We start from the raw sequence: 72,089 nt of genomic DNA, 5'->3' as shown, positions 1-72,089 counted from the left end.
TTATCATTTTGTGTTATTTGAAATTATTTGTTTGATAGGCTTTGTGTCCTTTGCTTTCTATGTCCACTTTGACAAAACTATTGTATATACGAGAGTGTGCATAGGTGATTTGTCTTGCTGCTTGTCAATTACTGGTTCACTTATCATTATTTGATATTTGCAGAAATTCCAGGGGTATGATAGATGACCATGGTCTCTGTCCCCTTTTCCAACAACCTTGATTCTGGAATATTGAGAGATGTCTCATGAAGTGAACACACTTTGTTAGAAATGGGATTTCTGGTTGGCTAAGGCTTGTGCCTAAGCAAGGCAGAAACCACCACTTTAGTCAGGGCAAGGGAGTTACAAGCTGAAGATAACCCCTGCTCACCCCCTTGGTAGTTTGGCACGAGTAGTTAGGCTTACCCCACAGGCAATGTATAAAGCTTTTGCACCACACACACACACACAGCAGCAACACACTAGGCACACCACAAAGAAACTCCACACAAGGTTATATTAAAGAATGGGCTTTGTATTATCCAAAAAACATTAGAAACATAATCACACTTATACACTGTGCCAACTAGCACCAGGTCATACTTTACAAGGGATCATATACATGACTGGGCCAATCGGGCCATTGTCAGAACCATCACAAAGCACAAGCAGCAAAAATAACACAACCAGTACTTACTGGTACAATACTGTACTTAGCATTATCACCTGCAACATAAACACATTATGTCTGCATCACTTTGGGCAAAAACATCATAGCATGCATTAGGCATCACCATATTAGGCACTAACATTAGGCAAAAACGCATTATGAACAAACCTCACAAACATACCTACATTATGTAATCCTTAGGGACAGGTGCCCTACCAGTACAAAGAGGTACCACCCATGAAAATGACCCCAGGCCAACTGAACTTCCTCTGGGGCTAAAATGCCCTCTATGCAAAATGTCATTGCGTAACTGGGGCTTTCCACTGGCCCCTTGGGGTGCATTAGCAGCAAAACCACTGTGCGCAGTGTGCTGGGGGCGTGGGGTGCATTTCACCCCTTCCTTATCAGGAATTGAAAATGCCCCTGAGGAATTTAGATCGGGGACCACTGTGCCTCTTAGGTCCCACTCAGGGGACCAAAATTTGCCCCAACGTTGCAACGGCCCGCTCTCCTGCAGGGCCGCTGAGGGAAACAGGCACTGGCACCAACAATGCCACTGAATCCCCACTCCAGGACTTCTAAAACAAAAATTTCCCACAAGATAATTGGCACCTGCACTACGGTGCCTCAGGGAGCGCCAACACTGCTCACTGTGAGCCCCACTTACCGGGGCTCTTCGGGACTCCTCCGGTTCAGGAGAACTCCAACTGTGGATCGGCACAGGGATCCCTAGTGGCTCCAGTCGAGCCCCTTCTCTCGGGGCTCCTCATCTTCAGCCTCACTTAATGGACTCTCATGGCGGACTAAGCCACAAAGGCGGGGTGGCTCCTGCCGGTTCCAGGCTCCCACAGAGCAAAGTCTTTGTTTTCTTCCTCTTGGTGTGCACCAGCATGGGGTAGGCTCCCACCTGGATCTCCACTTGTGTTCTCAGGTCACGGAGGTGGGGTAGGTTCCTGCCCTCCTTGAAGAAAAATCTCCACCCACGATGAGGCATCCTCTGCCTGACTTCCAGCCCGGGTCACTGCAGTGAACAATACAAGCCCACACTAGGGCTTCCATCTCTACATCAATGCGGGGTAGGCTCCTGCCCAAAGTGACATCATTGCTGGGTAGGCTCCTGCTCCGCTCTGATGCTGTGATGTGGAATCCCCATGATGGGATTCCTTCAGGACACTCCTGCAGCTCAGCACTGCAGGGGATAAACTCTCCTCTCGTCCTGGAGCAGCACAGCAGGGGCCAAAAATGCAGTGTTCACGAGGTGCTAGAACCCAAGAGTTCGGAGGATCAAAGCTGGGCCCAGGCAGGCCAGCTCACAGGGCCCTCCAAAAGGGAGGCAGTCCCTCATGGTGGTTCCTCCTGCCGCCCAGCAGCAGCAAGTCCCGAAGTCACAGGAAGCACTCTGACATGGGCTCAGATCCCCAATATTAATACTAACATTCTCTTTATACTGCCCTGGCACAGGGCTTGGGGAACCAGTCTCAACTGGTTCTGGGGGGTACTGGAGCACTTGGTGTAATGTGCTCACACCCTCCTTTGTCAGATAGGGTTCGGTCCTCAGACACACCACAGGGGGGTGGAGCAAGCATTCACCTAGGCAGGCACAGACCTATTCAGGGTCAGGGGACTACTCCTCCCACTACTCCAAATGCAGATCTCCTATTCAGCCTAGCGCGGACTCACCCTGCCCTACCTGGAACCACACACCTCACCAGCCCCTATCACTCCAGAGCCAGAAATGCAATACACATCAGGCAGGCAGAGGCCTGAGACAGGTTTGAAAGGTTACTTTGGTGGGTGGTGCAATCAGCACTGCAAGCCCACCTGTAGAATTTAAGTTACTGGCCCTGGGTATCTGAGATACCACTTTTCAAGGGACTGATAAGTAAATTAAATATGCCAAACAGGTGTGAACTAATCGTACCATGTTTACCACAGAGAGCACTCACACTTCACACTGGACAGCAGTGCTAAAGTGCCCAGAGTCCTAAAACCAGCAACACCTTGTCAGAAAAAAGCTAGGAGGAAGGCAAAAAGTTCAGGGATGACCCTGAAAAAAGGGCCAAGTCCAACACACTTCATGAGACATCTCTCAATATTCTCAATGACCCACTCTATTTCCTTATGCTCCGTCCCCGCAGTGCATAGAACCTTCTTCATTGTTCACATATATCTCTTTACTACTACACTGACCTGCGGCCATCAAAGTGTGATCGCCCAATGAGCAAGTCTCAAAGACCGTAGATGGAATACACATTCTTGTCCTTGAAAAAAGGGTACTTACCTTTCCTGATTTCAACTGGTATCCCTTTAGTAAAAATGGTCTTTTCTGACTTGCGTTTGAATTCAGCCACTTTAGAAATCTGTTTTAACCATGCAAAAGCACAAAGGCGTTGTACATGAGGAAGGCAGGGTGAAATTATCACTTATTTGGGTTGTTAGTGTAATGGGCATGTCCTCATTGATAATTAGGGAAAGTGTTTTCCTTGACCTGAAACCTGTTATGGGAGACAGCTGACAGTTTAACTTATACCTGGCTTCAGTATCAGAAAAACAGATAAAGATATATTTATATACCATGATTACCCACATATGCTGGTCTCAGAGATCCATAATAGGTAATCATCTGTGTTGTCAGCTCAAAATGTATATAGGGAGAGAAAGGACTATTCCTGCCGTTGAATTATTCATTTATTGATGCAAGGAGAAGACTTTAACAAAAGTTACACACTGGAACAGTGGTTTCAAAGTCTTGTGGTCCAAGCGCATCTGAAAACAATTGCCATTTACATAGAGTTGGAATTGTGGCCTTCTCAAAGAATTGTTATCTCCTTTATCTCTATGTGGGAGTTTTCATTGGCCAGTGGCTATGAGGGACCCTTTGGCTTAAGCGATCAACACGATTTTCCAATGTTTTTCTCGTTGAAATATGACATTGCGTAGTATGTTTTGGCAGACATGCACAGCCTATCATTGTATTGTTAGCTGACAACACATTCTTGGTGTTCTGGAAGGTAAGCATTTGTTCTTCCTTCTAGTGACACACAGCCTCAGTCTTTTCCAGGATCAAGAGCCAAACACTTCTCAGAAACATTACAAACAAATAACTCAATGCCTGATTTCAAGAAATCATATTTTCTGCAATAAAGATTCAGCATACTGTCGCAGAGCCGGATGTAAGAGGTCAGTTGATTTTGTATCGCCAACATCTCTTCACTGAAGTTGCTCACATCATATTGACCAAAAGGTACCCCACACAGCAATTATGTTAGGCTATTTAGGCACACTTTCACTCGCAAGGGTGCTCTAGCAGCCCTGGAGATTCCAAAATGGAGACACTTATAGCATCTGAGCCTAACATGAATCTAGGAATGCACTATAAAAACACATACAAAAATAGCTGGTGATGTGCTCCACTACCAGATTGTCCACAGATGAAGGTATATTTATCTCTAAATTGATTGTTGTCTTATGTATGCACATATGAATACATATGCAGACTTCATCCACCTTTTCAATGATCATGGCATGGGTAATAAATTCCTTTTCTTCCTGGCAACACTTGTAGAAAGTTACTCTTACAAGGCACATAGCCACCGGCTGAACTAATGAACTGTTGTGGAACTTGATACCTTTCCCCTTTCAGAGTCAGTGATGGCATGTAAAATATACGTTGTCATCTTCTCCATCAAAGCCAGGTTCATCTCCAGTTGCTCGGTTTTTATCCTTGTGTAGCACTTTCATGTTTGGTTCTGGTGTAATGGACAAGGGGTCACATGTATCAATATTAGGAATAACGATTGTGTTTTTCTGTGAATCAAAATTAGATAAGCGCTATTCCTCATGTGTGAAACTCCATGAGTTTCATTTAGTAATTCCTAGGGGGTCGCAAATTGACCTACCTCCTGAATATTAATGAGGTAGGTAGCAATTTGGTCCGTGGAACCACTTCCTGCTCCTAAAAAAATTTTTTGCATATATTCACAAAGGGTAAGGGGTCCCTTGGGAACCCCTCCCTGTTTGCGGATAGGTTACCACCAACTTTAAATTTGTGGTGACTGCAAAAGTTTTGTTACCGCATTCCTGGACGCAATACATTCCTACATACCAGTGAGATCTGCTATAAGGAAGGGACGCCCTTTACACCCACCTTCCTAATACTCACTCTTAAAACCTATTTTGTGAGTTGGTAATAGGTTACTGACTGGCAAAATAGGATTGGTACATGCCAAAAAGCATTTTACCAGTCACAAATCGCCCGATGGGCTGTTTGGGACGACTGCTTGCTCTAAAAAAAAAATTTGTACTACCATTCAAAAAGGGGAGGGGTCTCTTTGGGACCCCATCCCACTTACAAAGGGTTACGACCAACTTGAAGTTGGTGGTAAAATGCCAATGTTGTGTGACCGCATTTCGGTCGCAAAATATTTTTACATATTCTGCTATCTGTTATTAGGAAGGGACACCATAAACATGCTGCTTCCAAGCACCGAATTGCAAATCCTTTTTCCGATTCACAAATAGGTCACTGAATCACAAATAGGGTAAGGTACATGGAAAAAGCCTCTATTACGGTTGCTAACAGCCTGATTCTGAAAATCGAGCTATTTGCAACCTTTAAAAGTACATACATGTGGCCCGTGATGTATGCATGGTAAAATTAGAATAAAATATGTTGTGCCCTCACACATGGTTGACACAGGTAGCCAGGTAGAGTTAAGTAGACATCTTTATTGGTTCCAAGTAAATATGTACATCAGTCCAATTGCCAGCCTTCTCTCCAGCCCCACCATTAGCAGCGTCCCGGCTGCTTAGCCCATCTCCAACTGTCACCACGCATCCACACAGGGACCCAGGCATTCCATTCATCACAGTCACACCAACATTCCGATACCATCTCTCACTCTGGCTGAGCAGCTAGGAGACAGCTAGGCTGGATTACATACAACGACACTTAAGAGGATATAACATTATCCCCTTCCTTTTAAAAGAAAAATTGAGTGTGAGAAAACGTGGGAATAACTATAAACATGAAAATATACAGAAGAAGAAACAGTTCTAACTCAGGGAAGCTAAGCTAAATACCACTTCTCAAGAGTAGGAACACTGAGTAATCTGAAAGAAGGAAAAATATTGACAAGTAAGATTAAATCAAAAGACCCAATGAGCAGACCAAAGGTCGGCGCAAAACGACATAAACACAAAATGAAAATAGGGCTTACACCCCTATACACACACCCTATGTAGGAATTTACCCTTGTACATGTAAATGGGGCAAACACCCACAACCCAACCCTGTGTAAGGGTTAACATCATAAACACATGAATATGGGAACCACTCCATAAAACTATCCCATGTAAAGGTCACTTAACTTAAATGTAGAAATGGGACTAGTACCCAAACCCATGCATCATGTAAGGGAGAAAACTGTGACTACCACCCACAAAGATACATTGACTAACCAACTGTCGTGAAGCGTAAAATGTGGTATCATACAAAACGAACATTTCTTCCATAAGTCATGCAAAAACATGCAAAAACAACTCCAAATGTAGTACATCTGTAAACTATATCCCACGCCGGTGTGCGACTTCTTACCCGAGTACCACTCAGCAAGAAACACGCTTTCATAAGGGAACTTATGCTTTCTAAAAGCATGGACAACTAAAACCCTTGACAAAATCCCACCTATAATAAATATCACAAATAAATAGAACTGTAATCACCAATGTACTGTATGAAGTAAGCCTGACACATTAGTGCAAAAGTGAAACCTTGGCCAAAACAACCCTTCATACAATCACTATAGAGCGGCATAAGTAACCTGCCTTATACTAAACATGTTGACCCCAAAAAACATTAATGGAAAACAGTATTGATGACTTACAAAATGTATAAACTTTAAAGAGCAATATGCAATGGACATCTAGACAACCCCACACACAGTAAAATTGGCAATTGGAGCTTCCGACCTCAGACTTTCTAAATCCCCATTTACACAGGCAGTCAAAGTACATGGTGTGCCTGTCACCGGGATAGTGTGCCGCACATTACAGTACCTCAGCAGACAAACTTCACACCGAGGACTCGTGTGAGAAGAACTCCGTGGAGAACAGCAACACCATCAATTTCAACTCTGACATCAGGAGGCTGCCGAAAGGAACGAAAAACAAACTGTCACTCACCACCGGAACTCAAGGCAGTGTCCACTGGCCTCCGTGCATTTGGCCAACTGTCCACAGTGATCATAGGATGACCCTCTAGTGCAGCAGGAAAAGAGAGATAAACAAAACCAGAAGACCATGAGAAATGCTTCACGTCTGGGACTCAAGTAATACAGTCCCTTTCTAGTGGAAACAAATGCAGCACTTGCGATGCAAACGTGGTTGGCATGTTGAAGAAACAGCAGTGGCAGCCAACCTAAACATGGCGGCACGTCATCTACGTTGCACCGTATGGCTCACGGTGGGTCCATGCTGAGAATCGTCTACCAGCAACCTTTGAAATGGACGTCACAGAAGATCTCTCGAGATGAACATGCAGATGAGATTGTGCGCTATGGAGAGCTCGAGACACGTTTTTTAAACAGCAACACAGCGGTTTAATAACACCCACTGTTGTGAAGTAAAAACTGACAAATTAAATATTAGACAAAAATTGTCTCACCTCTCATAGCCCCCATGCGCTGCCAAGACAAAGTGCCACCGCAGCAAAAGGAGCAGTGCCTGATACCATCTCTCATTCTGGCTGAGCAGCTAGGAGACAGCTAGGCTGGATGACATATAATGACACGTAATAGGATATAATAACGTGCCTTGGCAAAATAGTGGCTCTTTCTGCACGTGTAGTGTAGTGTGTTTATCTAGGTACCTGAATCAATATTCCTATTCTTTGCCCTTGTGTGGTTATAAATCAATAATATCCCTACAACGGCATAGAAACCCTTTTCATAATTCAGTCATAGCGCATGCTGTCACATTAAGCAAGCCTATTCCTCCAGCCCCCTAGAAAGCACACCGAGTTCTTAAACAAATCCAAGCCTCCAGCAACCTGGGAAATCCCCGCTGCCGTTGTTTTGATTTCATCCAAGAACTCATGTAAAACACTGTAAGAACGACCAGTTCTTAGTGACATCTTTTATTGACGTCTTATGTCCAGCCTTACGTCAAACCCGGCACCTTTCAGGTATAAATATACCAACGTTGCCTTAAGCAAACACACGGTGGTGATGAATCTGGAGCAGCTACTACTTGCCCGAGAGCCCAGCTGATGCGAGAGCCCACGGACGCTGCCCCTCCCTTTTGACGCGCTGAGAAAGACGCTGTCTTTTCTCTTGCCGAGAAATCCAGCCTCCGGCGTTTCCAGCTTACCCTTGCGGGTGACTGGGATACCGAGTCTTGAGAGAGAGATACCAGCCCTCCTGCCTTCTAATACCCAGGTACTGAACTGACTAAACCCTTACAGAGAATTCTTGAGTCAGCTCCTTGGCAAAACAAACTTAACTTAAACTGCTACTTACTTACTCCTTCCCACGTATTAGGCTTAGGTCAGGTACACCGGGGTAGGCGTAGTTAGAAACACCAGTTGAGTACGATTAGTCAATGTATATATGTATGTATCTATTTTATCCATTTTAACCACTTCCACGCTAATGACAAAGCCAGCTCGTCATGGGCTTTACCTATGCTGCGCTCATGACGAGCTGGCTTTGTCATGAACAAGCCTTTTTCTACTTCTCCAGCGCACAGCGGGAAAACGCGGTAGCGCTGTAGTGGTTAAAGTATCATATGGCTAAGAAACCATATCAATGCTTTTACAGTATTATTTCATAATCCTGCTTTTACTGTATGCACTTTACTTAACTATAAGTATTGCAATTGTAGCAATTCATTTCTCTTGTATGAGGAAAGAGACTGCTCAATAAATAACACCTTTTATTGAAAACGCCCGTCTCTTTTTCTCTGCAATCTGGTGAATCTAAGTACGCACTTATTGACTGAGTGAAATAGCTGTCTTTTGTTTTCACACGACTCTAGAGATATACTCTTATTCAGGGAGAGCAAAGTTGTCATGTTTTATGGTTGTCAGAAACTAAATCCTTTCTTGTCTATCCAGGGAGGTTAAACTCCTCCTCGCTTATTCGAGAAAGTTTCTAGTGAACTCTGAGCTAGCTGGCAAAAAAACTTAAGTCTAATATAGTCAGTAGAGACCTAGTCAACCTCAGTCCTACGTCTACACTACTGAAGATATTATTGCAATGCGCAGAGCCTATTGGGACTATAGGAACTACACTACAGTAGCTGAGCTCTCATTTTTCTAAGCACACTGAATGATGAGAGAGAAATTTCACTTACTGAAACTTCAGTTTCTGGATTAATTAAGTAATGAGTCCACATGAAAATCTCAGGCCTTTGACAATTTTTGCAGTGGTATGTTAAAAAAATGCATTCACAGTAAGCATGGGCGTAAAATCCGTTTTGCGGGCAAATTCACGGATCTTTGACAATTTTGCGTTCCGCGAATCGCGCGAATTTGCCCAAAAATCCGCAAATTCACAAGCTGCGAATTATTTTGTTTGGTCGCGCTTCAAAAATACAATATCGCGCGTGCGGCGTTGACTTACCGTGATTCTGAGTCCGCCGAGTTGTTTTTCTCCCGCTTTGCATGTGCTGCGCCATTTTGGACATTGCTGCGTGATCGCGCGTGAGTTTTTCGACCGCAATTACGTCATCGCGGTTTGCCATCTTGCACAGCAAGAGTTTGACAACGCGAGTACGTCATAAGAGCCCGTGATCATTTATCGCGGGAGTAAACTATGTCGAACACGTAGATGCGGCGCGCAGCTGACATCCGGCGGGAGATTTGAACAGCTCGCTTTCCCGAAATTGCAAAAATTGCAATTCTGCACAAGAAATCCACCGCAGGCAGCATAAACTTTCTGAAAATCATGATTTTGATCAGAATGAGATTTGGCTGCACTTTTTTGCAGAAGGAGTCCATTTTTTGGGGGGGTGAGAGGAAGGAAGTGCCCCAGAGTCTCCAACTTCCTGTTCCTGTCCAGCAGGCTCCTCCCAGTGCTTTGTCTATCTCCTGGTCACTTTTCATTTGGATCTGGAGCTGGAAGGATTACTTTTTGTGTTGCTGGATATTTGTATTTGAGGACTTTTTGGACTTCACTTTTGGATTTGAGATTTTACAAATAAGTTGGTGTTGTTTGTTTGAGGCATTGCAGTTGCTGCAACTACAATTTTAAAACGTTTTCACAACTTAAAAATATATTGTGGGTAGCCATAGTATCCAGTAGGCCCAGGGTTAGTCACTGGTGCATGATACAACTGTTTTTGTGAGTTTTGTTGAACTAAAATCTCATTTATGTCACTGAATTTTAGCTCACTATATGTGGATTTTTATTTTTTATTTTGGGGTGCCTGTAAAGCCACACTAGCCAGTAGGCCCAGTGGTAGTGAGTGGTGCATGGATCAAGTCTTTCTGTGGGGTGTCTTGAATTGAAACATCATTGAGGGCATGGATAGCATTTGATTGTGGTGATTTTTGTGTGTTTTTCGACTTTTTGGGGTGGTGTTGGGGCCTGGCCATGTGGGTGGGGGCCATTTTGAGGCCTGGTCCAGGCAGGGCCTGGCCATGTAGCTGGGGGTCAAGGGCCCATTTTGAAGCCAGGCAGTGTGCTCTGAGCCATAGGCCTGCACCCAGTCTGCCCTGCTTTCACCCATTATGCCCAGGGGTGGTGAGTGGTGCATGTAGCGATGCTTTGGGTGGGGCCTCTTGAATTTAAACATCATTGAGGGCATGGATGGCATTGGATTGTGGTGATTTTTGTGTGTTTTTCGACATGTTGGGGTGGTGTTGGGGCCTGGCCATGTGGGTGGTGGCCATTTTGAGGCCTGGTCCAGGCAGGGCCTGGCCATGTAGTGGGGGTTAAGGGGTCATTTTGAAGCCAGGTAGTGTGCTCAGGCCTGCACCCAGGTTGCCTTGCTTTCATCCATTAGGCCCAGTGGTAGCAAGTGGTGCATGGGCCAAGTCTTTCTGTGGGGTATCTTGAATTTAAACATCAGTGAGGGCATGGATGGCATTGGATTGTGGTGATTTTGTGTGTTTTTCGACTTATTGGGGTGGTGTTGGTTCCTGGCCATGTGGCTGGGGGCCATATTGAGGCCTGGTCCAGGCAGGGCCTGGCCATGTAGCTGGGGCTCAAGGGCCCATTTTGAAGCCAGGCAGTGTGCTCTGAGCCATAGGCCTGCACCCAGTCTGCCCTGCTTTCACCCATCATGCCCAGGGGTAGTGAGTGGTGCATAGAGCAAGGCTTTGTGTGGGGCCTCTTGAATTTAAACATCATTGAGGGCATGGATGGCATTGGATTGTGGTGATTTTTATGTGTTTTTCGACTTTTTGGGGTGTTTAACTGATGTTCCTCTGGCTTCCATTGCTTTTCGTTGCTCAAGAGAACCACCAGTGCCAGGAAGAAGTCCTGCAGCGGTGTGTGCAGCACAACGTCACGTGACGTCACCTGTGGCCACAGACAAGACAACTCTGCAAATCGTGCAACTGCGGCTTGCTGTTCTGACATCTGAAGAAGATGGCCATAGCGCCTCAGCGAAAAAAGTTGCCAGTGCCACTGCCCGTAAGAAGGAGCAGAAGAAGCAAGTGGCACCACCTACCAAGGAGACTGGTGTGCCCACCGACACCTTTTTTGGGAGAAAAAAAACGACGCCTGCAGCAGCAGCGGTGTCCGCTGGGGACCAAGCTGGAAGCAGCACCTCCGCCTCATTGGGCTCAGTGCCACCACGCCAAGTTAGGTCCAAGACCATGAGTCCTGCTGAGGCAGCCACTTTACTTTCTCAATCACCATCACAAGAAAGTACCATCCAATCAACGCTGTGTGTAACTCAGTTGGCGAGTGTTCAACAATCCCAGCCGCAACGACAACCACAAGTGCAACTAGAACAAGCATGGGCAAGGAGAGGTGCAAGTACATGGGCAAGGAGAGGCGCAAGTACATGGTCAAGTAGAGGCGCAAGTACATGGGCAAGGAGAGGCACAAGTACATGGGCAAGGAGAGGCGCAAGTACATGGGCAAGGAGAGGCGCAAGTAAATGGGCAAGGAGAGGTGCAAGTAGAGGTGCATGGAGAGGTGCAACTAGAGGTTCATGGAGAGGCACAACTGCCTACAACGTTTGTTCCTCCAGAAGTAGGGGCACATCAGGAAATTGATATTGAAGCGGAGGTATCATCCGAGGAAGCCACTCCTCCTGATGTTGATCCATTGTCTTCCAGATCCCCAGCAAGCAAAAGGTCAAGGAGGGATACTGCTACTACAAGTTCTTCTTCAAGCCCCCTTCATTCTGATGACCTTGATCCTCATTGGAACCCACAAATGCAGTCTGAGAGTGAGGCACGCCATGAGCCGACAAAGGTAGCTAAGCCTAAAAGGAAGGTTCCCGCAAGGCTTCGACTTATGGGTGATGACGACGAACAAGAAGTGGTGTCTTCTGCTGCTGATGAACAGTCTGACGATGATGACCCAGTCATCACAGACGTCACTCCAGCCCTAGCGGGCATGCAGCAGACAAACATTTTCACCCTACCCCGAATGGCTGCTGAACCGGATGTGGGCAGCGTGGCACTGGTACCACCACCAACGCATTTAACTACAACACCAAAACGACTTACAGCTTCCATATTTTCTCGTCAGAAGGGCCGGCAGGGACCTCCATCCAGCTCGACCTCCATTACCTCAGGTAGTGGTGCTGTAAGTGAACAACAGAAACAAATTCATCCACGCCTATCCTCCACTTCATCTGGCATTGAAAGTCAAAGTAGCACCTCCACCACCAGCAGACATCTCCAGTCCCCAGTTTGGGACTTCTTTACTGTTAGCTAAAAGGCGGCAAACATGGTAGTTTGTTCGATTTGTAAAGTATCAGTTAGTCGGGGTAAGCTTGGTACCAACTATGGTACCGGAGGCCAGAGAGGTCATCTCAAAAAACACCACCCTATCGAGTGGTATGCGCACCTAAGATCGAGGAAGTCCAAAGTAGAACTGATCCAAATGTATCCATTCACATTGCATCTGATGCTGACGACGAGGGGCTTATTGTGCAGGGGGGAAGTCAAGAACCGACCGACTTTTTTTCTGGTACACCCAGTACACCTGGCAGCAGCACTGCAGTGGTAGCGCCCACACACTCTACCCCTGCAACATTTATGAGGCACACTAAGAGTCTGGGACAAACACCAATGCAAAAAACGAAATCAATGAGCCTAACTGGTGTGAAGTCTGCATCATCATCATCACGTAAAATGGTCCAGCCCACCTTAAGCAGCCTGTTTTGATCGGATGCGCCATTTGAACGCAACCACCCAATGGTACGTCTGTATAACGCAAAGCTGGCTAAAATGCTAGCGCTGGACCATCTCCCTTTCTCTTTCGTGGAAGGGGTGGGTTTTCTTGAATTTGTGGCAACAGTCTGCCCTAAAAAAGGTTCCTAGCCGGTCCTATTTTGCCAGGGTTGCTGTTCCAGCACTACATGAAGATGTGCTGGAGGTGATTGGCGCAGCTATTCTGAATATTGCTGTTCACACTATCCACATGTTTGGATGTTTCACTGCATCTCGTCCAGAGATTTATGCAATTAGAAATAAAAACCTAAAGCCAACATCTTTGACAGCCACACAGAACGATAAAAAAATGCTCATACCAGTGCTCGTCGGGCGGCTTCACGCTTGATACATATAAGCTATGTGAAGGTGGAGACTCACTTTAGGAGTACTTCTGTATCCCATTGGATCCCCAGGCAGCTGGTATGAGCATTCAAGCTGCTTCTGGTTAACACAGAGCACGTGTCCAATAGAATAGTGGCAGCATATAGTACAGCCCTGATGAATCTGCCTAAATTGCTGTGGCAGTGAAACACGTCAGCAAATAGGTAATGGTATGCATGGATAGCTACCAGCCTTTTTATTTTCAATAGCAGACATCCATATCTCTATTATTAAAATTATCGAAGATAATTGGATGTTGTGTTTTATGCACTTGCTTATGCAATTTCTTTGTCACTAGCAGATTTTTCCTGTTTCCACTGTTTGTTGCACTGTTTGGTTTGTTGCTTTGGACACTCTTTCTTCTTTTTCTTTGAGAATCGGATGACAACCGATGATGAGACAGGGGCCTGTCTGGAGATTGCATACCAGTTACCCCGTTGGTGGTATTTCCGTGAGGTGTCATTCGTTTCTCGCACATTTTTTCTAAATAGAATTTGGTCCAACACTGATGCTGTGGATTTCCGGTATTGATTAGAGGTGTCAGACACTTTTTTATCGTTCTGTGTGGCTGTCAAAGATGTTGGCTTTAGGTTTTTATTTCTAATTGCATAAATCTCTGGACGAGATGCAGTGAAACGTCCCCTTATCAGAATTAAAGTGTGCTGGGGAGGATAATAGTTAACAGTACGTTTAGACTGTCCTATTATAGAAGTAACTGACACAAGTAGCATCCTTTGGGCAGGGTCTTTTGTTGTTGGTCAATGTTTGAGTGGAGGGCGACCCGGTCCATATTTTCCCTCTAAGCTCCTATTTAGGTGAGACACACTATCCACATGACAACAGACATGTAGACTAGTTGCCAAGCACTTGATTACATGTGCACTGGGTCTCTTTTGCAGGGGTCAAACAGTTAGAAAAAGCAGGTGTTGACACGGACACAGTTTTTCAAGATACTCGCAAACATGCAACAGTAGGCATGTTTGCCATGGAGAAATCTCACACTGCAGCTAACCTTTTGGAGGAGTTTAACAGGAAGGTCTATGAATGGCTGCATCCAAGAAATCGCATAGTTGGTTATGTTTCCACAGATAATGGCAGTAATATAGTTAGGGCCATGACTGATGGTGGATATTTCAGAGTTTTGTGTTTGGCGCACAGTATTAACATCGTGGTGCAAGAATTCTTGAAAAAAGAAGAGCCAGTCATCAAATTACTGACCATCTGCCGAAGAATCTGCACACATTTCAGCCATTCTTTTAAGGCCCGGAAGAAGCTGAGGAGCATTCAACATGAACATAAACTGCCAGTCAAAGGACTAATCCAGGAGGTGGCAACACGTTGGAACTCAACCTTTTACATGCTTGAGCGTCTGTCTGAGCAGTGGGGGGTAATAAATGAGTATGTCTATAAACTGGGTTCTACTCAGAAAGAAATGAGGCTAGAGTTGGAGGAATGGAAGCTAATTGCAAGCCTGACAGACTTGCTTCGTCCTTTTGAGGTCTTCACGTGTGAAGTCAGCAGGGAGGACTGTTCTTTGGGCAAAGCTATCCCATTGTTGGTCATGCTAGAGCACCAACTGAAGGAGGTGTCTTCAATGTTCAGAGATCATGCTGAAAAGCGAGAAGCATATGGTTTGGCGGAGAAGTTATTAAGGTGCCTACTTCACATTGAAAGGCTTCAAAACATACATACAGAACAACATTACACTTGTGTCACTATTCTGGATCCACGGTACAAAAAGGAAGTGGCCAGCAAAGCATTCATTCCTTTTGATGAAGCAGATGTTTCAAAGTACAAACATTGGCTTGCTGTGTCAGCCACTCGGTTAGAAAAAGAGCGCATGAAATTGCACAGAGACAGCACAAGTACAACTGAATCAGCAGGCCATCCGGCGTCAAGTTCCACTTCTGAATCCGTGGCCGAAGGGAGTCACTTTCCCTCACAGCCGTTAATGACACCAGCAACCGTGTCATCATCATCCTCACCTGCACCAAGCCCCCAAAAAATATTGTTGAAAGCGGATTGGCTAACTCAGCAAGGGTTTGCCCGGTCCACTGCTGCAAAGGCCACAGATTTTACACAAAGTGGAGCAACCCTGGAGAACCTTGAGTCGGTGGTGCAGGCCTATCTGGATGACCCAACAGAGGTCTGTCTTAATGAGAACCCATTGGTGTATTGGTATAGGAAAAGGTCTGGATGGCGACTGATCAGCAACCTGGCTCTAAATTATTTGTCTTGCCCACTCGCAAGCGTGTCTTCTGAAAGTGTTTTCAGTGCTGCTGGTGCCATTGTAACTTCAAAAAGGACCAGTCTCTCGCCCAAAATGTGGAGAGGTTAACAATAATCATGATGAATCAGCACTTCATACCACCCGATTACAAAATACGTGAATGCACACAGGAAGAAGAGGACACCGACTTAGGCGACGCCGACGGAAGTTCTTCTCTGTCACCAGACTTACTCCCATCTCAATTAATAGACTTTGAGGATGAGCTCTACTCCCTGACACCGAGACCTGAAAATTACTTCCTTTTTTTCCGTACTTATTCACTTTTATTCCTGTGTGTCTATCTTTGTTTTGCAACTTTTATCACAACAAAACTCTAATCAGCTAATCACAACAAGTCCATCATCAGCACTGTCTTCATCTTATTTTCCTTATTGATTTGAAGGTGCCGCAGTCTGCATTCCTGATGTTCACAAGCTCACAACTCAATCATGCTCCTCTATCCTCCTCCTCCAGACTCCCCCTATCCATTTCCCTCAAGGCAGACGGATGAATTATGGAGAATAAATAAACTTTGTCTTCGTAGACGAGTCCCCTCAAGTGGGACTGAAATTACTGACTGACTACATGCTTGCTGATTGTTGACAGACTTACTTCTGAAATTGACAGCAGAGGCTGCCCTGTGGGCCCTCACTTTCCGAAGAAGATGCGGACAAAAAGTAGAAGAGGTAATGAATAATGAGAAGATGGCATGCAGCGGACAGCAATGGCTGTCTGTCTCTGTTGAAACCAATTGCTGTTTGTTTTTTGTGTTTTTTATGAACAGCACAATTTGCCATGTTTTGATTATACCAGTATTGCAGGTTTTTGGGGGTTTCTTTGGGGGTGTTCTAGATTTGCGGTGCTGGGTCGGGGGTCTGGGAGCACTGCTGGCACAGTCTAATTTTGATTGCATTTGTTTTTAAGGAAATCCGTGCTGGAAAAGTGGAGTTATGGCCTGGCTGCACAGCGCGTTTGGATAGAATTGAAAGAAGGCTGAAAATATTCTAAGTATGAGATCTTCCATTTTTGCCTTTTGCTTGTTTGGGGGGGGGGTCTGCTTTTTTGCGGGTGGGTTGGCGGGTCTTGGGGCATTGCTGGGAAGGTCTAATATCAGAATCAAGTGGTTTGGACAAAATCCATGGTGATTTCTTTTTCCGTTTTTGCTCACTTGCCTGTTTTTGGGGGCTTTTTTGGGAGGTTCCTGGTGTTTGGGGGGTTTGGGGGTTTTTGGAGCAACGCTGGGTATGGATAGTTTTGATTGCAAGTGGTTTGAAGAAAATCCATGGTGGCAAAGGGGAGTTAGGGTCGAGCTGCAGAGCGCGCACGGAGTGTTTTTAGAACTGGGCCTAAATATTTCTAAGTGCCCGTTTTTGTATTTTTGTTTTTTGCCTGTTTGGGGGTCTTTGACTTTTTTTCCGCCTGGGTTGACGGGTCTGGGGGCATTGCTGGGAAGGTCTAATACCGGATGAAAGTGTTTTGGAGAAAATCCATGGTGAAAAAGTTTTTCACTTTTTAAGTTTTCGCTCACTTTCGTGTTTTCGGGGGCCTGCTTGGGGGGGTTCCTGGTGTTTGGGGGGATTTGGGGGGTCTTGGAGCAACACTGGGTATGGATAGTTTTGATTGCAAGTGGTTTGAAGAAAATCCATGGTGGAAAAAGGGAGTTATGGCCTAGCTGCAGAGCGCGCTTGGAGTGATTTTGGAATGAGGCCTAAATATTTCTAAGTGCCCGTTTTTGTATTTTTGCTTTTTGCCTGTTTGGGGGTCTTCTACTTTTTTGCGGGTGGGTTGGCGGGTCTTGGGGCATTGTTGGAAAGGTCTAATATCGGAATCAAGTGGTTTGGACTAAATCCATGGTGGAATATTTTTCCGGTTTTTGCTCACTTGCCTGTTTTTGGGGGGCTGTTTGGGGGGGGTTCCTGGTGTTTGGGGTCTGGGAGCACTGCTGGCACAGTCTAATTTTGATTGCATTTGTTTTTCAGAAAATCCACGGTGGAAAAGGGGAGTTAGGGCTTAGCTGCAGAGCGCGCTTGGATTGATTTTGGAATGAGGCCTGAATATTTCAAAGTGTGAGTTTTTCCGGCTTTGCTTTTTGGCTGTTTGGGGGTGTTAAACTTGTTTTCGCCTGGGTTGACGGGTCTGGGGGCATTGCTGGGAAGGTCTAATACCGGATAAAAGTGGTTTGGAGAAAATCCATGGCGAAAAGCGTTTTGGCACTTTTTTTTAACTTAGGGCTCGTTCGAGTTAACAGCAGTATTGCATGTGTTTGGGGTGTTCTAGATTTTTGCAACTGGGTTCTGGGGTCTTGGAGCACTCGTGGGAATGTGTAATTTTGGTTGCAAGTGGTTTGAAGAAAATCCATGGTGGGGAAGGGGGGATTTGGCCTAGTTGAAGAAAGCGTTTGGCACTATTCTTAACTTAGGGCTTGTTAGGGTTAGCAGCATTGTATTGCATGTGTTTGGGGGTGTTCTAGATTTTTACGACTGGGTGGGGTCTTGGAACACTTGTGGGAATGTCTAATTTTGATTGCAAGTGGTTTGAAGAAAATCCAAGGTCGGAAAGGGAGGTTTTGGGCATACTTTCTGAGTGCATTTTGGCACAATTTGAAATTAGGCCTCTGCGAGGTAACAGCAGTATTCTGCACGTTTTTGGGAGGGTAATGCGGGGTGTTCTATATTTTGGGGATTGTCATCTCTGAAACTGAAAGTGTAAATTTTGCACTACACAGCGTACCTTATGTATTTTTTTCTCCGAGGTGTATTTATCACTTACTGTTGTCTTTTTCCATCAACAATTACAGGCAGGCTTTTATCCTGTGCCATTGATGTACTACTCAGGCTTACAATTAGCGATCCACAATTCCACATCAGGCAGGCAGTGGACAGTGTGTCTGGTCACCAAGATTGATCGACGCAGTATCCGATGGAATGAAGGAGTACCACGAATAAGAGGAATGGCTGGATGCATCAACTTCACAAATTCCATGCGACAACTACAAAAAACAGTAACAGCATTCAAAATTCTCCTTATCTTTTAAATGATATTCTTGTGAACTTGAACTTACTTCTACGAGTGTGACTCTGTGTGTTTGTTTGATCTCTGCTTCAAATTCATCCCTCCAGCTATTTGATACGTCTTTGCTATATTTAACACTAATTTAATGTTCTAAGTGTTTATTCTCTCTGTGGACAGAGAGGCAAGTTAAATTGCGTAATGACTGCAGCCCTGTACTGTCAACTTGTTTCTTCGTAGTTACTAGTAAGTTGCAGTAAGTAGTAGTACTACTTTTCAGTAACCTAACCATCCATATAGTAAACAACTTTTGGCATGCAGTGGTGAACTTCCTTTATGTCCCTTAAAAAATGTATCAATATCTTCAAATCCAAAGATTTGTTTCTCTTCATTTGTTGTTTGACTGTCCATGCTGTGTTTTTTTTCCTCTCTACCAAACTTTCCCAAAAATCCCCATTCCCATCCAATTTTAAAACCCTAACTCTCTTCCCCCGAGCTGTGTGGTATTTCATTGAGGTGTGACTGAAAACAACAATAAATTCCACACACTTGCTGGGGAGGATAAGGTCAAAGCAACCAAAATTATTAGTACAATCAAAAGTTCATGTGCGCCATTGTGGATTGATAACAACATCCTCCTCCTACCTGATGTGAACAATCAAATGCTTAATGCTTACCTTACGTTGGCACTGCTTAGGCTACAATTTAGGGCACTGTTGTATACTGTACTATCTATTGTACTGTTTCTAATGCTACGCTCAGGCCACTCAATGTTTCATTTCCTTTTTTTTCATATGGTGATACTGCCATTGTTTACCACTACTGCTACCAGCACAACAATGATATTGCATCCGTCGAGGATTTAAGTCAACAACCTACCTTAATCACCATTTGCAATGCAGCCAGCCCTTGGGCTACCCCGATTCTCAAAGACAAATCACAGGTAAGATATATTGGAGAGGTAGTAGAATAATGGGCTAGGAGGACTAAGTTGGAAGGAGAGCAGAGACTGACAGTACTACTAGTAAAGTACAGTAGTAGGGCTACTAAATTTAATCGGTTACTTGCATTTTGGTGCATTTCAGGACTAGATGTTTCATTCATGCTGGTAAGTATGAAGAAAACAAACGTACAGTAACCACCGCCAACCCCCACACAAAATAATATATGAACGCGTATACTGTGTTTTAGTAAGAAAAATAATTAATAAGAAATATATATTCATGTTGTTGTCAGCACAACAATAAAATAAATTACCCGAACTCACCCCCCTCCCTAACCCAACCAATGTCCAAAAGTCCAAAAGTCCCCTTTCCCAAACACCCAATTCCCACCCCCCAACAGTCTTTAAAAAAGGGGCAAGGGACAGTCACTTCCTCCGGTGGCGTAGTTTGGAAAGCTGTTGCTGCACGTCCCGTAGCTCTTTGCAGAGGTCCCGGAGCAGGCGCTGATGTTTTTCACCCAACCGCTCCAGCTAGTCCACTCTTGTACGTAGCCGGCGCACACGAACCATCCAGGATCTGGGGGGGGGGCGCTGATTTTGTTGCTGCTGTGCGGCGGCGGCGGGAGGCTGTCGGGCCACGGCTCCGTTTGGCTGGAGGCTTCTGGCTAGTGGACCCGGGGGCAGTGGAGGAGGATGTAGAGGTTGATGTCTCCTCATGCTCCCGAGCCCACAACCGCCAATACTCGGCACAAATAGCCTTCAGCTTACGGGCCCTGGCCTGGACAGCCATCTCCTTGCGGGTGAGCTTTTTTGGAGTAGCATCTATGAAGAAAGAAAGAAAAATACTGTAGCCAATAGTCTTTAACATAAAGTCAAAATAATTCAACGGAAAGTTGACACTCAGTAACACCAGCACGTAGCAAACACAGTATAACATTTTGGCATGTATCTTTCTGCTGCCTTTGTAAGCCTGTGGCATTACTGGGAGTTTCAGGAATTCCACTAGCAGCACTATGGGTGGACTCACTACTACATACATAGTCAGAGAGTACTAAAAAAAGGCCTTTTTTCCTTTTTTTCTCTTGTTTTGCAAATGAAATTACTGGTACGTGAACTTGTGGTAGCCGCCATAATGGCAGCTCACTCAGCTTTCACCCAAAAAATACAGACACAGGCCATGATGATGCAGACTCGCAGTACTTTAAGCAGTACATGCAGATGGGGATAGGAATGTCTTACTTTTCTATAGGGGTGGCTGGCACTGCTACTGGCCATACTTCATCCAATCAGCGTCTGCTCTACTACATCATACACCTCTGCTATCGATGAGGAGGATAAAGAAGATAGCATCCAGGCTTCCAAAGTACGTCTATCATTCTTCTTAATGTCACAAATGTACCAAAATTTCTTTTTGGCAACAACCAACTAACACCCTTTTCATTATGTTTTGGAAACCACCGTCTTCTTATGTTGAATTGCATTCAACAAAACCATTCTTTACAGTCATAAATATTAGGACTCGCTCGTCCTTCGTTTCACCCTTCTTTAACTTTTCATTCTTCACATACCTAAACTACATCTGATATGACTTGGCTTCACAATAAGCTGAGTTGAAGTGAAATAGAGGGGGCCATTGGTTACCCGAGAAGTACCGCCGCTAATGCTTTTACAAGTCAAGGTTGACTGTCTTCTGTGTGATAGCCCAAAAAGTAGTTCTAAATTAGTAACTGTTCTTAACAGTACAGTGTACTTATACTAGTGTACTGTGTACTACTGTACAGTACATCATGCACTCCTTGGCGAGCCTACTAAAAAAATTTCAATAAGTAAGGAGTATAATAACTTACCACCGTCCGCCGCCGCTGAGTCTTCCCCCCCAGCTCCTCCTGTTGGCGCCGCCGCATCCAGAGTGGACCCCTCCGCACTGCTGGCCCCTCACTGGTGGTCATCTGTGCCGCATCAGATGTGACGTATAGGAAAAAACATGTCATATTTTCAGATGCCATACACAACCCCCTATTTTGTCTCGTAATGGAAGAAAATGTTGCATAACACATTTTTTATTACTGGGATTGAAAAAAAGTAACGGTTTTGGGGAGGGTGTTAACATTTTATATGCTTATTCCATTAAATGCTACTCTTCTTCTTATGACAACTGATGAATGCTCGCTTAACGTGCACCATTTTTCTCCTTACCGAAAGAAGATTCCATTGCCCTTCTGTCAGACGATTCACCAACTACTACTGAATCATCACCAGCAGTACTTTAAGTACTTTAAAGAAGGTGGGGGCTCCCGCACAGTTATTCTAATAATTTCATGTGTCTGTTAACTATTATTAAGTTTGAGTCATACTAATTTCATTCATGGGAATGTTGTTTAAACTTTAACGTCATCTTCATCCATCAGAATACTACGCTATTAAAAATAAAGAAATATTGTTTTCATTTCTTAATTGAAAATAAAACTTTAAAACTAACAAACACTGTGTGGTTTTTGTTTACGAGTGAGTGAGCAGAAAGGTTTGAACTACTGCACTTGGCAGTCATGTTTCAGTGACTCAGATAGGCCGGGACTCGGAGGTAGTCTTCTTCTGGCCTTCTGGGTCAGAGGGTGGCAGTGGGGAACAAGAGGGTGGCAGTAATGATTCAGAGGGTATCAGTGGTGAACCAGAGGGTGGCAGTGATGTACCAGAGGGTGGCAGTAGTGAACCAGAGGGTGGCAGTGATGAAACAGAGGGTGACATTAATGATCCAGAGGGTGGCAGTGGTGAACCAGAGGGTGGCAGTGATGAACCAGAGGGTGGCAGTGATGAACCAGAGGGTGGCAGTGGTGAACCAGAGGGTGCTGTGATGAACCAGAGGGTGGCAGTGATGATCCAGAGGGTGGCAGTGGCAAACCAGAGGGTGGCAGTGAGGAACCACAGGGTGGCAGTGATGATCCAGAGGGTGGCAGTGGCGATGTACCAGAGAGTGGCAGTAGTGAACCAGAGGGTGGCAGTGGTGAAACAGAGGGTGGCAGTAATGATCCAGAGGGTGGCAGTGGTGAACCAGAGGGTGGCAGTGATGAACCAGAGGGTGGCAGTGATGAACCAGAGGGTGGCTGTGGTGAACCAGAGGGTGCTGTGATGAACCAGAGGGTGATAGTGATGAACCAGAGGGTGGCAGTGATGATCCAGAGGGTGGCAGTGGCAAACCAGAGGGTGGCAGTGAGGAACCACAGGGTGGCAGTGATGATCCAGAGGGTGGCAGTGGCGAACCAGAGGGTGGCAGTGGTGACCCAGAGAGTGCTGTGATGAACCATAGGGTGGCAGTGGTGAACCAGAGGGTGGCAGTGGTGAACCAGAGGGTGACAGTGCTGAACCAGAGGGTGGCAGGGGTGAACCAGAGGGTGGCAGGGCTGAGCCAGAGGGTGGCAGTAGTGTACCAGAGGGTGGCAGTGATGAACCAGAGGGTGGCAGTGATGAACCAGAGGGTGGCAGTGATGAACCAGAAGGTGACAGGGGTGAACCAGAGGGTGACAGTGGTGAATCAGAGGGTGCTATGATGAACCAGAGGATGGCAGTGATGAACCAGAGGGTGCTGTGATGAACCAGAGGGTAGCAGTGATGAACCAGAGGGTGAAGGTGATGATCCAGAGGGTGGCAGTGACAAACCAGAGGGTGACAATGATGAACCAGATGGTGGCAGTGATGAACCAGAGGGTGGCAGTGATGATCCAGAGGGTGGCAGTGGTGAACCAGAGGGTGGCAGTGATGAACCAGAGGGTGGCAGTAATGAACCAGAGGGTGGCAGTGATGATCCAGAGGGTGGCAGTGGCAAACCAGAGGGTGACAGTGATGAACCAGATGGTGGCAGTGATGAACCAGAGGGTGGCAGTGATGATCCAGAGGGTGGCAGTGACAAACCAGAGGGTGACAGGGATGAACCAGATGGTGGCAGTGATGAACCAGAGGGTGGCAGTGATGATCCAGAGGGTGGCAGTGGTGAACCAGAGGGTGGCAGTGATGAACCAGAGGGTGGCAGTAATGATCCAGAGGGTGGCAGTGGTGAACCAGAGGGTGGCAGTGATGAACCAGAGGGTGGCAGTAATGATCCATAAGGTGGCAGTGGTGAACCAGAGGGTGGCAGTGATGAACCAGAGGGTGGCAGTGATGAACCAGATGGTGGCAGTAGTGAACCAGAGGGTGCTGTGGTGAACCAGATGGTAATAGTGATGAACCAGAGGGTGGCAGTGATGATCCAGAGGGTGGCAGTGGCAAACCAGAGGGTGACAGTGATGAACCAGATGGTGGCAGTGATGAACCAGAGGGTGGCAGTGATGATCCAGAGGGTGGCAGTGGTGAGCCAGAGGGTGGCAGTGATGAACCAGAGGGTGGCAGTAATGATCCAGAGGGTGGCAGTGGTGAACCAGAGGGTGGCAGTGATGAACCAGAGGGTGGCAGTGATGAACCAGAGGGAGGCAGTAATGATCCAGAAGGTGGCAGTGGTGAACCAGAGGGTGGCAGTGATGAACCAGACGGTGGCAGTGATGAACCAGAGGGTGGCAGTGGTGAACCAGAGGGTGCTGTGATGAACCAGAGGGTGATAGTGATGAACCAGAGGGTGGCAGTGATGATCCAGAGGGTGGCAGTGGCAAACCAGAGGGTGGCAGTGATGAACCACAGGGTGGCATTGATGATCCAGAGGGTGGCAGTGGCGATGTACCAGAGGGTGGCAGTAGTGAACCAGAGGGTGGCAGTGATGAAACAGAGGGTGGCAGTAATGATCCAGAGGGTGGCAGTGGTGAACTAGAGGGTGGCAGTGATGAACCAGAGGGTGGCAGTGATGAACCAGAGGGTGGCTGTGGTGAACCAGAGGGTGCTGTGATGAACCAGAGGGTGATAGTGATGAACCGGAGGGTGGCAGTGATGATCCAGAGGGTGGCAGTGGCAAACCAGAGGGTGGCAGTGATGAACAGAGGGTGGCATTGGCGAACCAGAGGGTGGCAGTGGTGACACAGAGGGTGCTATGATGAACCATAGGTTGGCAGTGGTGAACCAGAGGGTGGCAGTGGTGAACCAGAGGGTGACAGTGCTGAACCAGAGGGTGCTAGGGGTGAACCAGAGGGTGGCAGGGCTGAGCCAGAGGGTGGCAGTAGTGAACCTGAGGGTGGCAGTGATGAACCAGAGGGTGGCAGTGATGAACCAGAGGGTGACAGGGGTGAACCAGAGGGTGACAGTGGTGAACCAGAGGGTGCTATGATGAACCAGAGGATGGCAGTGATGAACCAGAGGGTGCTGTGATGAACCAGAGGGTGGCAGTGATGAACCAGAGGGTGAAGGTGATGATCCAGAGGGTGGCAGTGACAAACCAGAGGGTGACAGTGATGAACCAGATGGTGGCAGTGATGAACCAGAGGGTGGCAGTGATGATCCGGAGGGTGGCAGTGGTGAACCAGAGGGTGGCAGTGATGAACCAGAGGGTGGCAGTAATGATCCAGAGGGTGGCAGTGGTGAACCAGAGGGTGGCAGTGATGAACCAGAGGGTGGCAGTGATGAACCAGAGGGTGGCAGTAATGATCAAGAAGGTGGTAGTGGTGAACCAGAGGGTGGCAGTGATGAACCAGAGGATGGCAGTGATGAACCAGATGGTGGCAGTGGTGAACCAGAGGGTGCTGTGATGAACCAGAGGGTGATAGTGATGAACCAGAGGGAGGCAGTGATGATCCAGAGGGTGGCAGTGGCAAACCAGAGGGTGGCAGTGATGTACCAGAGGGTGGCAGTGATGATCCAGAGGGTGGCAGTGGCGAACCAGAGTGTGGCAGTGGTGAACCAGAGGGTGATGTCATGAACCAGAGGGTGGCAGTGGTGAACCAGAGGGTGACAGTGCTGAACAACAGGGTGGCAGGGGTGAACCAGAGGGTGGCAGTGACAAACCAGAGGGTGACAATGATGAACCAGATGGTGGCAGTGATGAACCAGAGGGTGGCAGTGATGATCCAGAGGGTGGCAGTGGTGAACCAGAGGGTGGCAGTGATGAACCAGAGGGTGGCAGTAATGAACCAGAGGGTGGCAGTGATGATCCAGAGGGTGGCAGTGGCAAACCAGAGGGTGACAGTGATGAACCAGATGGTGGCAGTGATGAACCAGAGGGTGGCAGTGATGATCCAGAGGGTGGCAGTGACAAACCAGAGGGTGACAGGGATGAACCAGATGGTGGCAGTGATGAACCAGAGGGTGGCAGTGATGATCCAGAGGGTGGCAGTGGTGAACCAGCGGGTGGCAGTGATAAACCAGAGGGTGGCAGTAATGATCCAGAGGGTGGCAGTGGTGAACCAGGGGGTGGCAGTGATGAACCAGAGGGTGGCAGTAATGATCCAGAAGGTGGCAGTGGTGAACCAGAGGGTGGCAGTGATGAACCAGAGGGTGGCAGTGATGAACCAGATGGTGGCAGTAGTGAACCAGAGGGTGCTGTGATGAACCAGAGGGTAATAGTGATGAACCAGAGGGTGGCAGTGATGATCCAGAGGGTGGCAGTGGCAAACCAGAGGGTGGCAGTGATGAACCAGAGGGTGGCAGTGATGATCCAGATGGTGGCAGTGGTGAGCCAGAGGGTGGCAGTGATGAACCAGAGGGTGGCAGTAATGATCCAGAGGGTGGCAGTGGTGAACCAGAGGGTGGCAGTGATGATCCAGAGGGTGGCAGTGGCAAACCAGAGGGTGACAGTGATGAACCAGATGGTGGCAGTGATGAACCAGAGGGTGGCAGTGATGATTCAGAGGGTGGCAGTGGTGAGCCAGAGGGTGGCAGTGATGAACCAGAGGGTGGCAGTAATGATCCAGAGGGTGGCAGTGGTGAACCAGAGGGTGGCAGTGATGAACCAGAGGGTGGCAGTGATAAACCAGAGGGTGGCAGTAATGATCCAGAAGGTGGCAGTGGTGAACCAGAGGGTGGCAGTGATGAACCAGAGGGTGGCAGTGATGAACCAGAGGGTGGCAGTGGTGAACCAGAGGGTGCTGTGATGAACCAGAGGGTGATAGTGATGAACCAGAGGGTGGCAGTGATGATCCAGAGGGTGGCAGTGGCAAACCAGAGGGTGGCAGTGATGAACCACAGGGTGGCATTGATGATCAAGAGGGTGGCAGTGGCGATGTACCAGAGGGTGGCAGTAGTGAACCAGAGGGTGGCAGTGATGAAACAGAGGGTGGCAGTAATGATCCAGAGGGTGGCAGTGGTGAACCAGAGGGTGGCAGTGATGAACCAGAGGGTGGCAGTGATGAACCAGAGGGTGGCTGTGGTGAACCAGAGGGTGCTGTGATGAACCAGAGGGTGATAGTGATGAACCGGAGGGTGGCAGTGATGATCCAGAGGGTGGCAGTGGCAAACCAGAGGGTGGCAGTGATGAACAGAGGGTGGCAGTGGCGAACCAGAGGGTGGCAGTGGTGACACAGAGGGTGCTGTGATGAACCATAGGTTGGCAGTGGTGAACCAGAGGGTGGCAGTGGTGAACCAGAGGGTGACAGTGCTGAACCAGAGGGTGGCAGGGGTGAACCAGAGGGTGGCAGGGCTGAGCCAGAGGGTGGCAGTAGTGAACCTGAGGGTGGCAGTGATGAACCAGAGGGTGGCAGTGATGAACCAGAGGGTGACAGGGGTGAACCAGAGGGTGACAGTGGTGAACCAGAGGGTGCTATGATGAACCAGAGGATGGCAGTGATGAACCAGAGGGTGCTGTGATGAACCAGAGGGTGGCAGTGATGAACCAGACGGTGAAGGTGATGATCCAGAGGGTGGCAGTGACAAACCAGAGGGTGACAGTGATGAACCAGATGGTGGCAGTGATGAACCAGAGGGTGGCAGTGATGATCCGGAGGGTGGCAGTGGTGAACCAGAGGGTGGCAGTGATGAACCAGAGGGTGGCAGTAATGATCCAGTGGGTGGCAGTGGTGAACCAGAGGGTGGCAGTGATGAACCAGAGGGTGGCAGTGATGAACCAGAGGGTGGCAGTAATGATCAAGAAGGTGGCAGTGGTGAACCAGAGGGTGGCAGTGATGAACCAGAGGATGGCAGTGATGAACCAGATGGCGGCAGTGGTGAACCAGAGGGTGCTGTGATGAACCAGAGGGTGATAGTGATGAACCAGAGGGAGGCAGTGATGATCCAGAGGGTGGCAGTGGCAAACCAGAGGGTGGCAGTGATGAACCAGAGGGTGGCAGTGATGATCCAGAGGGTGGCAGTGGCGAACCAGAGTGTGGCAGTGGTGAACCAGAGGGTGATGTCATGAACCAGAGGGTGGCAGTGGTGAACCAGAGGGTGACAGTGCTGAACAATAGGGTGGCAGTGGTGAACCAGAGGGTGATGTCATGAACCAGAGGGTGGCAGTGGTGAACCAGAGGGTGACAGTGCTGAACAACAGGGTGGCAGGGGTGAACCAGAGGGTGGCAGTGACAAACCAGAGGGTGACAATGATGAACCAGATGGTGGCAGTGATGAACCAGAGGGTGGCAGTGATGATCCAGAGGGTGGCAGTGGTGAACCAGAGGGTGGCAGTGATGAACCAGAGGGTGGCAGTAATGAACCAGAGGGTGGCAGTGATGATCCAGAGGGTGGCAGTGGCAAACCAGAGGGTGACAGTGATGAACCAGATGGTGGCAGTGATGAACCAGAGGGTGGCAGTGATGATCCAGAGGGTGGCAGTGACAAACCAGAGGGTGACAGGGATGAACCAGATGGTGGCAGTGATGAACCAGAGGGTGGCAGTGATGATCCAGAGGGTGGCAGTGGTGAACCAGAGGGTGGCAGTGATGAACCAGAGGGTGGCAGTAATGATCCAGAGGGTGGCAGTGGTGAACCAGAGGGTGGCAGTGATGAACCAGAGGGTGGCAGTAATGATCCAGAAGGTGGCAGTGGTGAACCAGAGGGTGGCAGTGATGAACCAGAGGGTGGCAGTGATGAACCAGATGGTGGCAGTAGTGAACCAGAGGGTGCTGTGATGAACCAGAGGGTAATAGTGATGAACCAGAGGGTGGCAGTGATGATCCAGAGGGTGGCAGTGGCAAACCAGAGGGTGACAGTGATGAACCAGATGGTGGCAGTGATGAACCAGAGGGTGACAGGGGTGAACCAGAGGGTGACAGTGGTGAACCAGAGGGTGCTATGATGAACCAGAGGATGGCAGTGATGAACCAGAGGGTGCTGTGATGAACCAGAGGGTGGCAGTGATGAACCAGAGGGTGAAGGTGATGATCCAGAGGGTGGCAGTGACAAACCAGAGGGTGACAGTGATGAACCAGATGGTGGCAGTGATGAACCAGAGGGTGGCAGTGATGATCCGGAGGGTGGCAGTGGTGAACCAGAGGGTGGCAGTGATGAACCAGAGGGTGGCAGTAATGATCCAGAGGGTGGCAGTGGTGAACCAGAGGGTGGCAGTGATGAACCAGAGGGTGGCAGTGATGAACCAGAGGGTGGCAGTAATGATCAAGAAGGTGGTAGTGGTGAACCAGAGGGTGGCAGTGATGAACCAGAGGATGGCAGTGATGAACCAGATGGTGGCAGTGGTGAACCAGAGGGTGCTGTGATGAACCAGAGGGTGATAGTGATGAACCAGAGGGAGGCAGTGATGATCCAGAGGGTGGCAGTGGCAAACCAGAGGGTGGCAGTGATGTACCAGAGGGTGGCAGTGATGATCCAGAGGGTGGCAGTGGCGAACCAGAGTGTGGCAGTGGTGAACCAGAGGGTGATGTCATGAACCAGAGGGTGGCAGTGGTGAACCAGAGGGTGACAGTGCTGAACAACAGGGTGGCAGGGGTGAACCAGAGGGTGGCAGTGACAAACCAGAGGGTGACAATGATGAACCAGATGGTGGCAGTGATGAACCAGAGGGTGGCAGTGATGATCCAGAGGGTGGCAGTGGTGAACCAGAGGGTGGCAGTGATGAACCAGAGGGTGGCAGTAATGAACCAGAGGGTGGCAGTGATGATCCAGAGGGTGGCAGTGGCAAACCAGAGGGTGACAGTGATGAACCAGATGGTGGCAGTGATGAACCAGAGGGTGGCAGTGATGATCCAGAGGGTGGCAGTGACAAACCAGAGGGTGACAGGGATGAACCAGATGGTGGCAGTGATGAACCAGAGGGTGGCAGTGATGATCCAGAGGGTGGCAGTGGTGAACCAGCGGGTGGCAGTGATAAACCAGAGGGTGGCAGTAATGATCCAGAGGGTGGCAGTGGTGAACCAGGGGGTGGCAGTGATGAACCAGAGGGTGGCAGTAATGATCCAGAAGGTGGCAGTGGTGAACCAGAGGGTGGCAGTGATGAACCAGAGGGTGGCAGTGATGAACCAGATGGTGGCAGTAGTGAACCAGAGGGTGCTGTGATGAACCAGAGGGTAATAGTGATGAACCAGAGGGTGGCAGTGATGATCCAGAGGGTGGCAGTGGCAAACCAGAGGGTGGCAGTGATGAACCAGAGGGTGGCAGTGATGATCCAGATGGTGGCAGTGGTGAGCCAGAGGGTGGCAGTGATGAACCAGAGGGTGGCAGTAATGATCCAGAGGGTGGCAGTGGTGAACCAGAGGGTGGCAGTGATGATCCAGAGGGTGGCAGTGGCAAACCAGAGGGTGACAGTGATGAACCAGATGGTGGCAGTGATGAACCAGAGGGTGGCAGTGATGATTCAGAGGGTGGCAGTGGTGAGCCAGAGGGTGGCAGTGATGAACCAGAGGGTGGCAGTAATGATCCAGAGGGTGGCAGTGGTGAACCAGAGGGTGGCAGTGATGAACCAGAGGGTGGCAGTGATAAACCAGAGGGTGGCAGTAATGATCCAGAAGGTGGCAGTGGTGAACCAGAGGGTGGCAGTGATGAACCAGAGGGTGGCAGTGATGAACCAGAGGGTGGCAGTGGTGAACCAGAGGGTGCTGTGATGAACCAGAGGGTGATAGTGATGAACCAGAGGGTGGCAGTGATGATCCAGAGGGTGGCAGTGGCAAACCAGAGGGTGGCAGTGATGAACCACAGGGTGGCATTGATGATCAAGAGGGTGGCAGTGGCGATGTACCAGAGGGTGGCAGTAGTGAACCAGAGGGTGGCAGTGATGAAACAGAGGGTGGCAGTAATGATCCAGAGGGTGGCAGTGGTGAACCAGAGGGTGGCAGTGATGAACCAGAGGGTGGCAGTGATGAACCAGAGGGTGGCTGTGGTGAACCAGAGGGTGCTGTGATGAACCAGAGGGTGATAGTGATGAACCGGAGGGTGGCAGTGATGATCCAGAGGGTGGCAGTGGCAAACCAGAGGGTGGCAGTGATGAACAGAGGGTGGCAGTGGCGAACCAGAGGGTGGCAGTGGTGACACAGAGGGTGCTGTGATGAACCATAGGTTGGCAGTGGTGAACCAGAGGGTGGCAGTGGTGAACCAGAGGGTGACAGTGCTGAACCAGAGGGTGGCAGGGGTGAACCAGAGGGTGGCAGGGCTGAGCCAGAGGGTGGCAGTAGTGAACCTGAGGGTGGCAGTGATGAACCAGAGGGTGGCAGTGATGAACCAGAGGGTGACAGGGGTGAACCAGAGGGTGACAGTGGTGAACCAGAGGGTGCTATGATGAACCAGAGGATGGCAGTGATGAACCAGAGGGTGCTGTGATGAACCAGAGGGTGGCAGTGATGAACCAGACGGTGAAGGTGATGATCCAGAGGGTGGCAGTGACAAACCAGAGGGTGACAGTGATGAACCAGATGGTGGCAGTGATGAACCAGAGGGTGGCAGTGATGATCCGGAGGGTGGCAGTGGTGAACCAGAGGGTGGCAGTGATGAACCAGAGGGTGGCAGTAATGATCCAGTGGGTGGCAGTGGTGAACCAGAGGGTGGCAGTGATGAACCAGAGGGTGGCAGTGATGAACCAGAGGGTGGCAGTAATGATCAAGAAGGTGGCAGTGGTGAACCAGAGGGTGGCAGTGATGAACCAGAGGATGGCAGTGATGAACCAGATGGCGGCAGTGGTGAACCAGAGGGTGCTGTGATGAACCAGAGGGTGATAGTGATGAACCAGAGGGAGGCAGTGATGATCCAGAGGGTGGCAGTGGCAAACCAGAGGGTGGCAGTGATGAACCAGAGGGTGGCAGTGATGATCCAGAGGGTGGCAGTGGCGAACCAGAGTGTGGCAGTGGTGAACCAGAGGGTGATGTCATGAACCAGAGGGTGGCAGTGGTGAACCAGAGGGTGACAGTGCTGAACAATAGGGTGGCAGTGGTGAACCAGAGGGTGATGTCATGAACCAGAGGGTGGCAGTGGTGAACCAGAGGGTGACAGTGCTGAACAACAGGGTGGCAGGGGTGAACCAGAGGGTGGCAGTGACAAACCAGAGGGTGACAATGATGAACCAGATGGTGGCAGTGATGAACCAGAGGGTGGCAGTGATGATCCAGAGGGTGGCAGTGGTGAACCAGAGGGTGGCAGTGATGAACCAGAGGGTGGCAGTAATGAACCAGAGGGTGGCAGTGATGATCCAGAGGGTGGCAGTGGCAAACCAGAGGGTGACAGTGATGAACCAGATGGTGGCAGTGATGAACCAGAGGGTGGCAGTGATGATCCAGAGGGTGGCAGTGACAAACCAGAGGGTGACAGGGATGAACCAGATGGTGGCAGTGATGAACCAGAGGGTGGCAGTGATGATCCAGAGGGTGGCAGTGGTGAACCAGAGGGTGGCAGTGATGAACCAGAGGGTGGCAGTAATGATCCAGAGGGTGGCAGTGGTGAACCAGAGGGTGGCAGTGATGAACCAGAGGGTGGCAGTAATGATCCAGAAGGTGGCAGTGGTGAACCAGAGGGTGGCAGTGATGAACCAGAGGGTGGCAGTGATGAACCAGATGGTGGCAGTAGTGAACCAGAGGGTGCTGTGATGAACCAGAGGGTAATAGTGATGAACCAGAGGGTGGCAGTGATGATCCAGAGGGTGGCAGTGGCAAACCAGAGGGTGACAGTGATGAACCAGATGGTGGCAGTGATGAACCAGAGGGTGGCAGTGATGATCCAGATGGTGGCAGTGGTGAGCCAGAGGGTGGCAGTGATGAACCCGAGGGTGGCAGTAATGATCCAGAGGGTGGCAGTGGTGAACCAGAGGGTGGCAGTGATGAACCAGAGGGTGGCAGTGATGAACCAGAGGGTGGCAGTAATGATCAAGAAGGTGGCAGTGGTGAACCAGAGGGTGGCAGTGATGAACCAGAGGATGGCAGTGATGAACCAGATGGTGGCAGTGGTGAACCAGAGGGTGCTGTGATGAACCAGAGGGTGATAGTGATGAACCAGAGGGAGGCAGTGATGATCCAGAGGGTGGCAGTGGCAAACCAGAGGGTGGCAGTGATGAACCAGAGGGTGGCAGTGATGATCCAGAGGGTGGCAGTGGCGAACCAGAGTGTGGCAGTGGTGAACCAGAGGGTGATGTCATGAACCAGAGGGTGGCAGTGGTGAACCAGAGGGTGACAGTGCTGAACAATAGGGTGGCAATGGTGAACCAGAGGGTGATGTCATGAACCAGAGGGTGGCAGTGGTGAACCAGAGGGTGACAGTGCTGAACAACAGGGTGGCAGGGGTGAACCAGAGGGTGGCAGTGACAAACCAGAGGGTGACAATGATGAACCAGATGGTGGCAGTGATGAACCAGAGGGTGGCAGTGATGATCCAGAGGGTGGCAGTGGTGAACCAGAGGGTGGCAGTGATGAACCAGAGGGTGGCAGTAATGAACCAGAGGGTGGCAGTGATGATCCAGAGGGTGGCAGTGGCAAACCAGAGGGTGACAGTGATGAACCAGATGGTGGCAGTGATGAACCAGAGGGTGGCAGTGATGATCCAGAGGGTGGCAGTGACAAACCAGAGGGTGACAGGGATGAACCAGATGGTGGCAGTGATGAACCAGAGGGTGGCAGTGATGATCCAGAGGGTGGCAGTGGTGAACCAGAGGGTGGCAGTGATGAACCAGAGGGTGGCAGTAATGATCCAGAGGGTGGCAGTGGTGAACCAGAGGGTGGCAGTGATGAACCAGAGGGTGGCAGTAATGATCCAGAAGGTGGCAGTGGTGAACCAGAGGGTGGCAGTGATGAACCAGAGGGTGGCAGTGATGAACCAGATGGTGGCAGTAGTGAACCAGAGGGTGCTGTGATGAACCAGAGGGTAATAGTGATGAACCAGAGGGTGGCAGTGATGATCCAGAGGGTGGCAGTGGCAAACCAGAGGGTGACAGTGATGAACCAGATGGTGGCAGTGATGAACCAGAGGGTGGCAGTGATGATCCAGATGGTGGCAGTGGTGAGCCAGAGGGTGGCAGTGATGAACCCGAGGGTGGCAGTAATGATCCAGAGGGTGGCAGTGGTGAACCAGAGGGTGGCAGTGATGAACCAGAGGGTGGCAGTGATGAACCAGAGGGTGGCAGTAATGATCCAGAAGGTGGCAGTGGTGAACCAGAGGGTGGCAGTGATGAACCAGAGGGTGGCAGTGATGAACCAGAGGGTGACAGTGGTGAACCAGAGGGTGCTGTGATGAACCAGAGGGTGATAGTGATGAACCAGAGGGTGGCAGTGATGATCCAGAGGGTGGCAGTGGCAAACCAGAGGGTGGCAGTGATGAACCACAGGGTGGCATTGATGATCCAGAGGGTGGCAGTGGCGATGTACCAGAGGGTGGCAGTAGTGAACCAGAGGGTGGCAGTGATGAAACAGAGGGTGGCAGTAATGATCCAGAGGGTGGCAGTGGTGAACCAGAGGGGGACAGTGATGAACCAGAGGGTGGCAGTGATGAACCAGAGGGTGGCTGTGGTGAACCAGAGGGTGCTGTGATGAACCAGAGGGTGATAGTGATGAACCGGAGGGTGGCAGTGATGAACAGAGGGTGGCAGTGGCGAACCAGAGGGTGGCAGTGGTGACACAGAGGGTGCTGTGATGAACCATAGGTTGGCAGTGGTGAACCAGAGGGTGGCAGTGGTGAACCAGAGGGTGACAGTGCTGAACCAGAGGGTGGCAGGGGTGAACCAGAGGGTGGCAGGGCTGAGCCAGAGGGTGGCAGTAGTGAACCTGAGGGTGGCAGTGATGAACCAGAGGGTGGCAGTGATGAACCAGAGGGTGACAGGGGTGAACCTGAGGGTGACAGTGGTGAACCAGAGGGTGCTATGATGAACCAGAGGATGGCAGTGATGAACCAGAGGGTGCTGTGATGAACCAGAGGGTGGCAGTGATGAACCAGAGGATGAAGGTGATGATCCAGAGGGTGGCAGTGACAAACCAGAGGGTGACAGTGATGAACCAGATGGTGGCAGTGATGAACCAGAGGGTGGCAGTGATGATCCGGAGGGTGGCAGTGGTGAACCAGAGGGTGGCAGTGATGAACCAGAGGGTGGCAGTAATGATCCAGAGGGTGGCAGTGGTGAACCAGAGGGTGGCAGTGATGAACCAGAGGGTGGCAGTGATGAACCAGAGGGTGGCAGTAATGATCAAGAAGGTGGCAGTGGTGAACCAGAGGGTGGCAGTGATGAACCAGAGGATGGCAGTGATGAACCAGATGGTGGCAGTGGTGAACCAGAGGTTGCTGTGATGAACCAGAGGGTGATAGTGATGAACCAGAGGGAGGCAGTGATGATCCAGAGGGTGGCAGTGGCAAACCAGAGGGTGGCAGTGATGAACAGAGGGTGGCAAGGTTTCCATTCCGGTCTTTTCAACATGGAAACACTATCGGAAACCATGTTTGGGGGGTCCTAGAGGGCCACCTTCTGTTTTTGTCTCCGGTTGGGGGCTGAGGGGTTGATCCATGCACCTTGTGGCAGGGATCTTGAGGTGCCTGCCACGGGTTGCAGGGATGAATACAGACTCCCATTCCTCTTTGAGAGCTTGTATAATGGCAGTAACACAAGCTCCTATAGCGGAATGGGAGTATGCAACCGCACCATGTGCCATTGCATCGTGATTAGGTGGTCGGCACCTAATTGTCAACCATTGATATTTTTACTTTTTTAGGTACAAATTACATTTAGGATGTTTACATAGTGAATTAAATAGATTTTTTGTTTTCACTGTAACATCATTTTTATAATATAACATTATTTAATAGTTGGATTACCAATTAGAACTGTAACTCCAACCGCAGAAGCATTGGTGAATTTTTAATTGGTGTGATGGGGTTTTAACAGGTAAGCGCCGTGATACTAAGGCTGCTGATGGTTTACTTTAATACTGCTGACCAGCGCGAGTACATTATTCTGCATTCCTGTGGGCTTGTATTAGGACATACCTGCATTTTAATAGGAGATTGCACCGCGATTGAGCGGGTCTTTAGCTGTTACCTTTGGGGTGGGAGCCATCTTGGGGGAGGAAGCGCCGGGGCGGGACGCCATCTTGGTTGACAGGCTAGTAGTTGCCTGACGACCTCGCTCGCTCGAGGCCATTTAAGCTGACCACTTCAGGGCTTCTCCCTGGCAGGTAAGCGCTGTGATACTAAGGCTGCTGATGGTTTACTTTAATACTGCTGACCAGCGCGAGTACAGCGCTTTTTAACGCGCCGCTTTACTTTTAATTTAAATCATTATTCTGCATTCCTGTGGGCTTGTATTAGGAAATACCTGTATTTTAATAGGAGATTGCACCGCGATTGAGCGGGTCTTTAGCTGTTACCTTTGGGGTGGGAGCCATCTTGGGGGAGGAAGCGCCGGGGCGGGACGCCATCTTGGTTGACAGGCTAGTAGTTGCCTGACGACCTCGCTCGCTCGAGGCCATTTAAACCTGCCCACATGCAAGCGCGCAGCGCGCGCGCGCCGTGGGCGCGCCGTGGGCACGCCGGAGGCTCGCCAGAGGCGAGCCCATCTGTGCCCATCCGGGACCAACCGGGACCCGGGGCCACGACCCCTGGTCCGCGTGTTATTTACACTGGCACAGAGTTGGAGGCCCTTAATTCAGGTAATACTGCCATCGGTCAGGGCTGTGCTGCTAGACTTAGGCAGGAAAGACTGCTGATTGCCCCCAGTATATACCCAGGTCGGAAAGCCGTTGCGAAGGTCCAAGACCTGCGCTACGGTCTCCTTAATACACGCTCTCTTCAACGCCATCATTTAGAAGTTTTCACTCTCCTAGAAGAAGGAGATTTGGATCTTCTTGGAATAACAGAAACATGGCTTGAAGACTCCTCAATGCCGGATCTTGTAGCCTCTTTGCCATCTGATTTTTCGGCACTCTTCTATAATCGAATGGAAGTTAGGAGAGGGGGTGGCGTGGCCCTTTTGTATAGCTCACGCCTATCGGGTGAAAGGTTTCTGACTGAAAATCTGGCTGGCGCGGAAGTAATGGGGGTTAAGCTGAAGCTGGGGACAGACTGCCTGATCATCATATTAGTATATCGCCCCCCGTGGGCTTCGCCGGAATTTCCCGATCTGTTTATGAGACTGGCCCATGACATCTGCTCGAGATATGACAAAGTAGTCATATTGGGTGATTTTAATTACCACTGGGAAAAGGTCCCGAAAGAAGGTCAGGCATTACAGATCGAGGAGGCGCTAACCTCATTGGATCTGGCTCAACAAGTGAAGGGCCCGACACATGTTAAGGGACATACTCTGGACTTAGTCTGGACGACAGTCCCTGCGCAGGGCGCGGCAACGGCCCAGCCATGCGTATGGTCCGATCACCATTTGGTGAGAGGTGAGCTACTAGTGGACAAACAAATTTTAGCGACTAGTGGAGGGTGGAAAGCAGTCAGGAAGTGGAAAAATATCGATGGGGATAAAATGGTAAATCTTCTTCGTACCAACCCCCCCTAATAACCGGACGGATAATCCAGAGCTCCTGTGCAGGGAATTTATGAATAAACTCTCGAAGGTAGCGGACCGAGTGGCACCTATCCGCAGGATGAACCTAGTGGATAGAGGACGAGGGGCTAGGTGGTATAATGAGCCACTCAGAGAGAAGAAACGCGGGCTACGTAAATTGGAGAGAGCCTGGCGCAAGGACTATAATCCGGATTCTAGATGTAGATATATACAGGCACTTACTAGTTATAAACAAGCAATCATAGCTAGGAAGTCCGAGTTTTTTGAGGAGAGGATTACAACTGCACCGACTCCCCAGAAAGAAGTCTTTCAAGTTCTTACGGAGCTCAGAAAAAACAAGGAACAGACTACTGACTTCACCCTGGAACATTGCCAAAAATTTCAGGACTTTTTTATCAACAAAATCACTGATATTGTCACTGAAATTTGGGCGACTCCTAAGATAGACTGTCCGCTGCAGGCTGTGCCAACTAAAACGGCAGTGAGATTTCCATTATCTACCTTACCCTTGATTACTAAGGAGAGGTTGTCTATTCTCATGGGGCGGGTTAAGTCGGACTCTAGTTTGGATCCGTGCCCACCTGAAGTGCTTAAATTAGCACTCCCCGGTATAGAGGATGATGTGCTGAGTCTCCTAAATCTATCGCTACAGGTAGGACAAGTGCCCGCCCCCTTTAAGGAAGCTCTGCTTATCCCCTTGTTAAAGAAAACGGGGGCGGACGTGAAATGTCTGAAAAATTTCAGACCAATTTCTCAACTTCCGTTTTTGGCGAAAGTATTGTAGCAACATGTTCTCAACACTCTATCGGAACACCTGGAGACCAATTTGCTGTTAGAGCCAAATCAGGCAGGTTTTCGTGCGAATCACTGCATGGAGCTGGTTATGCTGTCAATTGTAGATGAGCTAAGGAACAGAGCAGACAAGAAAATTTGGGTGGCCTGGTGCTGTTGGACCTCTCCGCGGCATTTGATACCGTGTGTCATGAACAACTATTGTCGCGGATGAGGGAGTTCGGCATTCAGGGCACAGCACTTGCTTGGTTCACATCCTTTCTTCAAGGGAGGATGCAGAGAGTGCAATTAGGTGACCTGCTTTCCACCGCAATATCGATCACCTGCGGAGTACCGCAAGGGTCTGCTCTGTCACCCCTCATGTTCAATATATATCTACAGCCTCTGATTCTAATGCTCAATCAAATGGACTGCCAGGTGTATAACTATGCAGACGACACCCAACTCATCATCCAATTGGATGATAGTCAGGATGCCCCTGCAAGATTGCACAATATTTTGAGAAGCACAGCTAATTGGATGTCCGAGAACTCCCTAAAAATCAATCCGGATAAAACCGAGGTGTTGCCAATCACCATCACTGGCAACCCATGGAGTGATCAATTCTGGCCCAGGGAGCTGGGTATCCCCCCGGAACCGGCGACAGTGGTCAAGAGCCTGGGCATCCATGTGGACGGAAAACTGTCCATGGAAAAACAAGTTATAGCTGTGATAGGTACTTGCGTCGGCCTTCTCCGACAATTGAGGAAAGTTTCATCGGTGCTGTCCTTTTCTTCCTTGAGGAGTGCGGTCTCTGCTATGATTTAGCCAGGTTGGACTATGGCAATTCGTTGTACATAGGACTACCACAAAGACTTTTAAAAAGAATGCAGATTGTTATGAACGATGCTGCGAGACTTATTTTCAAAAAACCAAGGCATACTCACGCATCCCCCCTTCTGCGTGAACTACATTGGCTGCCAGTCAAGCAGAGGCTAATGTTCAAGGGGCTGTGCATTGTCCATAAAGCTCTTTATGGAAGGGCACCCCACTATATGAAAGCACGTCTGCTCCCCTATAGACCGGCTAGGGAGCTTAGATCTGCGGAAGCCTTCCTCCTTGTCCAGCCACGTTGTAGACTGGCCACGGTGGTAGGTCGTGCTTTTTCACATACTCTACCAGTTCTGTGGAATAAACTGCCATTGGAACTGCGGAAAGACACCAAGCTAATGTATTTTCGAAAGAAACTAAAAACGGTGCTTTTTCAGCAAGCGTGGGGCTGTTCTTAATTGGTAATCCTTCCGAATTGCCTAGTGGACCCTGTCAAAGCGCTTAGAGACCTCTGGGTTATAGTGCGCTATATAAATCAAATAAATAAATAAATAAATAAATTAACTTTCAACCCCAAACACTGAAAGTGCATCATTTAGAAGGGTCACATTTACTATTCCAACTACAGATCAACAAAAGCGTAAATGCTAAACTATTCTATTTGCAGCTTCCCAAACAATGGAAGTGCATTGTTTGCAGTTGTTGGTTTTACTATTCTAACTCCGGACAAACAAACTCTGTGATACCTATCATATGTAAACAGGTTTACACTGGTTCTGATATTATCTTCTAACATTGAATAAAATGCATAGATTATTTTTTACAAGTACTAGTCAGACTCCATTGCACACACACATTGGGATAAGTGTAAGCATTTTTTTTATGGGAGAGGGTGTAACTAAATATTTCAAGTGTAAAACTTGAAATGCTTTGAGGATTGCATGAGAGGATGGTGATAGAGTTACTATTGTAATTCCACTTCAAATATATGTATATATTTTAGGGGTACATATATACTAAGTTAACCCCAGGCCCCCAAACCTTGAAGAAAGTGTCTTATTTGGGAGAGTTAGAGTTATGATTCCAACAACAGACCTATTAACATTGGAGAAAGGATATAGATATAAGATTCAAACTCCAAACATCCAAACATTGAAGTAAGTGCATAATTTATTGGGGTTAGATTTTCTATTCTGACTCCAGTCCAACAGCCATAGCAAGCTGTATGTAATTGAGTGTGGATTAGATTTACTATCCTACTTCCAGTCCAACAAGCATTGTAGAAAGAACATGAATGTGTTTGATTAGATTTACCATTCTAAATCCACATCAACAAGCATATGTTGGAGGGAGTGTGAAGTATACTTTTCCAAATCCAGCCACAAAACCTTGAAGAAAATTAAAGGGCTTAGATATACCATTCAAAATGTAGTCCAATAAACAACATGGAAAGTGTGCAATTGGGGATAGAGGTGAATATATTATTCTTACTACTAACTCCAAAATTTCAGAAACTGCATCTTTTGGAGAGGTTAGATTTACTATTCTAATGAACATTGGAAAAGAGTATAAGTAGCAAGGTGGAAAATGTATTATTTTAAATCAACTCTTTTTGTTTTTGTGATGGTAAAAATGCAAAAATATTTCCAGCTGTAGCAGAACTCCTCAATAAGATCTTAATAGAAATGCAAAACGCCAACAAATATAATCCTTAAATATTTACAATGGATGTAACACTTAAATCTTCATGTTTCAAATAAACTACAAATCCAACCCAATAGAAAATATGGCCTAGATGTATCATCGTTCCTATTTGCGATTTCTTAATAGCGATTTTTACCGAATCGCTATTTAGAAATCACAAAATGGGATGTATGTTTAAAATCGCTATTTTTTTGCGATTCCTTATTATTCTTTATTTGCGAATTCGCAAGTTGCGAATTCGCAAATAAGGAATATTTTCCCGTTCATTCCTATGGGCCAGGAGGCCCATAGGAATGATTGCGAAATAATTCTCAAATTGCGAATTCGCAATTTGCTAATCGCAATTTGAGAATTATTTCAAGGGTGCAGGGGTGTCTCATGGACACCCTGCTGCACCCCTGAAACTTACATGTGTGTGTATATGGCGCACATACATGCCCTATGGGCATGTATGTGTGTCACATGCCACCTTCAAAATTGCTAAATTGTGAATTTTGAAAGGTATTCGCAAATTAACACCAACCTCAAATTGGTGTTAATTTGCGATTTCTTAACCAGAATTCGCAATTTGAAAAAGCTTCATACATGGCATTTAAGGAATCGCAAAATTGCGATTCCTTAAATGCTTAAGCAAAATAAGGAATCGCAATTTTTTTGCGATTCCTTATTTTGCTAATTCTGCCAATTTCGGCCTTAACGAATCGCAAAAGGTTTGATACATCTAGGCCTATGTTCCTTAATATTTATAATTAAAGCTATTAACTTACAATAATTGCTAATAAACCCCTAAAACAAAGTTTATAAATGTAAATTAACATTACAAATATAATTGCCCATTATCCAAATCAACAGCTTACTTCATGATGTTATTCCTTATTTTTAGCCATACATCCCATGAGCCCTAAAATTCATGAGTGAAATTAAAGAAGAAATAATCCTAAAATGTAAAATTAGCGTACATGTTTTTTTAAACAAAATTAAATGCACACCTCCCAAAAAGAAATATATTACTGAAACTCTACTCAAAATTAATATTTAAATTTTAGTAATATTAAAGTGCTACTTATCCAGTCTCTCAGTAACTCAATAACTGATGATAAATTAAATATGTTTACATTATACACCTCTAAAATGTACACAAAAGTTAAACAAAGACATAAAGGTTGCTCAAACACATTGAATCGCTCATTGTAAAAAATAAAATAATAATTTTGTTTTGAAAATAGTTAATGAATGGAAAACACGCCAGAAACTGATACAATAACAATTAAAGATAAAAAGATAACAAATCTAACACAACACTTTATGTAAAAGAATAGGCTAATAAGCATTAAATATGCAATGTTACTGCTAACCATATGAAGTAGAATGATATTTTAATCAATAGTATTTTATACATCAATATTATTTACAGAGACATTATGTTCTTACCTTTCATGTTATGTCCCTTTATATTTTGGCACTCACTACATTTTTCTCTTTATATTTTGATCCAACAATATTTGCTACTGAAAATCTAGGCACCTCCTCACAGGGCAGAAAATTGCAATCCCAAAAAAGAAACAAATCCCATGGCACAAATTCAAACCAACCAAGATGGCCCAGAGAGGGTAGAGGAAGGAAAGAATTCCCATAAATGCTGGCAACAGAACCATATACTGTGGACGGCCGTGAGAAATGGCCAAAGTGTAGAAAATACGAGGAGGCAGGAACCTGATCGTACAGTTATTAATACAGCTAAGCAAGTCATGAATGGCACTCAAAACATCTGAATCCACAGCTATTAGTACTGACACCAGACAGAAATATAAGTAGCCTCCACCCACATAAACACAAGACAGTCAATTCAAAGGAGTCTTTATTTCGATAAATGTATCATAAAAGACTATACATTAAAAAACTACACAAATTAAAAACCATAACAGTATCAGTGGCACGGCATTCCTACCAGAGAAATGAGTATACAAGTTATTCCATAAAATAAGTTAATATTATTTAAAAAGACAACACAATATAAAAAACCTATACAATACATTACGTTTTTAAAAAAGGATCCAAGGTCAGTAATCAATTAGCATCACAGGCATGATAATACACAGAATTTGAATAAAAACCATTTTAGTTCTGGCTTAGCTTTCACCTCCGAATTGTCCGCATCCAAGGTAAAAATGCTGCAACAGTAATGACAATACTTTCTGAGCACTCATTTTGAAAGATCCCTAAGGCCTCTGCCCCAGTAGTGATGCCCTTCAACAAACATATGGGCTTCAACCACTTATGCCGAGGATGTTTGTACTCAGGGCAGATGAACAGATATGGGATATACCTTCCGGCTGAGTAGGACAGAATGGACATAATGTATTATTTTTAGCTTGCCATTTGCCAGTAAAGGAATTGACAGGAAGGGTGCCCACACTATATTGGTGGTACCGTTTCCGGTCTTCGGGAATTATGATAATATCCCAATAGCCCTCATAGGCAGATTCATGTTTGAGCTCAAGGAAGTTTCTTGCAAGTGATGGACCAATACAAGTTCTAAAGTTTCGCATTGACACCATTGACTAATAAAGCTCCCTAAAGACCTTTCGAGGTGGGAAGGGATTAACAGTAGGGTTCTCCCACAATGAACTCAGGCCCACAGCGGTGTAGACAGCCTTAACCTCTCTCAACCATGGAATTCTGTTGGCTGTATCTGCGTCTCGAACTTCGAGGAGGGCCTGGGCATACTGGGAGAGTTCCGGTGTGACCCAGAGCCTCCTCCAATAAGCCACTGGTCTAAAGCGCACCACATCCTCTAGTCGTTGGCAGCCCAGATCATAATAATGGACAGAAGTGGCGTAGATGATGTAAGACCAACTAATACCCTCACAAACTTATTTTGAGAGTTCATCAGTTGTGCAATGTTACTAAACCCCCACAGTTCAGCCCCATAAAGTACTGAAGCGCTTATTTTGGTGTTGTAGATTTTAATCGCTGGGGCAATAGGTTTAGTAGCCGAAAGGCGCAGTTCCCTTATTAATGCACCTGCACCTACGTGTTTGGTAGCCAACTGGTTGATATGCGGTTTCCATTCTAACCTGAAACTCAGTGTAATACCAAGGTAGGAGAAGAGTTGAGTCTGTTTGAGGAGTTCACCATTCATAGTAACCCTCCCTCTCACAAGCTTTTGCTTGTGCATGACCATAAATTTTGTCTTGGTCACATTAATGGTAAGGCCATAATCTTTGGAGAACACTTCAAAGTGCCCAATAGCCTTCTGTAGACCTTGCTACGTTTTAGATATTAAGAGAGTGTCATCTGCAAACATTAGCAGGGGAATCGGTATTCCATTCAACTTGGGGGCATCCGTTGGATCGTTCTTGAAATAATCGATAATCCTGTTAATGTACAATGAGAACAGTGTCGGGGCCAGAACGCACCCTTGCCTTACCCATCTAAGGATCGGGAACCTGTCTGTAACTTTGCCTTGCCCTCCCCATCGGACTTGAGCGAAATTGGCATCGTGGAGTTTAATTAAAAAAGCAAGTACATCCAGTGGCATACCTTGTTCTAGAAAGACACTCCACATCTTAAAACGCAGTACCAAATTGAATGCTGACTTGAGGTCGACAAACGCCGCAAGGAGAGTGCCACCTCTAAGGATCACCACCCGCCAGTAAATTAAAATGAATCTAAAAGCCTGATCTATGGTGCTCGTATGTGTGCGGAACCCGGCCTGGAGAGGGGACGAGTCACATGAAAGCCCCTGAACTCTGACTCTACCAGATCAAACTTGAATACCCCTAAATACAAGTAAATGAGGGGCCCAGGAGGACACGCCAAAACTAGGAACTGAGGCACTGAATGTTTCCTGCCATCAAACAACGGCTGCACTCACACACAAACACACCAACACACACAAACCTCAAACACACAGACTGAAGAATTCTGTGGTGCGCTCAGTCAACCCAGTCAAGGTGAATCCTCCAGATGCAAATCAATATCCCAAGTGCACTCATAAAGAAGAGATGGAGCATTAGCAAAGGGGGCACCAAGTCCAATGACCCATGGACACCCTCTCACTGGAGTAGATGAGGAGTGGAACTTTTTTGTTTCAAGATTCTATTTTCAATATGCCTTAAGAGCTGAACTGTTGTCACCCATCAAAAGTTGCCTGTGGAATTGTCAAAATCGACTGTGTGTTACCTGCCTTTGTGAAAAGAGCTTATTTCTTCTAAAAATGAATCTGTTGGCTCTTAAAAGAAATGTTTTTAGCCATCTAATATAATGGTGCACAGTTGACTGAAATGACCAGAAAGCAACTTTATAAGGATAACGCTCAGTGTTACTGTCAGAATTTTAACCTGTATGCAAACAGGAGAGTCAGACTAGGATGGAAAATAGGCCAACACACCAAAATAAAAGTGCCCCCCATTTGTGAATTAGAACACCAAAAATAATGCTCATTATTGCAAATTGGGCAGTAAATAAATAAGTGTTTTACACGGTATGGAGGACTGTATCAATCGCTTGCTGCAGGCAATGTCTGTTGTAATATAAGGAAATCAACAGTAGAAAACAGCTCAGCAGCCCATAAACAGACCCTGCAACAGCCAAAGAAATGGACAGCAGACTGACCTTTCAGGCCAGCACATCAGGAACTACCTGCTTGCTTTATAGGCCAGTCCTACCATGCCAGAGAGACTCCTGCAGTGGACCCATTACTCCATTGTGCAAACAGGTTGGTTCAAGTCGGCACATCAAATGGCTCCTCCTCCATGCCAGGAGCAACAAATATAAGCTTCCTTATCTGACTGTTGAACAGCAGCCCAAGTCTTATATGTGAATAGTAAAACTCCATGTAAGCAGGAGGCATATGTACAACCAGAGGGAGTGCCAGCCCCAGTCTACAAACCTTCATCTGGGAATGATTTCCCTGTCTCTGCTCTTGTGCACAGCTTCTGACAGTGAGATACTTTTATGCACATGCACCATAGGTCCAGCTTTCCATGTTCTAGAGCTAGCTCCAGTATCATAGCCCTGCACCTTGTTGAAGAAGACAAAGTCCTCTAAAAGTTCAATAGAACCATCAACAAAAAGAACTGTAGGTATTAGTGCTATTATAGCAGGCCAAGTTTGGGTACATTCTAACAATTTTGACAGCCACAACCAATGTTGGTCTTCTAAACCTTTGCCAGCACAGCAAGGGGACAACCAACATTTTTGGGGATTGAGAAAAATGCCCAGAAAAGTCTTCAACGTGAACACCTTGCTCCAAGAAGGGAAATTAGAACACATGAAAGATGCCGGGAATGCAAATGCTATTGTGTAACCCACCAAGGCTCTTATGGTTTGTATTCTCAGAGTTTCATATTTAGGTTTTACTGTAATGAGCAACATGTGGGTAAAATAAACTGATGGACAATTATCTTATTATATTCAGTCTTTGAATGCTCCAATATATCAGGGGCACTCAGGTGAGAATCATGACTATGCTGATCGTGGCAACTCCCCACTGATAAGAAAACTAGGAGGCCAGGAAAAGTTGTAAAATATTCCAACAGCCTCTATTGAATCTTGTAGGTTGATGCTTCATCTTTGCAAGCAGTATCCAAGCCCAACTATAGTTCCAGGTTGGCCCCATTCCATAGACTGTGGTTTCCATGAATACCATTCGTAAAGAAAAGATGAATACCATGCATAATATTCTTAAATCTATTTGGTATGGGATGTGACTTCCATAACATTGCAAAAGTCTATTTCAGTCATCCCAATCTTGTGAGCATTGGTCATAGTATGGGGGAGGATGTGCAGTACGTATTAAACATTGTCAGCCTGCTTCTATTGTTCATATCTCAGGAGTAACCCAACCATACTGTACTGTTTGTTTACTGCTCTACGATACATCTCAAGTAGCATGCCATTGTCATTTGCACACATACCCCATGGGCTGTTTCACATCTTCTTTCTGAAGGCGATGCACAGCGTGCGATTGGCTCCATGTGGGGGTTTTGCTGCAGAGGCCAACCTCCTCCATTTTAATAAAACATAGAAATCACTGCAAAAACCAAAGGTTATAGGGATGTTATAGCTAGGAAATAGAATGTATTTTAAAAACCTTGGAGTATGACAAAAACAACCAAAGGTTACAGGAAAGTTATACCTAGCTTCAGATTTTACACACACTATACAATAGAAGTTCAGTAGTTATATTTCTACTTACCTCAAGAAACTGTAACTTGTGCCTAAGGTAATTATTACTCACACCCTTGCCATGCACTGCTACTTACCCCACATGTTGCGTCAGTCATGACATCTTCTATGACATCATTGATAATATCATTACAACACTTGTGTGGAATGGTATTTGACTGGTGGAGTGTTGACTGGTGCTAAGCTGGTGGTGTGTGTGGACTGATATTTGTCTGCTAGTGTGTGCCTATTGTGACCAGCAGCAAGCCCCTACACACACACTCTGCTACTGAAACGCCACTGCACACATTCCACCAGCTTCCAGGTTGTGTGAATGTTGCGTCTGAACTAGCATCTGGCTGGTGGTGTGTGAGCTGGCAATGTGTGTGTTTGGCCTTCAGCTGGCAGTGTATATTAGCTGCCATTCGACTGATAGTGTGTGTGTAGTGACTTGCTGCTGGTCACTACACATATATATTGCCAGCCAATTAACAGTAAACACATTCCATCAACTGCCAGGTGGTGTGATTGGTGCGTAGTCCTGTGAATGTATGAAAGTGATGAGCACTTGAATGGCGCTTTTTGTTGATGTGAGTGTTGTAATGATCGGGGCCTGCGACTAGTGGTGTGAATTTTTTCGTGTGTGTGATGTATGAAAGGTGTGTGAATGGCCTGTAAAGTGGTGTGTGCATTGTAGTGGCTTTACAGCTCATGAGTCATTGATTTATTATTCTGAACTTTCAATCATGCTATAAACAGTGAATAAAATTTTTGTGAAATCTTTGGTTAATAAAATTTACGTTTTGAACATTCCACACATCCTTGTGCCAAGTCCAACCAATACATATGTGTACTTGAAGAGTAGAAGGCTGTGCAGGTATATATGTATTTTCTGTCTCTCTCTGCCATTATCTCTGGAGAAAATCTACCAACGCTAGATATTTTAGTAAAATAGATACCAGGGGGACCCCACCGTGGCTCATGTGGATCCCTCAAAGTACTAAAAACTGCTGGAAATCTCAAAATTGCTACTACCCAGAGTTCCCACATATCTCTAGATAACAATGGTACATCACCTGTGTGGGTGCACCTAGTACCCGTAAAAGGGCAGGGCCCAAGACACAATGTGGCATCATCAATAAAAGGGGTAGCTGCAGTTGTTGGCCCTGGGCTCGACAGCCACTGGGGAATATCTACCAAACCGAGGCATTTCTGAAAGCGAGACACCTAGGGGAATACAGGATGGTGTGCCTCTCATGGATCCCACAAAGGTTTCTTACCCACAATGCCCTGCAAACCTCAAAAGTTGACTAAAATTACACATTTCTTTTGCATTTCTGTGATGTATTCTTCCAGAATCAGAAGTAATACACAAAATTCCTACAACCCAGTGTTTACTTACGTCCATTTCGTCATTTGACCAAATAAAAATGCTGCCTCACCTGTGTGGCTGGGCTTAGTGTCCGTGTCATGAATTTATCAAAATTATATTCTATGGGTGTCCTTGCAAAAGGACCCTCATTGGCCTTGGTAATATTAGGCCAACTGTGAGGTTTGCAAGGGATTCTTGGTAGGGACCCTTGTGGAAGCTACACAAGTCACCCCACCCTGGATTCCGCCAGGTGTCTAGTTTTTCAAAAATGTGCAGGATTGATAGTTTTCCCTATGTGCCGGCCGAGCTAGGGCCAAAATTCCACAGGTAGGCACACTGCAGAAAAAGGGGCAGTTTTCAGTGGAAAAATGTGATGTGTCCATGTTGCGTTTTGAAGCCTTTCCTATAGTGCTCACTAGCCCTACCTATGCCAATTTTATTTGGAGACTTGGTGGTAGGTGGTAGGAAACTAGTTGCTGGATGCAGATTTCAGAACTTCCTCTCACAGAAATATGTATTATTTTAGTCAGAGTTTGAGGTTTGCAGGGGCTTCTGTGTAAGAAACCTGGTGAGAGCCATGCAAGTCACCCCACCCTAGCTAGGGCCCCAAATTCACAGCTAAGCACAGTGCAAAACAAGGGTCAGTTTGAGAGGGAACATGTGTTGTGTCCATGTTGCGTTTAGAGTTCCATTCCTGTCACGGGCACTAGATATACTCACACTAAGTCAGGAGACTTAGAGGTACTCAAAATAGTTGAACCAGTGTTATTACTAATTGTATTTGTCTGCATATATGCTTTCCAAATGTAGGCCAGTGTGTAGGAAAGATACATTGGAGAAATGCCCTCTAATTTACATGTTAGTATGGGTACCCACATATGTGCAAATAACCACTTTGGAAATACATAGGTTTACTTGTAACATGTTTTTCACTCTTTATAAGTTGCCATATGAATTACTCTATACCCAGCACACAATGAAAAAGAATTGCAGTGTGCTGCTAAGTTATTGGCTCTGTGTACCTCAAGTTCTTAGAAAACCTACAAATCCTTTATATCTCCAGAACCAGAAGAGCTTATCAGACGTCATGGTATATTGCTTTTGTAAATCGGGCATCATGATGAGATGTTACAAATTAAAATGTTGCTACAAATAGATGTTTTTTTTATAGGAATTTTTTATTTTTATTTATTCAAACAGTTATTTTCCTTGGGAAAACCTTGAGGCATCTACATAAATGATCTTTTTCTAAATGTATACTTTTGTTTTTTGTTACTTATCAGCAATCTAGAGCTCTCTAGGATCACCCATGGGTTTCACAGCGGCTTTCATCACAAACTGTAAGTCGGTTGAAAGCAAAAAAAGTTTGGAAAAATGGACTATCTCTTTTAAAAATGCCAAAACTGTAGTAAAATATTACATTTTTATTCAGCTCTACAAGCTCCTGGAAGCCAGAAAAATTGCAACTTCAGCACAGTAAACAGTTTGTTAATGCCATTTTAGGAGTAAAACAGATACTTTTTTGTAAAGCACTTTTTCCCTATTTTTCCACTAAAACTCAAAAATTTGCTATTTTCTGCCTATTTCCTCAGTCCCCTCCAGGGAAATCCACAAACCTTGTGTACCTATAGAATCCCCAGGACATTGGAAAAAACTATGCAAATGTGCTGTGGATAACTTATGTGGAAAAAGTTTATGGAGATCTAAGCGTGAACTATCCTACATAGCCCAAAAAGGCTTAGCACAACGGGAGGCCTAGCAGTGAAAAGGTTAAAGAAGGAATATATACATCTCAACAACTTCATAACCAAGTAAGTAAAATTTATGTTTAAACTAAAACCTACTGGTAAATACACTTAAAAATGTAAAATAGCAAATAATCATCAAAGCAAACTCCAGCTGCTATCCTAAAATAAAACACTACGACTTCAAAAAGTGATAAGCTGCAAGAAAAAAACAACTACCACAAACCACAAAGTTTATATAATAAAGTATGCATTAAATATAAAAAAATATAAACTCAGCCCAATAGCGAGTAAAATAAACCTAACAACCTCAACCTCTACAACCTACCAACAAATGAACATTTAAAATGAAACTGACACTTTAAAAGAAATCAAATGCTCCACAGTGGAAAACCCCAGCCAGAAAAGCTGCAAAACAGTGTAAAAAAACTAGCATGTAATTATAAAGAAATTGATAACGTTGCATACGTTTATATGTAAAAACAAACATATAAACGTTCTTTTTTTAAATATATTTATACTATTACACTATGTTCTGCTACAATGACAGAGAAACCCAAATAAATAACACCCCAGAAAGAAAGCTGTTACAAAGTCACATGGGCTGCACTTCAAAACAAGAAAGTGCATGAACAGAAAATGTCAATTGAAAATTTACCAAATGTAAGTCTAATGCATGCTATGGGAGGGCCACTAAAAAAGATGATGTTGTAATTCAATAATGTTGTAAGAAAACACAACCACCACCCATATATGACTGAAATAGGGGTAAGGGAGGTACTGCAGGATGTAAGAGAGACAAGCACTAGCTCCCAGGAACCTGCAACCAAAATCCTAAAAGATATACTGCCTAAAGTCCCCAAACACATCACAGGCCAACTACCACCCATACTACTGTAAAATTGAATTGCATAAAGTAAAAGAGCCAATGTAAATAACAAGGACCCCCTGCATTAACTTCCTAAGGCAGGGCAATTATACAATTGTAGTAAAATCCCTAGGCAACTAAAGGTCTATAACAATTAGCAGCCCATATGAACTAGCAACATGATGTAGCCAACTCTGTGTACACTGAAGTATATTTAAAAGTTAATTTCTTTAATTCAAATTAGTTAAAACATATTGAAACATGTACCATAAAGAAAAGCACATTTAAACATGTTCTAATCATAATGTAAAAGGACACCGTATACCTTAATGCAATCAAACAAAATACAAAGAAATCTGTCCATACATAGAAAATACAAACAACAAAAATATTTTACTTAATGCAAATCTAGAAAGACGTACACAATAACAACAAACATAAAGTGGCTGCTAGATGGACCTTCTACATGCGTTTCGTGCACACTGCGCCTTCATCAAGAAAGCCACAACATTTCCTAGAAAAGTAAAACCTTGAAAATACACTGAGTTTGTTGATAAACTAATAGGATTATCAACAGTATACCTTCACCAAAATAGAACATATGTTTGAATGAAGGAAAAATGTATTGTTATTGTTATTAGCTCCATGGGAAGAAAAAAATGAAGAAAAGAAAAAGATATAGTGCTAAGACCAACACCCCAAAATTCAAAACCATAAGTGAAAGGTAATCAAGAGATGATGCAAATGCATATTTAAGTGTTGCTATGGATTGAAAAAATAATAACGGTACGGACACTTTAGATGATAGAGTGCACAAGAAAGTAAGAAATATATATGAGTGTCTACCCTTTCTTCTAAAAGGTGAGTAACCATAAGGATTATAGATGCTTACTCAGCAATGATCAAAGGTCAGAGTCCATTGAGGGAAAAATCAGAATGGACCCACTTCACAAGGAGTGTGTGCCGGGGTCTATAACTAAAACACAGATATTGGAATGACGGCCTAAAATTAGGCCGGACATATTCATTATCATAGCGATTAACTGTGTAAATACAGTGTGAGAGGAATAAGGATGTGTATACCCCGGTAGTAATCTTATGGATATGGATGAATTGCAACGCAGATAGGCATCGTCTAAAAAAACGATAAGGAAACACTAATAAAAATAAGGGAAATAGTGAAGGATTCCTAGCCTAGACAAGATGTATTCACCCATACGTTAACAAATAAAGTTGGATGCCTTATAGATGCTTGGAATACTCGTCAGGTGCAAGTAAAACGTAGCGGAAGCCTTATGAGGGACAAGGTCTAGAGGTTGTTTATTTAAATATATGATAGGTTCTGTTTACAGAGCAGGTATATTGATAAACAATACCCTAAAAAACAAAGATAAACAGAATAGGAAGTGAAAAAGTCTGACACATTGATTCAAAGATTACTACTATCAGAGGGCCCTATCAAGTACTCCAACAGAGAGATATAAAAAATAATGACTATATTTCAGCATGCCTAGTGGAATCTCACCTGCTATCTGATTTAAAGCAGGGAGAAAAAACTATCCGCACTCGTGTGCCGACTGGCTGAGTAACCGGAGCATGAAGGTTCCCTGGTTTAAGTCGGCTTACACTATTTACCTGATGCTAGTCACGTAACGAGCGTAAACAAGACTAAATCGTGACTATGTTATTATTATTACGTGACACGCGGCATCCGTAACTAGTGGAAAAAACGAATAAACAAAAAGGCTCATGAAAAAGCTGAGGAATTGTGCGTGATGAGCTTACCCTGATATGAGGTTATCATAAATCTCTAGAAGTTCAAATGAAAGAAGAACTAGACCGTCATAAAATATGAAATTTATGAATCTTACAATACAAATGAGAACAGTCAGTTGAAAAGGTCAGACGGTGCGAAGAATGATTAGAAAAAACAATCGGACCTATCATCTGGAATAGGGTAGTTAAAAATCAAACCAAGGATTACATCAGTGTCGCAAAGTGCTACACAGAAATTATTTAATGAAAAGAAGAACACAGACGGGAGGGTCTCATTAATGATTGTTGAACTGTATGGCATTTTCCCAGGGTAATTAGTTGTTTAAACCACACTTATATGTATTCAAAGTAAAAATTCAAAAGACTTCTATTTTTTTATGAATTTCGTTACTTTTATTCTCATCTGTGTACTCTATTTTTTCTAAAGTCAACCACTTCGTATCTTCAGCTGTATGGCTGAAGTCTTGATAATGTTTAACTAGAGGGGACCTGAGTTTGGATGTACGAATTGCAGAACGATGTTCTGTAAGGCGGGTGGCAACCGAGCGGTAAGACTGTCCTACATAGCCCAATTTGCAAGGGCATAGAATAAGATAAATTACATTTTTTGTCTCACAGGTTCTTATTTTTTGGGCCCGAATCGTATATCCATTGTGGACAAAGGTCTCACCTTCAATCACTGTATCGCAAGACTTACAAGTAGAGCATCTGAAAGTTCCTCGTACTGGTAAAATCCTATCTAGGGATCAACAGGGTGGCACCATACGTGGCCCCTCGGCCTCCAACCGGAGGATGCACACACAAGAAAGCCCTGCTAGCTCCCCCAAACACACTGGAAACAGTGCATTGTAATCACAAGCGCGGAAAGGCCCACCCTTTGGGATTACAAGCCGGTTCCGACTGGCCGACGGACTCCTTGAGCCCGTTGGAAGCCAGTCGGAATTACCGGACCGTTTCAATTCCAACAAGTTGATACATATTCAGCCAGACGGCATTGAAACCGGCGATGGGAGTCGGAAATGTCGGAAGCTTACTGAACTCCATCGTAATGGGCCCCATAATGTCAAGAATATCAGGATGTCAAAAATATTGTCGGCTGTCAAAAAATAAAAGTATAACTTTAAGTATTTTATTGTAAAAAAATTGATTTAAAATAAATTGTTGCATTTAATATACTTTTACTTTTTGATATTCTTGTCGACAATATTTTTGACATCCTGATATTCTTGACATGCCACCCTGTTAATCCCTGCATGAGGCACCTGTCATGGGGTGCAGGAATAACCAACACTTGCCATTTCCCTACGGGAGCATGTATTATGGTCAGTTTACGACAATAATGCATGCTCACTTAGGGAAATGGCAGAGTGCGACCAAACAGTTTTCAGTTACATCATGATGAGGCAGGTGGGACCGCCAACTCCAAGTGTACCACAAAATGATGGGGCCCCCTGTAGAATGTGATGATAAGCCCATCAGTCTAAGTGGGGTTCCCTTGAAGAGTTGGAGTCGCCTTGGGGTAGGGGGATGCCCTGTGCACCAGGGTCTTCAAGGGCCTGAGTTAAGCCCCTGCTTCTTGCTCAAATTGTAAGGCAATTTCTTCTATTAAAGGGAACAGATCCTCCTGAATGTTGCTCACCAAACCATTTCATAATGTGCTATAAACCTGGATTTCAATACTGTCAATAATAATGTATTACAGTTGCATAGGTTCATCTTCAGTCCTTTTCCTACTGCTTGTCATTATTAAAAATCTAGTGTTGCAGCTAATGCCAAAGAATAATTTTCCCTTGCTCTAATGTCCTTGATCTGCAATATGTGTCATAATGGTATTACAATGGCACATATTGGATCCAACAGAAACCATTTGCAACTGGTCAAATGGATTTTTCACTAGAGCTGTTCTGTCAGATGATTAAATATGTCTCCCCGCACAAAACAGTCTGCTGTCATGCTGAAGCACGTTAAGGTGATTTGTGGCATTTTTTTCTTCAGGGACCCTCTGATTTGTGCTTTTAGGTAGGTTTTGGTGGTAAAGCAATGTAAGTTCGTGTCCTTCACAAGCCATTGTAGTTCCTTCAGCATGACTGCCATTATAATCCTTTTCAATGAGAACTATTAACTGCGATGTTACTTTTTGTCCGAACCCTTAATGCCGTGAACACAGTCTGCATTTCAAAAGCCTGATTCCACAGAGTGTAGGAAACAAATGCTAATATGAAGCAAAGTACAACACAAGGTTACAGTTAAGAACATCTAGTATGAAACAATCAGCAGAGCTAACTCGAAGGTCGCATGTAGCACGCTTTAATGAAATGTGCATTGTTTGCTTTTATCGAAGAGATTTATGGGAAATGAACAGAAATTGTAATGCTTGATGTATTTCATTTCCAAGTAAACATCTTTCTAAATGGATTTTAGAGAGGGGTTGGAGCAGGTTTGGCTTAGGTTATAGGATCCAAATGTAATCATCAATAATTACAGCTGAATGATACATTCTCTGCCAGTTTACATTCTCAAAATATTCTTACAATAAATCATTAGCAAACTATCACTCTTAATTTCAGGAAATCTACAAGTGGGTCCTCTGACTCCTGTAATCAATTGAATATATTGCAGTTCCTTTAATGACATTCACCCCATTTGCATAATATAATATAAAATATTATTAATTTAGGCTATTTGCCATCTCTTGTACTTCAATCACATTCGAGGTAGGATGATTGTTTAAGACAATATTAAGTATTGTACAGAGATGCGGGTGATGCTTTCAAGCAAGGCATGGATCCCGTGTAATGGAGAAAGTAGCCTACACTATTGTTTAAGAAATGGTAAGTTGTGGGAGTGGGAGTCAGTTCATGACCCCATTGAGGTGCATTGAAGATACTTTGGAGCAAAAGATCGGACGTTCAGCAGACATAGTGGTCACTTGAGGTAGGATTTGCAATGGTGCTTGGGATCATTGTTTTCACACTGGCATAATCTCATGTTACATTGGGCAATTTGTGTTACACTAGTAATATGATATTCCCAATACTATATTATGATACCTCATGCAATGCAGTAGTTTGTTCAGAAGAGAAAACTTATTGCAGGAATAAAGCTAGCTAAGTTTACAGTGTGGCCAGTTCAACTTGATGGATGTGTGTGCCATTTTTTAAATTATATGACTGGGCATTGATAATTAAACTTAAATCAGTTTGCTCAACAGCACTATCTAAAGAGCTTTTTGAGAAAACAAGGTGTGTTCGGAGCAATGCAGTCTGCCAACACAAGTGTCTTCAAAATGTTATGTTATGTTACAAAGAACTGCTAAAGCCCACGTTCACCAAAAGGTTTCATGGCGCTGAGAGCACTAGAAGCAGAGTGAAGAGGCAGTCAATCGTAGGCTTGTCTAAAGTGTCAAGTTTTTAAAAGTGTTCTAAAACACTCATAAGAAGTTACAGCTCTTATTATGTCAGGAACCGAGTTCCATACACTGAGAGCAAACCTGATTACCACCAGTCTCTTACTACTGAATTTAGGAGCCTCCTAGAGATTGTGGTTTGCTGATCTAAGATGATGCCTGTGGATGTAGTTCCAAATTCTGAAGGACCCTAAGGTGGAGGTTTTGCCATGGGCAATTTTAAAAATCGTACGTCCTGTTTTAAACGGGGTTCTCTAAGCAACTGGGATCCAGTGCTGGTTCTTTAGCAAGGGTTTAGTATGGCAATATCTAAGTTAGTAACAAACCAGTCTGGCTGCTTGGTTTTGGACAAGCTCAGGTGTGTGGCTCAGTCCTTTTAGAAGACCTAAGCATAGAGCATTGGCGTACTTGATACAGGACATCAAAAGTTCAATTATGATCTGGATAATGGCCGCAACAGAAAAAAACATCCAGATACTTTCTATTTTATGAAGCTGAAAAAAGCAGGAGTAGGTCACTACTCCAATCCGAGGCTTCATTGAGAGATCTTCTTCATCAACAAGTATGCTGAGGCTAAGGACTTCTTTTTTTGGAATGAGAGGGGGACCCAACTCCAAGGCCAACAGGAAGGACTCCAGTATTGCAGTTTGTTTTTGACCATCACCACCTCGGGTTCGTCCGATTTCAGTTTCAGTTAGTGGCAGTTCATCCAGTCCCGGATAAAGATCACAGTGTTCTAGAAGAATTCTGTAGATTCTGGAGTATCCTTGTAGTTAAACAATAGCTGCATGTCATCAGTGTACTTGTATATTTTTACCTTTTCCTTTGTAGGGAGTTTACCTGTAGGAGGATATACAGATTGAATAAAAGGGGGGGGATAAAGAGTCCTTTTTTCTGCAGCTGAGAATGACTTTGGAGGAGAAAAAGGGAGAAGTGATCCAATTAAGATCGGTCCGAGAGGAAGGATTTTATCCAATCTAAAACACACCCCTGCAGTACAGAGGCCCAACACTGTCAAAAATGATGTCATGATCCACTGTGTCGAAGGCTGACGATAAATCCAGGAGGACCAACGCCTGGGCATGACCTTTGTCTGCTTTTTCTCTTATGTCATCGACTGTGGAGAGTATGATGGATTCCGCGGAATGAGAGGGACAGATGGGGATCCTAGAATGAAGAGACTTTAAGAAAGGAACAGAGATGTTGAAAAATATGGGCGTCCAGAATCTTGGCTAGGTAAGAGAGAAGGGAGATTGGGTGATAGTTCTTTAGAATAGAAGAAACACCCCCAGCTTTTTTTTAATAGGGGACAAATTATTGCTTCTTTCAAAGTAAGGGGTACCATGGCCTACCGCCAGGACAAGTTAAGCATGACAGTTGCCAAATCAGGAATCTCTGAGAAGATTTTTTTTTATCGAAGGGGGGCAGTTGTCCTTTAGGGAGACAGATTTGACGGGGCATGAGTTATAGTTACCAGAGTTAACAATAACTGCTACATTTCAATTGTTTTGTATGAAAGAAAACAGAGCCTAATTATAACGACCCCATAACTGTTGTTTTTTTCAGTGAATTTCGAAGTTTTTTTAATTCTAATTCCTCCTTATAATGTCCATTTAACCTTTGTTTTTTTCATTGACTTTCTATGTTTTCTAAAAATTCTATAACTATAATGTCCCTTTAACTTTTGGTTTTTCAATGAATTTCTATCGTTTTTCTAAATGTATTTAATTAAATGTAACCTTTCCTTAGAAGCGCTCAGTGTCAATCCCCCAAGGTCCTCCTCCTGCAAGAGACGCACCTCCTGGGAACCCAATGCTCTTTCCTTGCCCGATATGGGTTTGACAAGGTCTGGCACTCGGGCTTTACTCGGGGATCCCGAGGGGTGGCTATATTGATCTGGCGTGGGCTCCTCTTTACTCCCCTACAAGTCTTGACTGACACACAGGGATGCTAAGTGTCCCTCTCCGGTAGACTTCAGGGAAAGGTTTTTTACTTCCTTTCAGTATATATTCCCCCTGCCACGCTCCCCTCTACCATCCACTGCCTCACAGAGGTGATCTCCTCGCTTGACTCAGCTTGAAGCGCAAGCCACATGGCTGGAGGCGACCTCTGGTGATATGGAGGGTGCCCACTCGGATAGACAACTTGTGCTGCTTCGTGAAGAGATTCACCAAATTTCCCTTGATTCGGGTAAGATGCTATGGCGCTCTTCTATGGCCTGTGTCTATGGATGGGGCAACCAAAACGTTACACTGCTTTATAACCTGGTCTCCCTCCCCAGAGCTAATAGAATTATAACTGAAGTCCGAGATGCTACTGGTACCCACCACTGTACCTCGTCAGCCATTGCCCAGGCCTTCCCGGGGTACTATGCCCAGCTTTACTCGGCTTGATTCCTTGCAACATCTTTGGCCGGCCTATTGGAATGTGTGGAGGTCCGAGTCCCCTGCCTCACCCAGTCCGACTCGATAGACCTTGATCTTCCCGTTACTCGGGAAGAGATCCTGGGTGCTATTTCCCTATTAAATTCTGGGGAAACGTTGGGGTCTGATGGATTTCCGCAAGAATACTATGCGGCATATCGGGACCTGTTGGTTCCTCATCTCACTGATCTCTTCCGACACGTGGTTAAAACCAGGTCATTCTCTCCGGAGACTGACGTGGCTTTCGTGGTCATCCTGAAGACTCAACCACCCTCTCTCTCTTGCACGGACTACCGCCGGATCTCCCTTATTAATACCGAAATGAAAATGTTTGCTACAGTCCTAGCTCAACATCTTCGCCCCTTGCAACATGACTTGATCCATCAATGCAGCTTTATGCCTGCCCATGGCACTCGACACTGCATACGCCCCTCCATATGCCCCTCCATCTGGACCTGACTCATCGCCACCAGCTCACCCTGTACCTGGCCCTGCTGCTGATAGATATCGAGAAGGTCTTCGATACGGTCGACTGGTCTTACATGGGGATGTTCTGGCTGAGATGGGATTCGGACCCCGCTTTCGGTGCTTCAATCTGGTCCTGTACTCGAGCCCTCAGGCAAGGGTCCTGACTAACGGTGCCTCTCAGAGGTGGTCCCTATGCGACGAGGCACCCGTCAAGGATGTCCTCTTTCACCACTTTTATTCGCATTGGCTATAGAGCCCTTGGATCCCCGGATCCGAGGGAGGTCTTGGGACCCCCATCAGACTGACAAAATCGCCTTATATGCGGACGACATCCTGCTCTTTTTGGCTGACCCGGAGAACTCCGGCCCATGCTGTCTGGAGGTGCTTCAGACTTTTGAGGAAGTCTCGGGTCTACAACTCAACCCGGCGAAGTCTAGTTTGGTCCCCCTTCATCCCTCGCAATCCTGCTTTGACTGGCATTCTACAATCTCCCCTGTGGAGACAATCATTTAAATATCTGTGGATTTGGATAACCCTGCTCCCTGTACTGGAATGGGCTCTTAACCTTACTCCCCTGGTCACGAAAGAAAAATCCGATCTAAAAAGTTGGCAGTTCCTCCCGCTTAACGCCCTTGGCAGAGGGGCACTTTTTAAAATGATGATCTTTCCCTATTTTTTATACATTCTACAGAACATCACTTTTCATCTCCCGGGTAGCTGGTTTCACCAGTTTGATGGGGTAGTTACCAAGTTTCTGTGGGGGAGCGGTAGACCGCGTATGACCATAGCCAGTTGTCGGATACCTCCATTCGATGGGGATATGAGGATGACCAACCTTCACCTCTATTACCTGGCCACCCAGCTTGCTGTCATCTGTGACTGGTTTGCTGGGGGCTGGTCCAACCCGGCACACCAGACCGAGCTCGAAACTATGGACTTCCCTCAGCTATAGGCCTATCTGTACAGGTCCCCTTTCCTACAGACTCTCCCGCCCATCACCAGAGCGGTACTAAAGGCCTGGCGCTCGACCCTGAGCTACAGACAATGGGACAAGAAACTCCCCCAACACACACCTCTGTGGTACGGCACATGGCTACTTGAGGTATCGGCTCTCCGAGGTTTTCAACAATGGATTACACTTCTCGGGAATGTCTGAGCTGGTGATCACATCCGGGCCATCTCCGATCTGCAGCAGCCTCACTCCCTTTACCCAACACAGTTTTATAAATATTTGCAACTCTGTCACGCCCTTCATACACATGTCCCACCAACTACCCCACTCTCCGAATTTACCCCGCTTGAGGCGCAGGTCATGATGGGTGACCTGGGAAAGGGGGGGGGGTGTCGCGGATTTTTTGGTCACTGGAGAACAATTGCCCAGGCACTTTAAATGCGCTGCGAGCTCGCTGGGCGGGATGGCTGGGTCCCCTAGATTAAGCAGGCTGGCGAGATGCCCTAATGGCTCCCAAAACTCCAACCACCTCTTATAAACTCCGCCTTATACAACTCTATTACCGCCACACAGCATATCTAACCCCGGTACGCCTACATAAGGTGGGACTGCGCCCCTTACCAGACTGTACCCGTTGTGACCACACCCCGTCCGACTTTTATCACATGGTCTGGCAACATCCCATTCTCACCTCCTTCTGGATGGGTGTAGAGTCTGAACTCGCACACTCTTTGGGCTGACAGGTCCCCCACAACCCCCTACTCCTCCTCTTAGGAGTCTTCGATGGCTTAGATGGCTCCCGGGCTGGCAAGCATTTCTTGGGTAGAGCAGTGGCGGTTGCCAAGCGGGATATCGCCGTGGCCTGCTATGAGGAGTATGGTCATCTGACACGAATCCCTGTACTGGTTTATGGGCTTTAGTCTTTTCACATTTCTTCAGCATTTGTTGCAGGCTACTGGGATCAGTATAAATTGTCCTAGCCCCTCACTGTCACTCTTAAATGTGCTGGATAAATCATGGCTTAGTCCATGTTTAGCTCCTGCATTTTCTGTTTCAGTGGCACAAACTGCCTCTGCACCTCTTGCAACCTCAAGTGTAAAGTCAGGATAGAGAGAGAGTTCTGAGCCCTCATATTGGGGTGCATGGAGCCTCCTGGCTAATCCCAGGGCTGCATCCCTATCCTTGTATTTAAGGAGCCAATCTATGAGTGGGAGAGGCGGCACCCTGGGGATGGTTGGGGGTCTAGTGAGCGACATGCGCTTTCCACTATGAATACGAATGAGAAGGTGTTGCGGCCCAGTTAGGTGGTGAATAAATTCTCTACAAAGAGCTTGTATTCCCAGTCGCTGTGAATTTGGGTAGCCCCACTACTCGCAGGTTATTCCACCATGAGTGAGCTTTAAGGTCTTCTGCTTTATTCTGCAGGGTCATGATAATTTTCCCCATTAATTTTTGTGCCCCAGTGGTCTCAACCTGCAAATCTTTAGGGTCCGACACTCTACGCTGCACCATATCAAGCTATTCTATATGCATGACTACTGTATCATCAGCACGTCATTTCTCTCAGCTTTCTTCTTCTACATATGTGTCGCAATGCCACCACAGAAAGGCATACGGTCTTTTCTTTGGGGGCCCGTTGCGGGCTCCCAGGGTGAAGGGGGATGCGGGGTGCACATGGGGGGTACCTATGGTACCCCCCTGCATTTGCATGCACAATGCGGCAGGCACCGCGCGGTGCCTGCCGCTTTGTGCATGCAAATGCACAGCATGCATATTTAATCTTGCGGCGGGTGCTGCTTAAAGCAGCACCGCCACAATGTTACATATACGGGATGTGACCGCCAGGGTGGCTGTCACATCCTAATTCCACCGGAGGGACCGCCGCTGCCCCTGCGGACAGTCCTTCCACCTCGGGGGTGGCGGATGGACGGAGGTCCGTCCGCCATCCTAATAGGCGCCATACTACCAAAACATTTTAAAAATACAAATTAACCAATAGAAACACCCCACTTTCAAACTAACCCATAAAATCAAAAATTACAACTTCCAAAACACTATATAAACAGTTAAACTTCGTTCCTATTCCACACCCAAAAAAAAGTAAACTAAACAAGGAAAAACTCTACAGGAAATCAACTACAGATATAAGAAGATTAACATATACCCAATAATTAACTCTATCAAAAGTAAGTAAACTAAATTAAACTCAGTAATACTAAAAGTAAAAAACTCTAATCAATAATATACATAAGCTAAAAATTAATCAATGTCCTCTTTCTATTTTATATTACCACTACAGGAAACTCTAGAGGACACTAACAAACTACAGAAAAGCCCCCAAAAAGATAAGACTATCAAAGTAAGGGGCCCATTAGGATGGCGGGCGGATTGCCCCCACCAAGCTGGCGGTAGCCACCACCAGCCCGGCGGGGGCAATCCGCCCGCCATCCGCACCTGAATTCCCCCCGCCATATTAGGATGGCGGGGGGGATCGCGGTGGACGGAAAGACCGTCTGCCGCTTTTCCGCCCCGGTCGCCTTGCGACCGGGACGGAAAAGGTTTAATATGGTGGCGGTGTCTAATAGACACAGCCAGCCATATTATGATGGGCTTTTCAGATGACTTTCCGTGGCGGCGATGACACCACGGAAAGGCATGCGGTCTTCACTCTGGGGGCCCCCTGCGGGACCACAGAGTGAAGGAGAGGTGGGGGTACCACAGGTACCCCCCTTCATTTGCATAAACAAAGTGGCAGGCACTGCGCGGTGCCTGCCGCTTTGTCTATGCAAATGCATTAATGCATTTTTAGCATTGTGGCGGGCAGTGAAGAGAGCTCCGCCCAACACAATGCTAAAAATACAGGATGTGCACATCCTAATACCCCCCACGGGACCCCCGCCCTTATGGCGGGTGGTCCCAAACCCCGGTAGGATGACGGGCGGACAAAGTCTGCCCGTCATCCTAATAGGCTCCTAAGTATTTACAAACCCATCTTAAACAAACAGATTAAACAGCAACCCAAACTCAAAGCCAATCCCAAACCCCCTACCCACCCCCTATAAAAAATATAGAAACAAATAATAAAGCAAATGTACTTTTATTTTTCAGACAGAGAAAATACAGAAAGAACATTCCACAACTAAAGAGTAAATGCCATCGAACTCAAATACATAAAGACCAACATTGTAAGTATATTTTAAAGAAATGTTTCTTTGTTTAAAATAAAATACATTGAACAACATATTTAATAACACTAATGTATATTGTTCATAGCTTAACCTACATCAACATGACTGAAGGAGCAGAATTTATAAAAAAACCAAAAGGAAAAATGTTACTATGCTATATGGGATACATTTACACACAGAAAAAACAATTTGGATTAAAAGTTAACTGAAAATGCTGTAAATACTACTCGAATAAATGCTATGGGTGTGCTACAACAAGAGAAGCAACAGCACTGTATACTAGAGAACATAATCACCCACCAAACGTGACAGAAATAGAAGTCAGATCAGCATTGAAAACAATAAAGAAAGCTAGCACAAGTTCTCAAAAATCTACAAGTGTAATTTTAAAAGAGCAGCTTCCCAAAATTCCTAAAACAGCTACTACACAAATGCCATCTGTAGCTTCACTACGGAGAACTATAGCACGTACTAAAAAAACTACTACTACTTCCACCCCAATTCCCAGAACATTTAGTGAAGGTATTACACGTCCTCAACAAAGTATCACTTTAAACAAAGAACCATTTGTCATTTTTGATAATAAAAGCAATGACAAAAGATTAATAATATTTGGAACTGCAACTAATCTCTAAAAATTACAAGAATGTAAAATACTGGATGATGGATGGGACTTTTACTATATGTCTTAAGCCCTTTTTCCAACTGTATACAATACATGGGCTACATCAGAATTGCATTATACCATTAATTTATGCATTATTACCAGACAAACAGAACCCCACATACATGGAACTATTAAATATAATAAAACCAAAAACGAATGACTTTTCTCCACAATAAATCATCCTATATTTTGAACAGTCGATCATTAATACTATATTAAAAACACCCGCCCATACCTGCATCCAAGGCTGTTACTATCATTTTATTCAGTGCTTATGGAGACACATGCAAAAATCAGCATATCAAATAAAAAAATTAACTGCACTAGCTTATGTGCCTGACACAGACGTTGCAGATCATTAAAACATCTTAATAGACAGCACCTTGTACAAACAAAATGAAGCAAAACTAAGTTCACTATTGGACTATTTTGAGGATACATGGGTCAGCAGACTACACAGATCTGGCCACAGAAGAAACCTAAATTCTTAATTCCCTGGTGGAACGTATACAGAAGCACATTAAATGGGGAATCCAATACTAATAACACAGTCGAAGGATGGCATAATGCCTTCCTTCAATCAACAGGCAGAACAAAACCAACACTAGAAAAATGTATATCATGCCTACAAAAGAACAGAGTTATCAAGAGTTCCGAATGGAACAATCCATACCTCAATTAATTCCAAAAACATCAAAACAAACTAAACAAATGCATACATATTTAGAACAACAAGTCAAATTGTACACTAGTACAAAAGGCCTGGAATACCAAAACAAAATAGCAAAAACTCCTCTAAAAATCATTAATACAAATACATTACAAATTACTCATCTTTCAAACACACCATAGAAGTCAAATGTATTTATTTTATCACAAACATAATTAAGGTGTGTAACTTATTTTAACATTTTTTTTTTAATTTTTTTTTTAAAACCTTTATTTGCAAGAGACAAATAGAAACAAAGATGTGCCTACAACCCTCTGGGCCGGCCGGTGCAGCATCTCAAAACAACGTTAAGGTACACAGCTCATCAGCCGACAACCAGGGGTCCGGCAGCCATGGTGCATGACATCGATCAATAACAAAACGACAGGATATAAAGAGGTTTCATTTTTAAAACAACTAAACAAACGAAGAAGAAAAAGACAAGGCTATGCCTGAGTTGTTACGTCCGTTTCATAAGATGCGGGGCGGGTCAGACCTAGAACAATAGGGAAAGACAGGAGAATCTTCAGAGGATAAAAGAAAAAGGGAGGGGGGGAGAGGGGGGACCCAGCGCCAGTGGTCTAACAAAAATACAGCACGGGAAAGAGCCGAAACACACAGCTAAGGGGAACAAGGAGTATCAGGGGGATCAGTGATAGGGGGGTCGCAGACATCCCCACGGAACGAGTTCCATTGGCCCCATATCCTACCCCATTTGTTGGGCCTGCCACGGGAGACATACACAATCTTTTCCTTGAACATGCACCAGTCCATACTATCTTCCCACCCGGAGACTGATGGAGCCCTCTGAGATCCCCACAATTGTGCAATGTCCCTCTTTGCAACCATGTTCCCCAGCGTCACCCATTGAGTCTGAGCAACATTACAATCAGTCGGCTCCCATACATTCAAAAGACAACGCCGGGCTTCAGGCAGCAACTGAACATGCGTAACTTCACTCATCACCGCATACACTCCATTCCAAAAAGATACAACCTCCGGACACTCCCATATAATATGGAGGAAGGTAGCAAGCATACCACAGCCCCGCCGACACAATCCATCCTCTGAAAAACCCATATGCATCAGTCTGGGACCCGTGACATAGACCCGGCGTAAAATTTTCAGCTGAACGAGTCGCAGACGCGCCGGAATCGCAACCTCCCTAGGAGAGGATATCGCGGCCCGCCAATCCTCATCATCCAGCTCCAGTCCGTCATCAGTCCAGGAAGTACGCAGATGAAGAAGCAAATCCGACCGAGTATTAATAAGTTTCTTATATATAATGGTGATAGTGCTGTCCGGCACATGTCCGTCCAGCACCCTGTCTTCCAGGGGGGAGCTCTCCGGGATGGCAGACCCAGCCGGAAAAACCGACCCAATGGCATGACGAACCTGAAGGTACCGGAAAAACTCCGAGTCAGTCAAACCATATTCCTGTTGCAATTCAGCAAAGGACTTAACCCTGTCCTTAACCCAGAGGTCATCCAACTTACTGATCCCGATGAGGTCCCATCTATCAAACCCTTTTGAGGTCCACAACTCACCCAGCCTCTCCGCGGCAAATAGAGGGGTCGCTCTGGTCAGCCTATCTGTCCATCCGGTAGCCGCGGTCGCGCTGCCCCATACCCGCACCGCCACTCCAGTGGGTCCCGTCAAGTTCTTCCTAGCACCCCGAGAATAGAACGCCCTGTAATAGTTTCCCCCGGGTAAGAGCCACCGGTCCATTTCGTAAGCAGGATTCGGAACTGGACCATACATAGCATGATTCACAGCACTCAGTTGAGATGCCCAATAATACCGTCGTATATCAGGTAACGCAATGCCCCCATCGTACCAGGGTAACGTGAGCTTAGCCAACGCAATACGAGGTCGGCCAGCCCATACCAGCTTCCTTTGGAGGCCCTCAATTTCGCGGAAATAGCTAGCCGGCACTAGATCAAGTGTATTTTGCACAGCATATAAGAACCGGGGAAGAGACATCATTTTAAACAGGGCCGCCCGTCCCAGGGGGGATAAGGGCAGATTACACCAAGCCGCGACGTCCGACCGAAGTCGGGCGAGTGGAGGCAACAGATTCCGATCATAGCGCAACACAGGGTCAAGTGAAATATAAATAACCAAATACTTAAAACCCTCGGTGCGGACCGGGATCGGGCACACTCGGGGCAAAGAGAGAGGGTCACCGGTAAGCGGGAAAATACAGGATTTGGACCAATTGATAACCAACCCGGAATTACGTCCAAAGGAACGCAGGACATCAAAGAGGACTCCCAATGACTTACGGGGGGACGTCAAATACAACAAAATGTCGTCGGCATATAATGAAACACGGTCTTCAAAATCAGGGGACCACCGAATACCCTTCAAGGAGGGTTCCCACCGGAGCCAGGCGGCCAGCGGCTCGAGCGCGAGGGCGAACAACAGCGGTGACAAAGGACATCCCTGCCCCGTGCCTCGGCCAAGAGTGAAGGGCCTTGAAGCTCTACCATTTACCACCACCTGCGCCAACGGTTGCTCATACAGGAGTTTAACCCATGCAATAAATTTCGGGCCAAAACCAAACTTGGCGAGAGTAGCCCACAAATATGGCCACTCAACCGTATTAAAAGCCATCGAAGCATCAAGAGAAACCAAGATGGCCGGCTCACCAAGAGATCCAGCCCTCGCTATGACGCCATGCAGTCGACGAAGATTGAGTGCAGTATTACGCTGGGGGATAAAACCGGACTGATCAGGGTGAACCAGTCCGCTAATCACCGTGGCTAGTCGGTTTGCCAGTAGTTTCTCCAATATCTTGGGTTCCGCGTTCAAAAGCGAAATCGGGCGATACGAGGAACAGCACTCACGGGGTTTGCCGTCTTTATGAATGACCACAATAGAGGCCAGCCTCTGGTCTCTAGGAAGACAGCTGAGGTCACGCGACGTCGCAAACATACGCAGCAGATACGGCGCCATTTTATCCGGGCATAGCTTATACAGCTCGACCGGTATGCCGTTAGGGCCCGAAGCCTTTCCTGAACGAAGAGAGCGAATAGCGAGCGCGACCTCATCGATGGAGAAATCAGCCTCCATTAAAACCCCGTCTGATTCCGAGAGACTGGGCAGCTCAAGATCACGAAGTAGCAAGCGCGAGTCCTCCTCCGGCAAGCCCGAAACCGGCGCATACACAACCCGAAAGTGCTGGGCAAACACCTCAACTATCTCAACCGGGTCCACGACTCGCACTCCATCAACTCTCTCAACCACAGGCACCACACGATTCAGTCTGTCTCGCTTATCCAGCCATGCGATCAACTTCCCCACGTCACCCACGTCGTACAGACGCCCCTGTTGCATACGATGCAGTGCCTCAGCCGAGGTAGTAACCAAGGCTCTGTAATCAGATTGCTTAAGAGCCAAAACATGCAGCGTCTCAGGCGTAACCTCAGCTTCCAACTGCTCCTCCAACACAGTAATCTCAGACTCCAATCTCACCACCTCTTCTTGTGTGCGCCGCTTCTTGTCAGCAATTAGGGATAAAGTCTGACCACGGATAACAGTTTTATAGGCCTCCCATAAGGAGACTGGGGAAGACAGCGATCCCTCATTTTCAGCAAAATAAAAATTCATGCATTTGACCACCTCTGCTCTGATCTTAGGGTCCTGAAAATGCCATGGATTTATCGGGGCAATTCGGCCCCCATTCCCCAAACAGATATCCAAGTGGAGCCATAGCGGGGAGTGGTCTGAGATCCCTCTAGCCAAGTGTTTAATTTCACGCACAGAGAGCAACTGCACCACCGGCACGAGGAAATAGTCAATTCTCGAGAGACTGCCATGAGCCCCCGAGTGGAAAGTGTACTGAAGCCGGCCAGGGTGCAGCTGCCTCCAGCAGTCGGCCAAACCAAAGGCATCCAAGAATTTCCCCAACCATAACTGCGAGGCAGGGAGGAGCCTGGGGGGGCTACGATCACTCTCTCCATTTGCCACAGAGTTAAAGTCCCCACCCAACACCAGTAAGCCATCGGGCAAACCAAGGACAACCTCACCCAAGTCGGTGAACGTGGTAGATTGCAGCCCAGGCGGGACATAAATAGACAGTATGGAAATCAATTTCCCCTCCCATCTCCCCGTAATGCCAGCATAGCGGCCCCTGTCATCCAGCACCGTGCTATCTATCTCCAGGGGAAGGGAATTCCTGACCAGGATACCAACCCCTCTTGATCCCGAAGTAAAGCCGGAATGTGCCACCAAACGATAGCCTCTTCTGTCCAATGCATGACATGTATTGCCCACCAAATGGGTCTCCTGAAGCAAGACCACATCTGGGGTGTGTCTCTTCAAATATTGTAGCACAATCCCACGTTTTATCCTATCCCCAAGACCGTTAACATTCCAGCTCAACACCCTGAGTCCCCTACCCCCATCCCGGAAGAAGACCGACCGCCCATCCCATCCCGAAACAGACACATGAAAGCAATTGTAAAGCAAAGCACAGCCTCAACCAACAAAGAGAAAAGAACCCCACCACCACCCCCAAGGAACCCATCAAATTCAAACCCCCCTCCCTGCACCCCTGCGGTAGACCTAATAGCCACCCCAACTTGCAGTGTGCCTGTCGCCCCATTGAACTAACCTACAGAAAGAGAGAAAAAGTCCCCAGAGGAGGAAGATCCCCGAACCCCCCCCACCCCCGGGCATTCACACAATGCTTGAAACAAAGTCTCTAAGCCACTGCAGCGGATGATGGCTCGCCAATGTAGACTCACTGCTCCTGGCCCTCCACTCCTCCCTCAGCGCCTCTCGAGTCCTCCGGGCCCTCATGATGCGTCGACAAAGTGTCTAACCAGTCACTAACCACCTCAGGGCGGTCAAAGAAGAATGCACGATCAGCATGTTCGATTCTCAGGTGGGCCAGGAAGAGCATAGCATATTTCAGTCCAAGGTCCCTGAGTCGTCTTTTCACACCCGTAAAGCCCATCCTCTGTTTCTGAACTGCCTGAATAAAGTCAGGGTAAAAACTAATTGAAACGTTCTCAAATTTAGTGGGCCCATTGGTGCGCGAAGCTTGCAGGATAGCGTCCCTATCACGAAAGTTGAAAAGTCTAGCAATTATGGGCCGCGGAGCGGCTCCCGACTTTGGCTTGCCACCCGGAACACGGTGGGCGCGCTCCACAGCGAAGAATTTACTGAGGCCTTTCGGCACCAGATGCTTCAACACGAGGTCCTCCACCAGGATATCAACAGGCATGTCGGCAGAATTCTCCGGGACACCCACAATGCTGACGTTATTGCGCCTGGCCCGGCCCTCGAAATCTTCCAACCGATTGGCAAACAGGTCACAAGTAGTCCTAAGATGGCGGACCGTGGTCTGAAGGTCCGAGACATCCGTGGTCAAACTAGCAGTCTTGAGATCGAGAGATTTGACACGCTCATTCGTTTTCCCAAGGTCCGCTCTGATGAGGGTGACATCAATCGCCACCGTATCAATCTTAGCCGCTAGTGTTTCATATTGCTGACCCATGGCGGATTGGACACTCGCAATAGCGCCCATACCATCCTTCAACGTTGGCTCCTCGTCATCAGGAGCACCATCCCCAGCTTCTTCCAGGGCACCACTCAATCCGCCCGGGGAGCCCCGTGGTCGAGTAAATCGATCAATGGTCTGAGATTGGGTGACCCCCCCTCGGGACGAGCCTCTTTTGCCGCGCCTCTCAACGACTGTTCTGCCCGTCATGTCGTGGAAGGAGCTCCAACGGGAATTGTAGAATCAAGGCAAAGCGAACTTCGTCGTGGCAGGCTCTGAACTGCGAGTGGATAAGGGCGCAGCATAAGCAGCAGGCTGGCAGGGATAGCAGAATCGGAACTCGGATCTGGAAGTGAGCGTTCACAACAAAGAGAAGAAACGAAACCGAAAGTACACCAGGGGCAGCGGGCGTGGCTTATCCGCCGTTGTTGTTCGATTGCCACCTGGGTACCTCGGGGACTCAAGCCCCCGGCTGGCATACGATATAGGCCTCAAAGTTCAAAGCGCAGCAGGTCCAGTATCCGACGGCCAAATCGATTTCTGAAAAGAACGCTGGCATCAGCAGGGCTTCAATAAAGAGCACGCATCGTCAAAATCAGGATCTTGCACAGGATAGTCGCGGGAGGCGGAAGGGGTATCGGGAGACCTTAGCTCACGCGTCCATCTTGGAATCGCGCGAAGCTCCTCCCTATATATTTTAACATTTTTAATAAATTATATTAACACACATTAATGATATTTGTAATAAAATTAAATTCAACAATAATAGAAAACATTACCCACCCACCAAAAATAATAATAAATACACTTACCAAGTTTGTTCCAAATGCTGTAAAATCCATTTTCTGCTAACACAATCCACATATAAAAAAAATGGAAAAATACAACTGTAGCAAAAATTAATAATCCATGTAGCAAAGGACCATAGGAAACCCCTAAAAAAACCAAAAATATATAAAATAGTAAAAAACGCTCCAGGAAAACTGAATAATTTAAAGAAGTGTAAGAAATATATTAGTCAATAAAACACTTCTTTAAAAAAAAAACTACTTCAGATACGAAGAACTTCGAAAATAAAAAGTGTCAAAACAAAAGCACATACATTCCCACCCACATAAAACAACACATAAACACTTACTACCAATACTACTAGCTTCAAATTTGATAAAAATATACATTAAACACCATAATCCTAACTCTCTAAAAAGGCCTACACAATGTTAACAATACGTAAAAACACAACACGTAACTATAACACATAACATTTCTGAATATAACTAATAAAAATCCTAGGTTTAAAATTGATTTAAAACATACTTAAAACAAGGAAAACAAACCTTACCTTTAGCGACGTGGTGTCTCCCAACCGCAAGCTTCTCTTCAACCAAAATGACACAAAACGACATAACCCGGTTACAAAATAGAAGGCCCAAAACCTAATAAAAAGTTTAACCATCGAAAATGTAACTCATTTATTGCAGTAAAATGTTACTTGACATTGAATAACTGTACAACTATTTAAATAAAATAGTAGAATATTTTATGATTTAATTTAAAATTGTTACATAATGTACCTAATTTGTAAAATAAAAAAAATAAATATTAAAATAAATATATGTATTATTATATTACAGAAAAAAATCAATACAATAAAACAATGTATAACAAATTGTTATAAATGTTTTTCATGCATTAGACAAATAATTTTCTGTTAAAAAATTGTTTTAAGTTGAAAACATTGTAAAAATAATTAATATTATTATGTTTAATTTACTGTGTTAAATATAATTTCAAACACAAATGTCTACTGTTTTGTTATCAATTTATTTGTACTAAAAAAATGTAAAATATATTGTAAATGGACATTACATATTTTCTGAAATATAGGCACTAATATGTTTTATTGAATTATAATGTAATAAAATATTTTACTGGATTATCCTACTCAACTTAATAAATAATAACAAATGATAACATCTATAATAAAAATGGTTTGGTTTTTTAATTATTTTTATTTTGCTTATATTATCTATGTTATATATATATATAAAATACTATTTATTTTTACAAACATTATAATGAATTAATATTGTCAATTATGAACTACCATTACCCAT

Source organism: Lissotriton helveticus, chromosome 7 (genome assembly GCF_964261635.1).
Source record: "Lissotriton helveticus chromosome 7, aLisHel1.1, whole genome shotgun sequence".
In the NCBI taxonomy this organism is placed as follows: Eukaryota; Metazoa; Chordata; class Amphibia; order Caudata; family Salamandridae; genus Lissotriton; species Lissotriton helveticus.
The sequence above is the reverse complement of the archived record's forward strand: the minus strand, read 5'-3'. Positions refer to the sequence as shown.